General features: G+C 43.1%; 1 protein-coding gene across 2 annotated transcripts; it reads right to left on the bottom strand.

Moving 5' to 3' along the window:
- Positions 1 to 28717: 28717 nt before the first annotated feature.
- On the bottom strand, positions 28718 to 59307 carry NR4A3 (nuclear receptor subfamily 4 group A member 3). Of its 2 annotated transcripts, XM_039521100.1 has the most exons (9): positions 58753 to 58816; positions 57170 to 57235; positions 55527 to 55676; positions 51779 to 52671; positions 49002 to 49131; positions 47848 to 48020; positions 40152 to 40351; positions 38959 to 39137; positions 28718 to 30151 (listed from the first exon to the last, which is right to left on the bottom strand). In XM_039521100.1, exons 4-9 carry the CDS (start codon positions 52667 to 52669, stop codon positions 29889 to 29891), a joined length of 1836 nt encoding a protein of 611 aa, XP_039377034.1. In that variant the 5' UTR covers positions 52670 to 52671; positions 55527 to 55676; positions 57170 to 57235; positions 58753 to 58816; the 3' UTR covers positions 28718 to 29888. The 2 variants fall into 2 exon arrangements, with proteins under 2 accessions (XP_039377034.1, XP_039377033.1); XM_039521099.1 differs by lacking the exon at positions 57170 to 57235 and having other exon boundaries at positions 58753 to 59307.
- Positions 59308 to 71536: the final 12229 nt, after the last annotated feature.

Here is a 71536-nt window from a genome sequence, read left to right as displayed (position 1 = left end):
AACAGAAGTATTGGAGCATGAGCTTTTGTCGGATGCATGGGAAGTGGGTATTCACCCACAAAAGCTTATGCGCCAATGCGTCTGTTAGTTTATAAGGTGCCACAGGACTCTTTGTTACTTTGGTTTAAGGAGGCTGTTTGGTCACTGATTACCACTGGCATTGCCTTGGAGGGAACAGAACTGAGCTGCTGAGGCAATCACAGTTAGTACCAGGGGACTGCGCCCCCAGGGCCTGCTCTGAGTGTGAGAGAACTGTGTGATTCCACCCCAAGCCAACCTGAGGCCTGAAACCTGAAGAAGGGTAGTTTCGAAGAGACCTAGAGGGGTTAGAGTTGTACTTTGCCTGGTCATGATAGGGTGACCAGATGCCCCGATTTATAGGGACAGTCCCACTATTCAGGGCTTTGTCTTATATAGGCGCCTATAATCCCCCACCCTCTGTCCCAATTTTTCACATTTGCTATCTGGTCACCCTAGGTTGTGGTGACAATTATTATTAGTGATAGTACAAGGATTGGGACTAGGTTGTGTGACTAAGGTCAGATAGAAAAGCTATAGCTTTTTAAAAAACTAACCAGTGATGTGCCAACCTCTCCCTTACTTCTTATGGTCACATCCCCAAGGCAAATGGCCCCTTGCATGCAGCGGCTCCAGGTAGGGGGCTCCATAACGCAAATCAGATCCTACTGTTTACTCAGTAAAGTCAAAGGAGAGAAATGGTCAGTAAAGTCATCTTTCATTTAGAAAATGTTGTCAGTTTATTGGTTAGGTGTCATTCTAGGGGAGGTCTGTAGTGGCGGGGGATGTTGATCAAGGGTGGGCAATAGAGTGCATAGCCAACTAATGGACAAAGGCAGGGGAACAACCAGTCTCCCACATTAGCTACTCGCAAATCAACCAAAATGGAGACTTCACAAGCTCAGGGATTTTTGAAGTCAATACCCATTCAGTAACTGGGATATATTGGGCCTGATTTTCTACTACCTTGCACTTTGCATAGTCATTTAGACTTGTGCAGAGTGGATGTAAGACCATTACCACTCTTATTTGGTGTAGCATGTGTGTTGCACTGAATTTATGAGTGAGTCTGGAGTCTCCCAACCCCATCCCTCACCCCACTAGCACACAGCAGTGGTATGATATGAAGAGCACAGGGAGACACATTCCGTTCCCTGTTGAATTACAAACATCTGTTCTGACAACATTCAGTAGAGTGAAAATATGCCGGCAAAAACCCTTGTCTGCCAGAGAGGGTTAATGAATCCTCTGGTACTCTGATGATGTCTTTGTTCTTCCATTCATGCTGTACTGTCTTTGGCTGCTAATAGGCTATCTGCAGCCCAATCCCATTTCAGATACACTGGCCTTGACAGTCATTGTAGACATTGGTTTATTGGTGATCTGTGTGCAACAAAACAGTGGGTCCAATAAAAGATTTTACCTCACCCACCTTGTCTCTCAGATTGAGCAAGGCAGGATGGCACTAGAAGCTAGGGCAGGGGCAGAAAGTTGAGCAAGAAGCAGGGTCCAAGAGGATGCTGAGAATGACAGACACACAACAGAGAAAAACAAATTTTAAAGATGCAGAAATTGATGTGATCACCCAGGTGTTTACTCCACATCATGATGAGCTATAAAGGTGCCAAGTCCCAAAGAATGTCCATGGCCCACAAGCACAAGCTGTAAAGGCAGATCCTGAGAAAGATGAACAGAGTTGGGCGCTATGGCAACCAGGCCTAGGACCTAAGAAAAAATGGAGGGACCTGTGCAGAAGATCCAAGGATAATATAAATTAGATAACGTCACAAAGGTGTCATGGCACAGGTGGAGCCTGCAGAGGGATTTAAAGATGAAGAAAGTGCACTTTGCACTGAATGGGGTGGCGTCCTGTGGGAAAAATAGTATGTGGCCACGTAATTAAAGACTATCATAACGCTCACACATAAGGGGGCCGAATTAACGTTGCACAGCCAATCTTAATGCTGCCGTCTCCAAACTTTTGAGTGTTTCACATTTTTTGATATTACATACATATGTAAAATCAAATGCATCAACTGTTCACATTAGAACCTCCCTCCCTTGTGTGTGTGTGTATATATATATATATATAGAGAGAGAGAGAGAGAGAGAGAGAGAGAGAGAGAGAGAGAGAGACTTTGAAAAAAGAAGCATTTCTATATTATCTTCATTTATCATGAGAGACAGACATTTTAACTTGGCAACTCTGGTATGATGCCAGTAGTTTTTCAATAATCTAAGTGCATTTAAGGTGAGCAATTAATTTATGTACCTACTGAATAACACTGTGCCTGAATGGGTGGATGGAAAATAGGAAACTCTGAGGTTTAGATGGAAAAGGATAAAAAGTGTTAACATTTGCCCACACGGTGCACCTACTAATATTCTAATACATTTGGAATAGAAAGTCATTGTTTAAAAGTATTTTGATGTATGTGATAGCAGCAAGGTTTTGTTAAAAATTGTGATTTTTTTTTAAAATCCTACATTAAATTCACCCAGATGAGTGGGTTTTATAACGTGAAATCACATGTCAACTAATTTCCTGACCCATTTCTCTTACTTTTGCAGCCGCTGTGGTAGGGAAAGTGTGACGATGCACAGCCCCAGTGGAAGCTCCTGGAGGTAGGGGGCCTGAAACAGGCCAAGTCCTCTGAAAGTCAACAGGACCACAGGGTAGTCGCTCCGGCTATATGCTTTAACAAGGTGCAAAATATGATCCCTCCTACAGGAAATGAGATCATAGCCACTCCTCCTGCCCTTGTTGGGATGCAGCTACCTCAGACAGGCAGCAGAATAAGGATCCCCAAGGCAGGCTACAAAGACAGTTTTCAGTAGCAATGGTTACACCCAACAGATAACCCTAGTTGCAGCAGTTTTTATTAAAAATTATTTAATAACATAACAATGGCTAGAAGTCATGGAGCGAAATAAAAGGCTGATTATAACACAGTACTGGGCAAACATGTTGTGATGGGTTCCCCACAGGGTGCCACCTGGAACTGGGGTACCACTGAACCCCCTGACCCACCAGCCTGTACTACATTGTACTGCTATGACAAGCTACCAAGCCCTCCAGGCTTCAGCTTGCACTTTCACCAGCATACATACAGGTAGGGACACATCCAGCTGCAGTACATGCAGGCAGGCTCTCTGACCAGCCCCTGCATGGGAAGGCTTCAGCTACAGCACCTCCCAGTTCCTCAGGCATGCACCTCTTCTGGAGTATAAACCCAAACTTATACCGTCTTGCGCTGCACAGGGAACTATACAGTGTACGCTCATATAATTCACCTCCTCCCTCAATATGAAGAGGAATATGCAACAGCCTTCTGCCAATGAGTTATGATTCCCACACATTGGTTTTAGATAAAGCCAAAAAAAGTTTATTAACTACAAAAGATAGATTTTTAAATTATTATAAGGGATAGCAAACAGATCAAAGCAGATTACACTGGTCTACAATTTTTGAGAAGTCGTCTGCTTCAGAGATAAAATGTGGTATTTATTATGTATTTTGATGTGCTGAATTCAAATATGACAATTAAAACAACTGATTGGCTACTGTTTCTAAGATATTTAAGATTTTACATTTTATGTCTATGTATATTGTGTAGATAGTAGAGTTTTAATCATAAATTGTAAACCTAGGTCTTTTCATGTGTTTATGGTTGCTTTACATGATAATATTTCACCTGTCCTGTTTATGTAACACTTTAAAAATCAGCAAAAGGGGTATATAACTAAAATTTATTATGAAACAAAAGGCAAAAAACTATTATGTACATAGTTTAGTCCTATTCAGTGTCTACTCGGCGCTTCTTGGCTTGTCTCTTGTATTCATTAAATGGAGCATCTCTTGTCACTGTCCAGCAATAGTCTGCAAGCATTGATCGGCTCCATTTGCCCTGATAGCGTTTCTCCATTGTTGCATCTAACTGGAGAAGAGGGAAACGATCCCATAGTTGGGACCTTCCTTCCAGATGATGTTGTTGTAGTCTCTTGCACTGAGGATACCTCTCCAGGGGAGGGATCTCCAGTTATTAGGAAGAGACAGGTAATAGTTATGGGGGATTTGATCATTAGCAACATAGATAGCTGGGTTTGCGATGACCTGGAGAACCACATGGTGACTTGCCTGCCTGGTGCGAAGGTTGCAGATCTCTCGAGACATACAGATAGACTTATGTGTAGTGCTGGGGAGGAGCCAGTGGTTGTGGTACACGTAGGTACCAATGACATAGGGAAGGATAGGAGAGAGGTCCTGGAGGCCAAATTTAGCCTGCTAGGTAAGAGATTGAAGTCCAGGACCTCCATGGTAGCATTCTCTGAAATGCTTCCAGTTCCACACGCAGGGCCAGTTAGACAGGCAGAACTGCAGGGTCCCAATGTGTGGAGTCAACCAAGATGATGCCACTCCCCTGCCTTATATAGATTTTGCATATGGCGGGAACCCTTTGTTTCAAAGCTTGGTTTCCATGCCAGTCAGTGGAAAAATAGACATCCCAAGATGGAGTCCAGCACCAGGTGACCTGGTGACATGTCCCTGTAGTGTCATGGCAGCCATTACTTGGAGGCTGTCTGTAGCATCCTCAGAAAGGCTCCCCAGGTGGGAGATAAGCTTCTCCTATGGCCTATTGTTTCTTCCTACTGGCTCATTAACCTGAATGGGCCCTTCCCAGCTAGCCATCTAGACTGAGAGCATTTTGCCTAGCGGGTGTTGCCCAGGTGCAACTACATTTTGAAATACAGATGCATAGTCGATGTTCATAACTTTGGATACAAAAATGATACATGATTACAAACAGGATAATCATATTCAGCAAACCATAACCTATCCAATGACACCGCACATGACTTCTCTTGCATAAAATACATCATAACTATGTCATAATGATATCATAATAATATCACTGTGAAGAATATGTAATTTGACTGCCTGAGCTAGAGATGTCATTTACAATGATATGTATATAACACCACAGTGTGCATGGCACAGTACTGAAGTAACATGCATCAGTCTGAAAACACGGTAAACTGAATTGGTTCAAATCACAGTTTACTAAAGTGCAGAGCATCTACACTGGAGTTTGCACTGTTGCTGGTAGCAGCGTACACATGGCCAGAGACACTCTGCAATTACCTTTCAATGCCTGGAGACCCAGGTTACACACATTACACTGTTGGGCACACCATAGGCTCAGTAATTGTCTCTGGAGAAGATCAGAAAGGAAAGACTGTGTATATATGTGTGTTCTCCAAAATAATGTGAATATCCTGTTGCAATTCTACAATAGTAATGTAGATGTTATGAATCATGTTTATTTTCCATGTTTATTTATTGTGTAAGCAGCAGCAGGAACGTGAAAGTCAGTTTTGGAAGGTTTTAATTGATAGTCTGTGTAGGTAATAGGTTGGTTAAAAACATTATTATAGGTAGTATTTCCATTGCTGTGTAAACTGCCTTGTTTGTATTAAATATGAATATTTATATTTTAAGACATCGTATGTCTTTTCTCTCTTTGACAGTCACTGGTAGCTATTTGTAAAACCTAAATTTGGGATTGAAATGCAGTGCCCTGAAAAGGCAGCATTTAGGCTTGTGCATTATCTAAGAGATAGGCTGAGATGCAGGAAGTCATTGTACATATCCCAGTCACACTCCACATAGAAGGGGCTTTGTGGACTACTAGACCTGGAGAAAGGTGAGTGAAGTGGAAAAGGGTCCCCTTCTCTGAGCCTCAATTTCCATGCAAAAGTAAGGATAGAAGCAAATACAGCTGTCGGCTATATTATCTCCTATTGGTTCCTTGGCACAGCTAGCACTTAGCATCCACGGGGGTACCCGGTCAGTGGCAGTCTGGCTTCAATAGGAGTTGCATTTCCAAGGAGAGGGGACCAGCAGAGCAGGCCCGGTGCCTGTAGGACAGCTTTTAGCAGAATGTATGTGGGGGCCCTTTTCTGTTGCTGGGAGTGATTGTGGTCTCTAATCTGTGCCCTGCACCTGAGCCCTTCCCCACAGAGGGGACAGTGCCAGGAGCGCTCCATAATGGAAGCTTATTGAGCTTTCCTCCTCCCCTAATTACCTCATGCAGGTCTTTTTTCATGCTGGGGGCAGTCTGGCCCACTGTTATTAATAATTGGGCATAAACCATAAAAGTACAGAGAAATTTTTTAAAAATTCATTATGGGTCAGACTTTGCAGCCTTTGCTCGTGCTGAGAGAGACTTACTCACACTAGTAGCCCTTCTGGGTTCAAGGGTACTGCTCAACCTGCAGGAATGGCCCTATTTTTGTAAAGAACGTTTCGTATCAATATAAATCCTGTGAGGAGACATCAACCCTCCTGGGACATCACGCCTATGACAAGTGGCAGGTACTTTTTAAAGTTAATTTACTTTAGTTAGTTTTGATAAAAATTATGGAATAAGATCACATTAGAAGGAATCCCTGGCCCGACATGCTCAGGGTTATATTGCCTGATCATGTAAAAAAGCCACAGTTTTTACCATGTGCTTTAAAGCAGTATAATTTAGCCTACTTTGTAAACTCCCACTGCACGCTTTCTGGAAGGCAAACTCATGTAATTCAGTGCTAATTGGATTGCTGCATATTGTTACAAAAACTATATAGTGTGTATATCAGCATTCTTGTGTTTTGTGTCTAAAATGCATGGAACTTTCAAAATGAGAACAAAAAGAAAAGGAATTCAAGATGCTGTTCATTTAAATAGCTTTTAGAGAGAACAACAAATACTTGTTCCAGGGAATTTTTTATTTTGCAATGTGATGCTTCATTTTGATATTAAGTACATGAAACATAGATCCTTGTGCATCTTAGATTTCTTTGTAATTGGAGCCAGACCCAGGTAAAAAAGCCATCTCATTTAAATTTGAATTTCCTTGCATTTTCCAATCTGTACATAGACTTGCACCTTGACTATGCAGTCAGTACTGTGTGTGTCTGGAATAAATGATTCCTGGAAAAGGTGCAGGAGAGAGAAAAAATAGACACAGTATTAGTTGGCCCTAAAACGCAAAATATATCATGAATGGCCAAAGTAGAGTGCCAAAGATAAAGTTCAGGCTGGGCCTCTGGTATCTATGCATATTCCTGCCCACCAAGAATAGACCTACCCCCAAACACACACGCACAAGCATTTAATAGTGGAAATGGAGCTAAATAGATATTTGATGGCTCAGGGGAAATGGTCATAGGATAGCAGAGCCTTTCTTCTTCAGGTTGCTAGTTTAAATTCAAGTTGGTCAGCAGTGACTGTAGGCCTAATTCAAAAGTGATGTGAAAGAGGTTGATCCCAAATAGGTAAATGGGTGTGAATCTAGAAGGGTATGTCTACACTGAGCAGGGAGCAAGTCTCCCAGACTGAGTAGACAGACTTGTGCTAGCAGGGCTTGAGCTAGCATGCTAAAAACAACAGGGTGGACATTCAGGCTCAGGTTGGTGCTCAGGCTCTCAAGCCAAGTGGGTAGGATGGACGTGACAGCCCAAGCTCCTGCCTGAGCTGGAATGTCCACATTGCTATTTTTAGTGCACTAGCGGGCGCCTCACTAGGGTGAGTGTGTGAGGTTTGCTCTTAGCTGCAGTGTAGACATACCCAAAGAGTCTGAGCTGGCAGAACTCGCTGAGAGAATGAATGTTGCAGTCTGCCTGAGATTGACCTCTGAATTAGACCCTGAAAGCTGTTAACTTCTAATAGCTGTTCAGTGTCCTATGGAAAATGAGTGTTTGCGATCTCAGCCCAGTGTCCCAGGGAGTCAGGGCCGGCTTTAGGCCGATTCGCCTGATTCCCAGGAATTGGGCCCTGTGCCTAAGAGGGCCCCGCACCAGGGCCCCATGCCTTAGGCGCCTTTTTAATTATTTTTTTAACTCACCCGGCGGCGGTCTGCTCCGGGGTCTTTGGCGGCATTTTGGCAGCGGGGGGCCTGCTCCAGGGGTCTTCGGCAGCATTTCGGTGGCGGGGGGTCCTTCAGTGCCACAGAAGACCCTGATCGGACCCCCTGCCGCTGAAGTGCCACCGAAGCCCCGGACCGCCGCCAGGTATTCGAATCAGGTCCCACAGTTAATAAAGCCGGCCCTGCAGGGACTGATGTCTGTATTACAATAAAACGGAAAAACAAAAAATACTTCTGTCCCTGCAAATAAATCCTATAATTGGCAGCAAAAAAGACAAGGAATGGTTATGGAGGCTGAACTGCCCTCTCGCACTGTGATGTCTCAGGCCTAAGGCACACTGCCGGAGCAATATGTGGAAGCAGGGGCGGCTCTAGACACCAGCGCGCCAAGCAGGCGCTTGGGGCGGCCGTTTCCCGGGGGGGGGGCGGCATTTGGCTCCGGTGGAGCTCCCGTCGGCATGCCTGCGGCAGGTCCACCGGAGCCCGGGACGAGCGGACCTGCCACAGGCATGACTGCGGCGGGTCCCGTCTTCCCGCGGCTCCGGTTGAGCTCCCGCAGGCATGACTGCGGCAGGTCCGCTCGTCCCGGGCTGTGGTGGACCTGCCGCAGGGATGCCGGCAGGAGCTCAACCGGAGCCGCGGGAAGAGGGGACCCGCCGCGGGACCGGGGAAGGGCGGCGCAGCTTGGGGCAGCCCGATTTCTAGAGCCGCCCCTGTGTGGAAGCTTGTAAAAACCTGAAACTAGGCTGACTGCACGAGGCTTTCTAGGGGCTGCAAATCCTTGCAACAAAACCTTCTAATTAAAGATTGTATAAGCGGAGTGAATTGAAATCAGTGCACATCACCTTGCTCAGTTACACTTGATCTGGGAAGAGTGTTGGGAGATTCTGTCGTGAGTAATGACACAATTTTATCATGGTACGTGGCTGTCTGAATAGCGTTATTACTTATTAGAGCTGGTCAAAAAATGAAAAAAAAAAAAAACTAATAGTGAAACATTTTGAAATTTGGGGGTTGTTTCCATTTCACTGGGTATGTCTGCATGGCAATCACATGAATTAGCTTTAATCTAATTTGGCAGTGCACGTTTCAGCACGGGCTATACAAGACTACCAAGAACATGGGGGTAATTACTTGCAAGACTAGCCTGGACTAAAGTGCATACTGCCATGGCTTCTCTGCTCCGGTCTCTGAGCTAGCAAGATTAAAGTTAGCTCAGGTATGTCTATGTGAGCTGTAATCACACCCCATGATTGCAGTATAGACAAACCCAGTGGCAAAATTTGCAAATGTTACTCAAAATTTTTACTGAGGGATTGAATTTTCTTGCTTACTGAAAACCAGGTAAAAAAATTAGAACCATTTTGATGAAAATTATGAAAAAATATTTAAAAAATAGTTTTTTAGGAATTTTTGAAGATAAGCCATTTTTTATTTCAACCAGTTCTAAAACTTACATTTCCTCGTCTTGTTTTTTCTTGTAACTTAAACTTGAATTTTGTAGTTTTCATCCAGTGGATCAAAATCTCTACAATGATAGATAAATCTTGGAATACCTTTATCTCCTTGGCTGGCTCTGGAAAATCCTTAATAATACTTTTCCTTGGACAAAATAGAGTATTCTGAGCCACTTTGGGTGCAGTTTACAAAGGGTCCCCCAACACATTTGCAACTCACAAGTTCATGCACAAGTGCTTAGACACTGAATTTTGCATGTCTCAGAACTTGGATTTTTTTTAATTAATGCAAAAGACGCACAAGGATTAAGGAATTAGCTATGATGCGCTGCCACGATTTTCACAATTGGCTGTCTCAAATAATTCTGTCTAAGTAATGCATGTGACATTCCCTATATAAAATACTTTCACCTTTCAGAAACAATTAATCAATTCCATACTCTTTTTCCACCCTTCCAAAAATATATAAATTCTTTACTATTAGCTAATTCATAATTCAGCAGTGCTATCCTTAAAAAAAATTGTCAGTTGTCAATAAACTGTACACTCAAAATCAAAATGTTACATATTTGTGATACATATTAACTATAGTTATGTTCCTGAAAAATGCGACTTTAAGCAAAACGATGGTAAGCAAATCCAATTTCCCTATAAGAATTAATGTAAATAGGGGGGCTTAGGTTCCAGGGAAATGTTTTTCACCAGACAAAAATCTATATATTATATAGATATACACACAGTATATGTTTTAAACAAACAATTTAATATTGTTCACAGCTATGACGATTGTGAAGCTTGGTTGAGGTAGTGAAGTTAGAGGGTGGAAGAGGGAGGAATATTTCCCAGGGAATGCCTTGCTGCTAAATGATGAACAAGCACTCAGCTGAGCCTTCAAGGGTTAAAACATTATTGTTAATGTAGCTGCTCATCAAAAAGCATCATGAACAGGAGGGCGGGGAGACAGCATAGCAGACAGAGACAGACACACACCTTGTGTGTGGGAGAGAGAGATGTACACTGCCCCTTTAAGTAAGCTGACCCACTCTTAAGTCTTTGTATGTGGATCAGGAAGTTGAGACAGCAGCTGCTGCCCCAAGCTCTCTCTGTCTCTCTCCATCCGTGTCCCCTCCCTGCTCTATATGGAGAAGGGGTAAGCGGGGTGCAAGAGCAGGGGGGAGGGGGACACCCTGACATTAGCCCCCCCGTTTCCCTCTGCACAGCAATCAGTAGTCTCTCTGGGAGCAGCTCCAAGGCAGAGGGCAAGAGCAGCACATGGCAGTGAGGGGAGGAACAGCTGAACTGCTGATTGATAGCTTGCTGGGCGGCTGCAGCACAGGGAACTTAGGGGAGGAGGGAGCTGATAGGGGGGCTGCCGGTCCACCCTGGTTCCAAGCCCCCACCAGCTAGCTACAACGGGCTGCTCCTCCTGCAAGCAATGGACAAAGCAGGAGGCTGCCAAGATGTTAGAAGGGAGCATTGCACAACTTTAAACGAGCATGTTCCCTAATTGATCAGCAATGTAACAATGAAACAGTGTTAACTGGAACGACTTTAAGTGAGGAGTTACTGTACATGCAATTCTGTTTGTCTCTTTTTCATGGAAATATAAGAATACAAAAGTAGCTCAAATAATATTCATCTTCAATACTAAAGAGAAGTTAATGTCTTTTTCTTTTTGTTTATGTTTTTTAGGACCAAGATCCACTTACCTTCAAACTTTTCTTTGCCCTCTAAAAAAATTATATATATAAGAACTATCATTTTACTAAGTAGATTTCCATAGCACATATATATAATATATGGACATGGTTTTGGGCATCTAATTATTTAATATACATTTTCAGCAGTAATTATAGGAAAGGTACACATTTTTGTATTATTTCACTGATTTTTTTAATCTAATTTATTTCCTAATAGGCAACATTTTGTATCACAAGCAAAGGATAGCCAAGAGATATCTCCCTTTGTGGCACACATTTGTCCAGTATAAGTGGATTGTGTGACATTCCCATATGGAGTTTTTAAAGTTTGGTTTCTCTGCATTATATTTCTTATATAGGTTGGGCATAATTCTGTAATCAAATCATCTATGAGGTTAATATGAGCCATGATTTCTGAGGTTTCCATGATTCATGAATGCACTGACAGGCATTTTTATTTTTATTGTATTTATCCATCACTAAGCAACTTCTGTGTTCCTGTTGTGAATCCATCTCAGCCCTTCACTGTACAGAGAAGCTTGAGTGTATCTAAGGCTGTCTCAAAATGGGCAGGTCTCCCCTAGCTGGTGTGAGAGTGCAGGTCTTCTACATGTGATGGTAAAAGTAGAAAGGGGAGCACAGGTCCAGGCTGGGACTGTTCTAGCAGACACCAACAAAGAGAGAGGTGGGCTATAGCAGATACAGGACTCCCACTCAGTAAAGAAGTGGTTTGGACCTTTCCGTAGGTTGATGAAGCAGCTGGCAGGGTGGGGTGTGCAGGAACTACAGGTGAACCCCTCAGGCTTTCCTTTTGGGCAGATGGGGGTTGCAGGACAGTGGTTCTCTGTACAGCAGCTCCCTTGGTCATAGCAATAGTGGTTGCAGCCCACAGCTCAACAGTTGCCTAAACTGTAAAGTGAAAGTGTGTTTGTAGCACCGGTAGGCATACCCACGTTAGCGTTAATCTAGCTAGCACAGGTAACAAAAGTAATGGAGACATGGGCTTCACTTAAGCTAACAACCAGTGTGCACCCAAGGTCCCCAGTGGGCTCGTATCCTGATTGCTAGCTCAGGATTTGGGGGAGGGATGATGAGCTGATATTTGGAATAAACCTCACTTTAATTGATTCATTTTGCATAAAGATATGTGTATGGGAGGGAGCAGGATCTTTAGATCATCCCAGCCTCCTGCTACAGAAGTCAAGGCCAGCTGCTTGTTCCTTTAAACCCTGATCATCAGTTTTCTTTTGTTTATATTTTCAAGGCTATCATTGTGAGGAAAAAGGCCAGAGACTCGCTTTTCTAAAAATATGCCACCACCTGAAATTCATCCAATTTGTGTGCACAAACTTGAAGACAGCTTTTTAAATTTGGTCCCTGTATGCTGTAGAAAATTCACTTCTCTAAATAGCTTACATATATCCAATATCAAGGTTAACCCTATCGGTCTCCCTGGGACTTCCTTGACATCTTGCAAAAGTTGCTCAAAGCTGGATGAAGAGGAGGTTGCTTGGGGCCAAATTCAGGGATCTGTTAGCCATGGGTGGTCACAAGGTAGTATGGGAATAAGTAATATGAAGGGCTGGACAGAGCTGGAAAGATGTGTAAAAAACACCAAAAAATAAGTAACAAAAAATGATTTGCATGGACACTGCCTGACTGAGGGCCCAGATATTCAAAATAGAGTGTATTTAGTGCAGTTTAGATGAAGTACATTGTAGTGGTGTGGCAGTTGTCCCTCTCCCTCTGATCTGGAGGGAGGCCATACCACCTCACTAAATCTTCCTTCAGACCTTCTCATTGGGCCCCTGTCCTGTGAGCCCCTCCCATCCCCAGCCCTCCTTCTTTCCGTAACCTGAGTCGGATGTGTGCCCTGCTGCCAGTTCATTTCCAAATTGCGCTTAGACACCAACTCTACATGCTTGTGCTCCACACGTTTCACTTCCTCACCCTTGTGTCCCGCCACGATACCCAGTGGTGGGACCTTCTACCACCTGCAGAGGGTGAGGAACCCTGGTGGGCCACCTGTACTCCACTCTGGTCCCGCGACCCGCCCAGGATATCGGTTCATGGCTCCTTCATAGAGCCGTGAGCATGGGTGTGTACCTGGTGCGGTTCACCCCCATCCCTGATGCCTGTCCCTTTTGCGGCATGAGGGAGACCCTGGCACATGCCTATCTAGAATGCACCAGGTTGCAGCCCCTATTCAGGCTCCTCCAGAACCTCCTGTTGAGGTTCTGGCTGCACTTTTCCCCACACCTTTTCATATATGCAAATCCTGTCCGTGGCCCCCGTGAAGTCACGAGACCTCCTCGTCAGCCTCCTCCTGGCACTGGCGAAAGTGGCCATCCTCAATACTAGGAGGAGGATGCTGGACAAGGAGGTTGTAGACGTTCAGACTCACCCCTGCGGCACCTCCTGCTGGTCTTTCAGGGAATTAGCTCATTCCAGCATCTGGCACGCCCTCTGCAGGCCGGTGATCCACCTGCCCTCTTGGCCCTCATGTCCCTCCCTGGACCCTGGTGCCCTTTTAACTGGGGTGCTGCCCCCTGGCAGTACTCCACCAATCTGGGTCTCCCCTCCCTGGGGAACCCCCAACCCACTATCCCCACTTTGCCTCTGTTTTGACTACTGCCCAGTCTCCATCTAGCCTCCAGTCACTGGGGCAGACTGCAGTATCAGCCATTCATCATAGGCAACGGGGTTTGGACCTGCTGCCTCTGCCTACCCATGGGCTGCCCCTTTGCAACCCCAGTACCCAGCTGGCCTTACCCTAAGCTCCTCTTGCCTCCCCCCAGCCCTGCTCCACCTTGGGCACCCAGGTACACTCCCCAGCAATCAGGCTCTTCTCCCTCTAAAGGCAGAGAGAGACTATTTGCTCCTGGCTTCCCTGGTCTTTTTATACAGGCCAGCTGTGGCCTGATTAGGGCGTGGCCCAGCTGCGGCCGCTTCCCCAATCAGCCCAGCTTTTAGAGCTGCAGCTTTTAAGCCCTTCTTGCCCCAGCCACAGCCCTCTCTTGGGCTGTTCTAAGCCCCAAAGGGCAGGAGCCGGTAACCACCCCGCTACAGAGGTGCTCTGCAACTGTGGGGCCTATTTCCATTCCCCCCTTGTCCCACACATCCGGGCAGAGTTCCTTTGGAGGGTGTCTGCTGGGTCCCTAGACAGCTTTGAGGAGCAGTGGGCGCTGTCCAGGGTTCTCTGCTTGGTGTCCCCCTCTGGCTCCCTAGTTTTGAACCTATAACCCCCACTCCCGGCCCTGTTATTCCTTAGTTGTGTCCCATATTCAACTGGGTCCCGGGTCCAGTGGTTCCTCCCACAAGGCTGGAGGAGGGGCCTAAAGACGCAAGCAGGCTTGTGCCCACCTGCCTCCCAGAATTTCCATGAGGCCTCACTATGTTGTGTATCAGAAGGGAATTAGTAACCCAGGTGCTACTGTCCTGACCAGTGTAATGGGACTGAGCCCCCGAATGACCAACCAGCTCCAGTCTCTAGGCCGGGGCTGGGCAGCCTGCAGTCTATTGTTCCTGGGCCCTTTAAGCAGGGGCCAGGGCAAACCCAGCAGTCTATAAACTCTGGGCCCCTTCAAGCAGAGGCAGAGCTAACACAATAGTCTGTCGCCTCTGAGCCCTCTAGCCAGGGGCAGGGCAAACATAGCAGTCAATTAAGCTCTGAGCGCTCAATGCAGGGGCAGAGCAAACATCCAGGAGACAATTAGTTCTAGGCTCTTGGTGCAGGGACAGAGCAAAAACCCAAGAGTCGGGTGTCCTAGCTCCAGTGGATGACTGACAAACACAAGCCTCTTGACCTGGTGAGGGGAGGCTGCCACCCCAGGGGTGGAGTGTCACGGGGGTGGCAGCCTACTCCATCGGGCCCTGACCAGGGCCCTAACAATGGCGGAGTGATCCGCCACTGGGTCAGCGGGGATTCCAGCTGCAACATGCTGACTGTGCTTCAGGCAGCGCCACAGCCAGACTGAAGTCGGCTGTCCCTGGGCCACTTCCTACTCTCCCTTTGAGATCATGGGATGTTTTCTATCTCCTCCAAGTAGGTGGCCAGGGGCAGTCCTGGCAGGTCCATGATAGACACAGGTTCCCCAACCAGCTGGCAGGGCGTCATTCGGTTTGGCAGCAGAGTCAGCAGGCTGGATCAAGCAGGACACGTCTGTCTCCCTCAGCATCCTGGCTGCAACTGAGCCAGAGGTTCTGCCTTTTATACTTCCTGTTCCTGTTACCCACTTCTGGAGGGAGGGGTAAGGCAGGTCTGGCTTTGCCCACTTGGACACAGAGGATGGTTCCTTCCCCTCTGGCTCAGAAGGAGGCCACACCACCTCACTACATACATGTAAACATGAGCAGAATTCTACTCACCTACAAAATCCATATCCAGTACATGTAGCGCCACCACACGCTTCTGAGCTAGACCAGACTGCACCCACAGAAGTGCCCAGTAGAGCAGAGACAGCACTGGGGAGCATGTGAGGGAGACCAAAGAGATGGAAAAAGGCAGGGGAAGTGTTATGTCAGTGATGGAGAGTGCAAAAGTAGTGTTGGATAACACTAGGAAAGAAAAAGATCAACACCTGCAGAACTCATGTGTGATGTCCCTCGGCAGATATGACCCACTGATGGCAAACTAAAGATAACTGAATGCTCAAGTGAACTGGGAACAACTGGAAAGGATGACATGCTGAGAAGAAACACATGGCACAGGTGAAAGCTAGCTGTAGAGAGGCATTTGTGGAAATGATTGGAACAAAGTCAAAGAGGAATCACAATGGAGGGAAATACACAGTTGACATACCACGGCAATCTTTGCACATGCACATGCATATACTATATGCCCATAATATTGCACATGCAACACTACTACGAATTTATATACTAAGTGACAGCTATCAACAACTCTCCATACCTATTTCCCATTCAAAAGATATGTGTGGTGTGGACATCCCATAACAAATTAGTATTACTGCTGCTACAGACAATAATACATAAAGCAAGGCTCTTAACTGGTGTACGTTGGCATAGCTCCATTAAAATCAATGAAGCTGCACCAACTGACACCAACTGAGAATCTAGCCCTCCCTAACTGCATAGTGCCTTTCCCAGGACAGGATGTAGACTGATGCCCTGGTGGTCCGTCAAAACATTATAGTTGACTGTGTCAGAGATGCGATAACTCTAGCAGTCTCAGCATAGATGATAGTAGTGCTGGCTGAATTATTCAGTCTAACTAAATATTGGATAGCATTGGCCCTTTTTTCTGTCCATGAATCATTCAGGAACTGATCTTGATTTCTGAGAATGAATTGACTCCTTGAGTAGTCACCTAAGAATTTAGTTGAACAGTTTTCAGTCTATGATTGTGAATTGTTCACTTTGACTATTTGCTATTTGTGATGTGGGATTGGTCACTTATATCACATAGTATTTTTTCTGCTCCCTGGTTGGATTACTGACATTTTGAATGGCTGAAATTGGGAAAATAATAAATAATGAATAGCAAAGAGCAAATTATCTTGCTCATGCATGAATAATCTTTCTGTAATTAAATACAGATATTCATATGAAGAGCAACCATTCTGCCCAAAATATGTAAGTTAAAGGGGTGTGGCCAAGTAAATAGCCATTTAGAGTTCAAATAAATGTTAATGAACATTGGTTTTGCAACCAGTTCTAGATTTTAGCTCTTCTTTGGGGCCATGAGTTCATTGAGTAGTGCATCCAGTGCCATACCCAAGTCCGACTGATTTGTGATTGCATGGGATCCAAGAAGTTGTCAAAGAACTGGTGTTGCTGGAGTTTGTTCACTGCATCTTTCTCTATGACTTTGCCCAGATAGGGAAATATGGAAATGGGATTATTTAGAGAGGTCATTTAGTGTCTAATGAGGGCCAAGGGGGCTGGTAAGTTTGCTTCTAATATTGCATCCTCTGGGCTAGGGAGTCTGACCTGCACTCTGATGATTTTTTCAGTGAACTAAGCTAAGAGCTCTTTTTCACAGCAGAAGACACTAGGGTCTGGACTGATTAGATACGTCACTTTACAGAATAGTTTTTCTGCTTTTCTTTTAATAACTTCTATGACACAGTTTCAAAGATACTTTAATAATATGTTTTAAATTATTACTTTAGGATCTCATGCTAGAAACAATGCCCTCTGTAGCTTTATTTGTCTCCTTTTAGTGCAGAACAAGCAATAGATTTTGGAGGTTTTACTTTCTGTCTCTTCCTAACATGTATACTCTCCCTGTGAACCTGATGGGTTTTACATTCTGACTTGGGTCCGATCAAAATTGACAGTGTATATATCTGTGAAGACTGGGAAGTGGGTCCTTGGTGTTTCACTCTAAACTCTCAAAAATGCTCTCTCTAAATAATTTTATATTTGTGAATCTGAACACAGCATTTCAGAAAGATATGCTGAATCAGCTTATAGGAGAGGAAAGGTGTCTCTCTGTGCCTTCATTCCCAGTCTGTAAAATGAGGAATGGTACTACTTCCTTTCTTTGTCCTGTTTCTTTTGATTTTAAGCTCTTTGGGACAGGGGCCGTCTCTAACTATGTGCATGTACTGTGCCTGGAATAATAGGACTCTGATCGCAGTTGGGATCGCTAGGCACTACCAGGGCTGCCCAGAGAATTCAGGGGGCCTGGGGCAAAGAAATTTTGGGGGCCCCTTCTATAAAAAAATTGCAATGCTATATTCTCCTGGGGGTCCTTGCGGGGCCCATGGCAAATTGCCCCACTTGCTCCCCCCCCACGGGCGCCCCTGGGAAAAATAAACCTTCCGCATTTTGGCACAAACCCAGTTTTGAGAAAACTTCTTTACAAGGTATGACTGGTTCTCAGCATCAGCTAGTGCTAAAAGGCACTAAATCTCATTAAAAGGGTTGGACAAATATTTTCCATCAAAACTTTTTCTGGATCGAAAACTAGGGGTTTTTAAAAAGCAGAAAAAAATCACGGACAATGTCTGCTTTCCTTCAAAATTTGTTGTGGTTTTTTTTGATTGAAAAGCTGAAATTAGTCTGCCAAAACCTGAACATGGTTTGAGGTTTCAGAAGTGTGTGGCCAAATATTTGCTGCTTGCTGTGTTTGATTGTTTAAAGAAACAATAAAAAAATTTTGCTTAAAAAAAAATTCCAAAACTTTTGAACCACCTCAGCTTGTAACCAAACACCTGAGCCCATCCAGGCAGAGATTTTTCCAGGTTTCTGATACTCTGCTGGCTTCCTTGACTCATATCTGTCTCCATAACTTTGGGTTCATTTAGGTTAGAACATAAGAACAGCCATACTGGGTCAAACCAAAGGCCATCCTGCCCAGTATCCTGTCTACTGACAATGGCCAATGCCAAGTGCCCCAGACGGAGTGAACCTATCAGGTAATGATCAAGTGATCTCGCTCTTGCCATCCATCTCCACTCTCTGAGAAACAGAGGCTAGGGACACCATTCCTTACCCATCCTGGCTAATAGCCATTAATGGACTTAATCTCCATGTATTTATCTGTTTCCTAGAGACTGGCTCCATGTGGTCCCTCACAAACTGGAGACGGTTACTGTGGGTTTGTCTTTAGTATAGCTTATGTACATAGCTGTACTAAAATGAGCATTTTGTATAGCTTGTGAGCATTTGAGCTTGTTCCAGGATCTGGGATGAGCCTATGTTGTCAAAACTGAAACGCTCAAAATAGCACATGCATGTGAATGGACACAGGGTGCTAAAATTAAATTAACCCAGGGGTTCTCAAACTGGAGGTCAGGACCCCTCAGGGGGTCACGAAGTTATTACTGGGGGTCGTGAGCTGTCAGCCTCCACCTCAAACCCCACTTTGCCTCCAGCATTTATAATACTGTTAAATATATAAAAAAATGTTTTCAATTTATAAGGGGGGGCGGGTTGCACTCAGAGGTTTGCTATGTGAAAGGGTCACCAGGACAAAAGTTTGAGAACCACTGAATTAACCCCTCTGGAGCCTCAGGGAATGCAGGGGAAGGGGGGGTCTCCCTTAGTAGGGTTGGGAAGGATATTGCTCTTCTTATGTGATCCCTCCCCCCAGTGGCTAATTTTAAATGAAGCTACCCTCCCCTGACATGAATCTCCCTATGGCACTGAAATTACATGTAGATTATAATTTGGCATTTGAGAAGTGAAAGGGATGGTAGCCCTAATGGAAAAGCTAACAGCTTGGCTCTTCTGCAAGCCTCAAACTGCTGAATGAGCTTTAGGATAGGGAAGGCTGTGCCTCCCAAACAGCCTGGCCCTGCCCCTATCCGACCTCCACCCACTTCCTGCCCCTGACTGCCCCCCTCAGAATTCCTGACCCATCCTGCTCCTTGTCCCCTCACCATCCCCCAGAGACCCCCTACCACCACCACCACCCTGGGACCCCACCCCTGCTCCCTGTCTGCCCCAACCCCTATCCACCCCACCCCCCCGCTGTGTCCTGACAGGACCCCCCCCCCCGGAACACCCACAATCCAACCTCCCCCATTCCCTGCCCCCTCACCACCACCCCAACCTCTGCCCCCTCCCTGTACCCTGACTGTCCCCAGGACTCCCTGCCCTTTAGCCAACCCCCCAGCCCCAGCCTCTTTACCCCCAGCTCGCTCCTCACCCAGAGCCTCAGCGCATCGCTGCACAGCTGCAGCGTGTCTCCGGTGGGGCCTGAGCCCCGCCCCACTCAGAGCCGCGTGGGGAGGGGGCGGGGCTGTGAGCTCCATGCCGAGCGGAGGGAGCTGAGCTCACCCTGGAGCTCGCAGCCCCGCCCCCTCCCCACGAGGATCTGAGCGGGGCGGGGCTCAGTGACCCCGCGGGAGGCACGCTGCCGCACTGTCTGAGGGCGTCGCTTGATGCGCTAAGGCTCCAGGAGAGGGGCGGAGGCGGGAGCCTCAGCTGTTCTCTTGGGGGCCTCTGCGGGGACTGGGGCAAATTGCCCCACTTGCCCCCCCCCTCTGGGAGGCCCTGGCCACTACTCTAACGCTAATGCTAATAGTGAATTGCAATAATTTTCAGAAGCACTGAGCAGTCGTTGTTCCTATTAACCCATTTAGCACTTCGGGTGCTTATGAACTCTGAAAACCAGGCATTGCGCTGAAAGCAAAGCTGGTACCTAGGTGCAGGCCAGTAGTATTAGATACCAGACTACTCTTAGGGTATGTCTACACTACGGGATTATTCTGATTTTACATAAACTGGTTTTGTAAAACAGATTGTATAAAGTCGAGTGCACACGGCCACACTAAGCACATTAATTCGGCGGTGTGCGTCCATGTACCAAGGCTAGCGTCGATTTCCGGAGCGTTGCACTGTGGGTAGCTATCCCGTAGCTATCCCATAGTTCCCACAGTCTCCCTCGCCCATTGGAATTCTGGGTTGAGATCCCAATGCAAAAACAGTGTCGCGGGTGATTCTGGGTAAATGTCGTCACTCAATCCTTCCTCCATTAAAGCAACGGCAGACAATCATTTCACGTCCTTTTTCCCTGGCTTGCCCTGGCAGACGCCATAGCATGGCAACCATGGAGCCTGTTTTGCCTTTTGTCACTGTCACCGTATGTGTACTGGTTGCTTCTGACAGACGCGGTACTGCAGTGCTACACAGCAGCATTCATTTGCCTTTGCAAGATAGCAGAGACAGTTACCATCCCTATTGCACTGTCTGCCATTGTAAATTGGTGATGAGATGACAGTTATCAGTCGTTTTGTACCATCTGCTGCTGTCATGGGTGCTCCTGGCTGGCCTCGCTGAGGTCGGCTGGGGGCGCATGGACAAAAGTGGGAATGGTTCCCTGGGTCATTCCCTTCTTTATGTTTTGTCTAAAAATAGAGTCAGTCCTGCCTAGAATATGGGGCAAGTGTACTAGAGAACCAGAGAGCACAGCCGCTTCGTGTCAGAGCTCCAGAGATCCCGCAGAAATGATGAGCTGCATGCCATTCTAGGGGGTGCCCCTGCAACAACCCCACCCACTGCTTCCCTCCTCCCCCAACCCTCCTGGGCTACCGTTGCAGTGTCCCCCCATTTGTGATGAAGTAATAAAGAATACAGGAATAAGAAACACTGACTTTTTAGTGAGATAAAATGAGGGGGAGGAAGCCTCCAGCTGCTATGATAGTCCAGGCAGGACATTAAAGGGAGGGGGGGAGAGGAGCGCAGCCTCCCGCTGCTATGATAGTCCAGGCAGTACAGAATCTTTTCTTTAGACATGAAAGAGGTGGGACTGAGAGAGCTCAGCCTCCAGTTGCTATGATGAGGATGGTTACCAGCCATTTTGTACCATCTGCTGGGAATGACTGGTAGTCATTCCCATTTTTACCCAGGCGCCCCGGGCTGACCTCACAGACTGATGATGAAGACGGATATCAGTCATATTGTACCATCTGCCACCAGGAAGGGGATGCTGGTGTTCAGTGCTGCAGCACCCCGTCTACCAGCAGCATGCAGTAGACATAGGGTGACACTGAAAAAAGGCAAGAAACGTTTTTTTCCCTTTTCTTTCGGGGAAGGGGAGGGTGTAAATTGATGACATATACCCTGAAACACCCGGGAAAATGTTTTTGACCCTTCAGGCACTGGGAGCTCAGCCAAGAATGCAAATGCTTTTCGGAGACTGCGGGGACTGTGGGATAGCTGGAGTCCTCAGTACCCCCTCCCTCCCTCCATGAGCGTCCATTTGATTCTTTGTCTTTCTGTTACGCTTGTCACACAGAATACAGAGTACAGAAATCGGTTTAAAGAGCCCTTTATATCGATATAAAGGGCTTCGTTGTGTGGACGGTGCAGGGTTAAATCGGTTTAACGCTGCTAAATTCGGTTTAAACGCGTAGTGTAGACCAGGCCTTATTTTTACAATATACTGCCAGGCAATAGTGAACTGGGCCCCAGGCATTATTGTACCTTATGTAAGGTACTAGCCCACATCTAGGAGCTGTAAAATGCTATTGCTAATTAATAGTATTTCCCATTCCAGTTGTTATAGTTTCCTGAACTCCTATAACAGCATTGTTACTAGAGGCTCAATGGCCAGTGCAAAGAAGAAGAAAATGAAACACAATCTAATCATACAAAAGAAGGGATAGAATAGGGTGCATCTTGCATTCTTACATAAACTCAGAGGCTGATTTTGGAATCTTTTCAGGGTATCGCCAAAATAAAAAACTGCATTTCACTCTGTCAGAGGCTTTTTTGGAATCAAGCAAGAGGAAGAATAGTTTTGTGCTGAGGTCTGAGATTTGTATGACAACATTAAGGCCTCATTTTAGTTTATTTGGAGCCATGTCTACTTTTTTTACGGGGCTCATTGGATCCAGGTGTCCTAGGTAACTTATTTCAGAAAGTCTGTTTTCAAAGTTTCCTAGTCAGAAAGCTACTGCCTATATCCAAAATGGAGAGAGGTCTATAGGGGCATATGGATCAAGTTCTAGTTCTTTTTTAGGAAGGCTTGTAACAGTGTCTCCCCAGTTGCTCCAAGTACTTTCTTTCGCCGTTTATGGGAGATCAGTTTAAATTGTGATGCATCAATCTGCAGCAGACTGAGTTTTCTAAAATTTAAATTTATAATCTTCTAGGTTTGAAATTTTATTTTAATGACGTGATTTTGCTCTCAAATTCCTTAACTACCAAGGACCTGAACAAACCCTCTGCTTTGTATTTTATAAGCTTTGTGAGCATGGCCACTGCCAAGAATGCTTGCATTTGGTAATATTATTGCAGGGATTCTTGCTTGCTATGCAATGCAAGCTATGCAATAGGGGCCAAAACACCTATTCTGTCTTTTGCTTTCTGAGTCAAACAGTTATTTTGTGGATTTTTAATTTTTGTTACTTTCCTAACAATCTGCTGATACCTTATCTCAAATAGCAAAAGCCTACTGTCTTGCTTTCCATGTTTGTGTTAGTTTTACTTATATTACTTAGCTAACTGTTTGTTCATAAGATTATGTAGTTCTTTCCTATGCTTCTTTACTTTTCTGAATGTCCTTGTTGATAAACTGATTCTTGAGTTTGCATCTAAAGCCTTTTTTTTTCTATTTAACATGTCATATTGTTCACTCCATAGAATTTTCTATACTGAAGCAAATATAATAATTCTGTCCCAAGATGACAATCCCCTAAGAATCTGCTAGAATTCAGTGGCTGTGACACCAAGAGAAATTGTCAATTCCTTTAAAGACTTCAACATGTAGGCACTGGAGCCTAACACAAATACAGCTGTAATTCTTCTTTAAAAGGTATATGTGTACCTGTAGAGGAGGAGGAAGAGAGAGCTGGAGACCAAAGGGGTTTACAGTATTAACTGCAGGTCAAGGGGCAGAGGTAACTGGGAAAGAACTGCAGTGAGAGTCTGGAAGTCAGTCGTCAGAAAAGAGGGATGGAAAGCATAAGTGAAGGGGGAAAAGGTTGTGTGGGCCTGGACTGGGGACATTCATAGGTTCAGGTAAGTATCTGAAATGAACTTTTGAGCCTTTGGGGTTTGCCCACCCCCTAGTCACAATCCAGTGTTTGTAACATCACTGACTGTTGCCATGGAAAGTAACATGATACCGCAAATACCGCATTCTGACTTCTCTGTGGGATCAAGTAGGAAGAGCTGGAAAGAGGCAGAGTCTTGTTTAAACGCAAATATCTTCAATTAATTAGGAAACAGAGCAAGATAAATAATGAAAACCATGTGAAAGGTAAATGATTTTTTGTTTTATATCTAATATGTTTGAAAGTTTCTCTAATGTGAAAGTCTCTTTTTAACTCATGTTGACTCTACAGTACTTATTCATGGGGAGCAAGGGCCTCAGACCACAGTGGAATTTAGTGGGCAGGGGGGTAGGTTTTTTTTTTTTTAAACCAAGCTCAACAAATTGCTTAACAGGTTATTTCAGGTGTATTTCACATATCTCGGGTATTTAAAAATACTTCACTGCATGTATGCCATTTAGATTGTTTATTGATTAAAATGCCACACCAAAGGATATCCATCCAGAGCTCTGAGTGCCCTTATCATAAACTTAAAAGCACAATTAAAAAAAGAGATGAAATAAGTGAAAGCATGGTGTTCCCATTGCCTCCTCTCCTTCCCATCCCTTCCCTCACGGATTTGACATTAAAATAGTTGCGTTGTAAATAAAGTGTTTCCAAACAAATATGTTGCCGTAGACATGACAATGTCAGTTACAGCTGGCGCTTCACCCTTAATGTTAATAAATATCATTGCTTTGGTAGGGTCAAGTCAGTGTCCTAATCCAGCATGGAATTCACAGCAGTAAAACCACAGAAGCTAATGGAGCTATTTCTGTAGACAAGGGCTGCTAGATCAGCCCCCAAATATTCGTGTAAAAATCAAGATATCCAGTGTTAAAAAGAAAACACAAAAATTATGTATATATTATGTACCGCTTGCTTTTTCTTGTGATTTAACAAATCACCATAATTATTGTTTTCATATAAAAGTATCTTAGGAGTTCAGGTCTCAGATATCACATTAACAGTTAAGTATTTGATTAACTGACTCTTCGTTATACAATTACTATATCAATAGCTTGCCATTTATAAAAATGTTAATCCTCTTATCCATTAGTAATTATTGTTTAATCCATATCTTGCAATATTCCTCTGGGTCAGCTTCATTAATTCAATAAAGCCAGGGTGAATTTCTTCTTTCTAAATACTCACTATCTAGTATGTTAATCAACCATAACCTACTTCCAAATGCTGGATCAAATCATGTTTCTCTTACTCACCTGAATAGCCCCATTGACATCATTGGCACTACTCATATGAATAGAGAAAGCAAAATTAGCCTTTTGTGTGTCATACTTTTGCTGGTTTGACTCTGTTGGTTTCTTTTCTTGTCATTTTGTTTAAAATCTGGTATCATGGGACTATCAATTGTCCATTTAAAGAAAAGTCTATCATAGGGGCTGTGTACTATAGTGAGTAGGGTACTGGACTGGGAGTTAGGAGAACTGGGCGCTATTCCCTGATCTACTACTGCTCTGCTGTGTGTGTCCTTGGGCATGTTACTTATACACTGTTTCCTCTCCTACTCTTTGTCCGTCTTGCCTGTTTAGATTGTAAGCTATTCTGTGCAGGGACTGCCTCTTACTCATTAGGTGCTAGGCATAGTGATTAACATCTCTGTTGCGGCCTCTAGATGCTGCTGTAATACACATAATCAATCATAATGCATATCAAATTTCCTCCACCAAGGGAGTTGCCATTTTTGTGAAAAACATGCTCCAACCTACACAAAACTACTTTACCTCAAGTTAAACATAACCAAAGCTTTAGGCTTGTGTGTTGGAACATACAGAATATTTTAATTCTGCGAATGAACTTGAATGTTAAAAGGGAAATGGCTCTGTAGTAGTAAAGAGATTTACAGCACCTCCAGATATGTTCACCCTCAAAGGGGTACAGAAGCTGTTGTTCACACCTCTTTCACAGGAATGGACTTACCATATGGACCTGACCTTACTCAGGCCAAACTCCCATTGAAGAACTGAGTGGTCAGAACACACATCTCATTCCAAGGACTAAGTCACTTAAATATTTAATATATTTAAATTAACAAGCAAATAGGAAGTTGCAGTCTGGACAGTCTGTTGCCGAGTTCTGCATTCTCTGCACAAACAAAAGTTTGCTTGACTTTAAGTTCAATGGGAGCTTGGGGCAGAGAAGGAGGCAAACCCCTGATCGTTTAGGGCAGGACATGGCTCTATTCTCCCACCTCAGACACAATTCACTGCCATTGCCATAACTGTGAGTTTAAATACATGTGAAGTCAGTGAGAGTAACTCTTATTTTGAAGGGGGAAAATCAGGCCCAGGGAATGTAACCCACTATTTCAATGTCTGACCAAATAGGAAACTTCAATGCTGAAAGCTACTCTCGGTCTCTTTCACTAACAATGTTAAGTGTCGTTTATTTTAAAAAGAATGATTGTCAAAAAAAGGACTCCTTTTGAAGCATTTTTGACAATCTCCTGCTTTGTCAAACATTCATCTAGTGAGCGGCAGCCCCCCATGTCCTACTGCACCTCATCTGACCTGGCCTCCTGCTGCGAAGTTCCTCTAAAACAACTGCTCTCCCCTGAGCCCATCTGTAGTTATGGAGATATTGAAACAATGGCAGACATTTCTTACAACTGTTTAGAAAGTGCAGTGGTAATTACATAGGCTTATTTAGTAAGGGCTAAATGACCCCTCCTACAAAGGAGAATTACACTGAGGAGGGGGACTTGCCAGGGCTTTAAAAAGTGCTGCTGGCACCACCTGGAGTGTTCTCCTGCCAGTATATTGTGATTCATTGTGGTGGAGGGTGGGGTCATGACCCTGCCTTCCTTTTATCCAGACACACCCCTCTGATGCTGTGAGAACTGTAGGCATCCCCCCAACCCCTGCCCCTCTACACTGCATCACCTGCAGGCAAATTACAGCTGCTTGGGGGGGTGGGAGAAGGGGGAAAGGGAGTTATTGGAAAGGAGGGACTCCCCTTTAGAGCTTTCTCACAGACAGCTGTAATCTGGCCCTCAATATCTAGCTAAGATTTTGTAACTAACCTGCAGTGATGCCAACTCTCATGATTTTGTCATGAGTCTCATGATAATTGTTGTTTTCCTTAAAGTCCCAGCTCCTAGAGTCAAGTGGATATGTGATGATTTTAGCCTTTGTTCTTATTTTTTCTTTTCTAGCCCTTGTGGCTGTGGAGGAAGCTTCAACATATGACTCCAGTGCATCCTAATGGCTTAAAAAGCAGAAGGCAAATAGAAATCTATTATTTTTACATAATCTAATGATTTTAAAGCCAATCTCATGATTTTTGGTGAGCCTGACACGATTTTTGAACATTTGGGGTTTGCAATACTGACTAGTCACTGCAAGTTTTGCTTTAAGGTGTTTTTTTTTAAAAAGATATTTTAATGCAATGTGTTGCCATTAAATTTTCAGTGTTCTTAAACTTGCTTCCACTTTTAAGACTCAAGTAGACAAATTTTTAATGTTTTACAAATGATAAAAAAGTCACATCAGAATTAAGCATGCTTATTAAACACACCAGGGGCCTCTGAAAAAATGTTATTCAATTTAATAGTTTTTAATTTACATTGTATATGTACAAGAGCATTTCTTTCAACCCACAGCTTAACAAAAAACAAAAAACCCACACTGCTGTTAGAAGAGCAGAGAAATTTTTGAAATACTCTGTTGTCTGAAATAAAAGCAAGGCACTCTCCTTTAACAGCTGATATATTCCTGAATTCAGCCTGCAAAAAGGCATGTTCACACTGAGAGAGCTCGAACAAAAGTAGTAGGCTAATCTTCTTTAATTCTTTCTTTTGCTATCATGACCCATCATTGATCATACTGCACAAATAAATTTTGTGAATTTAAATAAATGTGAAGGCTATTCCACAGATTACATGATGTTGGAGAGTATCACAGTAATGAACGTCTATGGAAAACTGAAGCACATTGGCGACATGAAGTCTAACATAGAGCTCTGGACCTGCTACCATCAAAAACATGCTTCCTAATAAACGTATCTTGTTCCAAGAAAAACTATGCTGATTTGTGTGAAAATACTTTTCAAGGGCCCAGTCCCAGGAAGTGCTGAAAGTCCTCAGCTTGGAACTAAGGGTGCTCAGCAGCTTTCAGGATTTGTCCTGAAATAAAGATAATTTCTCAAGGGACCTTGGCCCAGATCCTCAACGGTGTTTAGGCATCTTGTTTTACACAAAGGGACAGAAGTAAACACACTTTTGAATGTCTAGTGTGTGTGTGCGCGTTTGTGTATACAAATTATATACAAAATTTCAAATTCAGTCAAAATAGATTTGTCTTGCAGATCAGGCATCTGACACCAACCTACAAGAAATGTTAGCTTCTCTGATATTTAATTATACTATTATGTTTGCACATAAGCTTAAAAGTCAATACTAAAAGCAAAACGTTTCCAAATATTATCTTCAGGTAAACTGGAAATATTGACTATAGTGATTAGAAGTCTGTTTTCCTATTGACACTACTAGAAATCTTGATATAAGAATAATTTTCATAAAAGCACATCCAAACATAATAAGTGATAAAATACCAGATGACTACTTGAAAACAATACAATGATTTGATATCTGGGTTATCTGTTGCAGCAATTAGGCAATTCATTTGGCATCTGTTTGATAGTATAATTTAATTTCCATATAAACAGCATAGTTTAAAAAAAGACAAAAAGCTAGAATGTTTAAAGCTAACAAAAGATACAGTGACATCAGGTTGACATTCAAAAAAAAATTCTTAGCAAAATGTTCAACAAAATTTTGACTTAATACAGTGCATATAACGTTTTTTAGAACTAAAATCTTTAAATATTATTTGAATTTAGCAAAACATGAGCAAGATTTTAATATCAAAGTGCTAAACAGTACTGCCTTAAAAGTCACTGCAAATAAACTGTAAAATAACTTTTCTTGTGAAGTGACAGATATTTTATATACAAATGGTTAATAAAAAGACACACATACACATATGTATATACGTATATATATGTATATATATACACACACACATATTTTTATGTATATATATATATATATATATATATATATATATATATATATATATATATATATAGTTCTCTAACTGGTGTATCTGAGTCAGTGTGAACACCCCATTTAGTTACTTTGTGTAACACGGCTCCCATGAGCTGGCAGTCATTGCAATAAATACAGGCAAAGCCATTACAATATACCATGCATACAAACGTTTATACAAATAAAGACACTATGCAACAAATTATTTCATATTAATATGGCATCAACAGTATAAACATACAAAAAAGGAGTACGAACACGGAATGTTTAAACGCAGCCCACTATAGCCTTCCTAGCTCTTACATTCATACTATTTTACAAGACTCGCTTGTTCTTCAAAACCGTCTTGTGTCTATTTACTAACTTGTTACCTAGATTAAATCTAAAATTAACTATCCCTGATGCTGACCCTGTGCGTTCCAATCACTACTTACTTTTACTTCCTTATCTAAGGAACAAGTGCTCAACTGAATCACAAATTGTCCCTGTGTCTTCCACATACATTTGTCAGTAAGTCACACTACATGGATTCAAGTTTGGGAAACTTTGTCGTGTAAGTTAGTGCATGTAATCTTCTCACTTGATTTCTTCAATTTTATTTTCATATTAAAATAAATTAGTTAATAAACAAGACTTAGTAAGACAGCACTTTAAAAAATTGCACTTGAACATGGGAGCTAACAGCCATTGTCATTTTGCTATATCTGATTTATACGAAATATTCAGTTGAATGTACTTTGTTAAAAAAAGTGAACTTTTGTTTAGTTTGTGCCAATATGTGTGCCCTTGATACAGGAAGTATGCTAAAGGTATCATCACAAAACACATACTACCCTGGCAAACAACTATTTGTTGTTCTTGTTTTCAAACACAGCTTCTACATTTGTATTCCCCATATATGACGAGGTGTTAAACACAACAGATTTAAAACAGTCTTGTTAACCTTTTACTGCTGGGATAGCATTGTCCAAAAGTGCCTTATTAGCAATTTGTAAAAAAACCCTAATCACACAAAAAATAAACAAAAACAAGAGCACAACCCCCAAATAGTAAGCCGTTAAATTTTAGGCCTTAGTTGGCAAGGAAAAAGCGCCTGAAAAGTCCTCATTTTAGGGCTGGAGTTGCTTTTTTGTTATGTGAGGGCAGAAATGTTAGCAGTTAGTCACAATCCATTTGCCTGCTCTGGTGGGCATTAGCCTTTCATGAGGGTAATTTGAGACTCAGAAAGGTAGGGTATCCAGAAACAACTTGTCAATAATGGAAGGGGGTGGTACCAAATCTTCCAGTTTCAGGTAAAAGATGCGCTGCTGTCCCAGTGTGCAGAGAGAACGCAAGTCAGCAAGAACACCCAGTACTTTAGACTCTGCAGCCTCAAGTGGCTGTCCTTTGTTTTGGCAGCTGAAAGCTAAGTGATCTTTTAAGCTGCTAGTGATCTTGTTGCATAGCTCGTCCACTTTCTTTGGTTCTTTTAATCCATGTCGTCCTGCAAAAGGAAGGCAAGAAAACAGCCAAATCAGTGTCATTATGAGAATAAATCTGCTCTAGGGTAATCAACCAATAACTAGGTAATACTGTAACCGACAAAATGAAGACCTTCTAAAGTTGTTAATAATAATAATAATATATTAGAATGGTGATGCCATATAATATTGACTGACCTTGTTTCATGCAATAAGAAAATGTAATAATTGCCCTTTCTTGTTAGCAGCCAAAATATTTATTGGTGGCTTTCAATTATAATTTAAATTATAATTAATATAAGAAACCTGAGCTATCTACATATTAACCTACATTTTTAATTATATAAGGCATAATTTAATTGAACAATTTTATGGCAAAACGATCACAGGAGGTGTTTTGGAGATTTCCTTGCCTCCCTACCAGTTGTGAATGCTCAATAACTATGGCAACCATTATTTATTCAGTGAATTCAAGTGGAGATCAATATCCACTGCCAGCTCCATCAGCACTAGGCCTGGAATTCCACTAGGAATTTACAGACACTCTTGCAAGAAACCAAAGGTGCCTCGACCATTCTTTTTTATTTTGATAATCTACAGCTTTTATTTATCACTAAACAGTCTGAGATAAAAGAACTCTGAAGTCAACTATTTCCACCTTCGAGCAAGCAACGCATAAAGTAAAAGAGCTACTGCGTTACCCATCATGAAAAACTTCTGAAATTCCTAAAACCAAAGCAATGGCTTCTAGCTAAGGTGTTTCCCCTCCTCCTTTATGTTCTGTTAAAATGCTGCAGTGAAGTTACACATCCTCAGTTCATTAAGCTTGAGGAGGAAGCTTCATATTTGTGATTCATTAAAAACAGTCTCTTAGCAGACATATAGGAAAAGAAAGCTTTGCATCATTGTTTACCGTCAATACTTACTGGATGAATTAATGTAACGTTTCTGAACAATAATCTCAAATAACTGTTGCATTTTAATTTGTCTTTGAATTTCAAATGTGCAGAAACATAAGGATTTGCTTCACAAGCAACGTTATCATCCTTCTTGTTTTAAATACAATAATAATTGCCAGGGAGGTGCAAGAAAAAACAGATTGAATTAACTAGCAAACATAAGGTACTGTAGATAGTTAGGCCTGCAACCAATCGAGTAAATATGGTGGGAGAATGGTAGGAGGGGAAAAAGTGGCGAGTTGTGAAAGATTTATGCTCAATGCACTCCCAATTACCTGTAGCCCCGCCCCCGGACCCCATCCTTATGTCAAGATTATGCTCCATTCTCCTAATTTCTCTTCCCCTCTTTTCTATTGTTCATGGGAAGGAAGGATCTGGCAGGAGGCACTTTCTTCTGGTCAGGGGCGGCTCTAGGCATTTTGCTGCCCCAAGCACGGCAGGCAGGCTGCCATCGGTGACTTGCCTGCGGAGGGTCCACCGAAGTCGCGGGACCAGCGGACTCTCCGCAGGCAAGCCGCTGAAGGCAGCCTGCCTGCCGCCCTCACGGCAACCGGCAGAGCGCCCCCCGCGGCTTGCCACCCCAAGAACGTGCTTGGCGTGCTGGGGCCTGGAGCTGCCCCTGCTTCTGGTTATCTCCCAAAAAAGGGGAACTGATGTAGGGAGCACATTCTTCTTTGCCCCCAAAACTAGGAATAATGAAAGTGTAGGGGCTCTGTTGGGCTCCTCACTCTTCTCAGGCATGTATGTATATGTATATGTGCAGTGGGGGACTGTGTTCTGAATTTCTCTCTGTAGTGCAGGGGTAGGCAACCTATGGCATGCGTGCCAAAGGTGGCACGTGAGCTGATTTCAGTGGCACTCACACTACATGAGTGCCCCGGTCCAGGGGGTTCTGCATCTTAATTTAATATTAAATGAAGCTTCTTAAACATTTTAAAAAAACCTTATTTACTTTATATACAACAATAGGTTAGTTATATATTATAGACTTATAGAAAGAGACCTTCTAAAAATGTTACAATGTATTACTGGCACACGAAACCTTAAATTAGAGTGCATAAATGAAGACTTGGCACACCACTTCTGAAAGGTTGCTGACCCCTGCTGTAGTGACTGCTTGGGATATATGTTTTTGATAAACTAATTAAAATGGAGGTGACTGCAATAAAAATAGATAGAAATGTATCCTCTCATTTTTACCAGTTTAACACTTGTGTAACTCCATTGACTTCAATGGAGCTAACTCCTGAGTTATACTGGTGTGAGATTAGAATCGGGCCCCACATGTGTTAACCTTTGGCCCAAAGCTAATATACTCTACGGTTTGCCATCAATCTGGCTTGCTGTGTAACAAGACATGAAAAATACTCATCTACGTAGTAACAGCTGCTCAAACATCTTCACCTTCAAGGAATTTCAAAACCTAGATATTTGAAGTGACTTGTTTACATTCAAACACAAGAGTCACTGAACATTTAATAAATTTCCAGTAAATTGTGTATAATGTAATTATGTAAGCCTGACTGTACAGGTCACCTAGAATAAATACTTAGATGGATGCTGCCAGTTAAAGAACCCAGTGACTAAATATTTTATAAAAATTGAAAAATCTGTGAGGATTTTTTGGCCTAAGTCTTCTGGGGAATTCTGTGAAACATTAAATTAATCTCTAAATCTTTGAAGTGCTCCCACCTTTTAATCTGCGTTAAGGTTGTATTTTAGCAATGTTAGTGAAGACATATTTATAGGTCCAGAGAGCTGATATACTTAAACAGATCCACAGGCTGACTTTAAAAATAAATAACGATGTAGTATAGTGGAGATGCTGTAAACCTATCCCATTACTTTGTGCATTGCTGCAGAGTTTGGAAAATCAACTACTGGACTTGAGCACATAGGGCCAGATCCTCAAAGGTATTTAGGCCCCAACATTTCTTTGAAGGTCTAGGCCACAGGCAATTTATTTCCCAAATCTTTAAATCTTTGAATCTAAATTAGGACCAAACCCTCAGTTTTGGTCTTCAGTGTACTTGTTACAGTGACACAATTAAAATGTTTCATTAACAATGTGTCTCCTGTTGATTAGCACTGATATGAAATGTCTAAACATTATCTTAAAAGTGTTACTGGCCTAAATAGCAAGACAAGGATATTTCAGAATTCAGGCATACTCCATCCTTAATTTACTCTGTTGTGCCTCAGATTCAAAACAATCTCTGAACAACAGGTAGGATTTACTACACTTCAATATGGCTGAAATCCATGGGCAAAACTACCATTGATTTCAATGGAGCCAGGATTTCATCCTATATGCACGGGTGAATCTACAAGTGACACAACGGAGCAAGTGTGAAGGATATTTTCTATCCAAGCAACGAGCTTTGTTATGTTTATTACTTAAAAAAAAAATCCAGCCTTAAAATACGGCTGTACATGCCAGCATCCCTTTGCTAAAAATAAATAAATTAAATAAAATTAAATAAAGGACCAGATTATTTTCTTCAGCATAAAAAGCCATGGAATGAAACTATCTACTTGAAAATCTCCACAAGGAATTCTTCATGAAAATCAATTCACACTGTCCCACTGGAGGGGAGCGATTTGCTCCCCACTCACCCAAAAGCCACCCCTGAACCTGGTGAGTCTATGGGAAGCCAAGGCCAGACACGCCTCATCTGCTCATCCACCCCACTCTTGGCAGCATGCTTCCAATTAATTGCTTGAGAAGGTATCTATTTAATAAACCTTTGCTGTTTATTATTTGCTGTTCCATTTAGGCAGTGTGTGTAGTAAGGGTATTCTTTGACCTATTAGTTTATTACATCTCTGAAGTCACTGGAAAGTACTTTTCTGACAGCATTCAAGTGACTCTAAGTAGAAGGAGACAAATCTTGCTTGTTTTACCCATGTATGTCCTCCCACTGGGTCAGATTAAGACCTGGAGCCCACTATGCTGCCATTGACTCGAAGGGGAGTAGAAGCAGGCCTTTGGTGTAAGCAGTGCAACTACACTGAAGTCAATGGAATTGTAACCATTGCTGCTGGATCTCAATTAGGCCTGTTCTTTTCAGTGGCAGTACACATGTGAATAACGAGGGCAGGATTTGCCCTGAGAAGGACAGCTAGTCAAAAAAATGGTTTTCACTAAATAACGGAGGAGGTGCACAAATACTGTTGTACGCACACCTCCATAGCAGTGAAGCAGGTGCAGGGCAGGTGAAAAGTAGGATTTTTCTGCTTTGTGAATCACTCCCTGGTTAATTGGCCTCTCACCCACTTTTGCAACAAAAATGGTATCTCATGGCAGGGGTGCCCTCCATAAACCCGAAGAAAATGACTCATCATCCAGAGTCTTTCAGAAACGCAGCATCTAGACCCCTGCAAAGTCAGCTGTTAATCCTGAGAAATTTGAACACAGACAGTTTTTCACACCCTTCTTCACCCCAGGTGATCTCTATGTGATTCCTGGCTATAAATCTGCTGATGGTCACACTTCTGCAGGAAGAAAATGAAAGACCAGAGCAAAGTTCCAGGCTTAGCTTGCCTACCCTCCCTAACTCCAGACAGTGTTGGAGTATAGCAGGACTGGATCGATCCATTGACGCAGGCCTACCTCTCTAGAAAACACCGCCCCCCTGCAAATATACAAGGGATTTTTAGGTTGTGTATTTAAGTCAATCTGGGTCTTGTTTAATTAATTCCTATTCACCAGAGATGTATTAATATCCTGGATGCAATAGTCTATGTCCCAGATTCAAAAAGGGCCTCCTAGCCAATTATATTGAAAATTGGGGTCTCTCCCAGTTTCAGTATAATTATCTGATTTCCTCTTCCCTTTTTACAAGCCCTTCCTCTTCCAAAATTGAAAGAAATTCTGGGCTTCACTGCCTCTGTGCTTTCCATGTTGGCACTGTTCTACTTCAGCATCTTCTGGTTCTGTAGACCTTTGGATCCCACATTTCAAGATCTCTAGCGTAAGTGATCCAAAAAAATAGAACAGCAGAGAATTCATTTCTTGCTCTCATGGAGATGTGGGAAGAACGTCTTGCACTGTTTTCTAATTACTCTCTTCTGGCTAATGCTCAAAGCAGTGTTGACGTGCTCTGGAGGAAGATGTGTCTAGCCCTGCCTAACTAACTGAAGGAAGTAAAAAGGAGAACAAAGACAGAGAGAGGAAGATCCTAGAGGCACACCTTAAATAAAAAGGGCCTACTATGGTATTGTGGAGTTTTGAGTTAACTGTTTGCAACCCACCTTCATCAAACCAGATGTCAGTTCTTCTAATCTGGGTGATGGCTAATACTATAACCATATGACCTGTCATAAGGCACACTGTCTTATATTCTGCATCAAAGCCCGGAACATCAAATAAACATAATTTTTTTTTTACATTAATAACATAATGTGCCTATTTAATTAATTAAAAACTTCTCTCTTTTTAGTCTTTTTCTGTATATTTCATGCTGCTGCATACCTTTCAATTTATCTCTGTACTTAGTATTGACAATACATTTACAACACCCTTCAAATTGTGTGTAGTCCCAGTGTGACATTACACAAATTATTTAATGAGTCAATTTACGTATTTGTAAATATTTTGCCTATAACCATAAGTTCCATCTTGTCAATATGCTTTCACCCACACTGGGGGGAGATTGGGGGAAGGGGGTGGGACATGGAGCCTCACAAAAGTTGTCAGCTGAGAGTGGGTTGGCTGGGATAGGTAGAAGGATGGCTGAGGGTGCTCACACAGGTACTGGAGAGTGTCTAGCGATACTGAGTAGATGGATGCATGTCTGGAAGGTGTTGGGGTAGGTTGGGTACTGTAGGGTGTCTGGGAGTGCTGGGATGGGTGGGTGGCTGGATGTCTGGAGGGTAACTGGGTATTGGCTGTCTGTTGGGGGTATCTGGGGAGGTAGCTTGAAGCTAGGTGAGGGTAGCTGAATACTATGTTGAGGTTTCTGAGGACAGCACTGGGGTCACCCCCTTTTATGCATGCATGCTGCTGCTGCTACTGGCTGCTCCTCCCCCCAGTCCAGCAGGGGAGGAGCAGAGAGGCTGCCAGCAGAGCAGGAGCTTGAGCGTTCCCCAGTGGCTGGAGGAGCAGATGCAGTCCATTCGTTCAGGTCCACTGAATGCATGATCTCTCAGCTGGGCTACATGAATGTGTGATGCTGCTTCAGTGCAGTGAGGCCAGGGGGAGCAGCTGCAGGATTTGACAGCCTGGTGTGAAGTTGTTGCTGATATATTTCTGGGGAAAGTTGGGATGAGAGAGTTTTGTGGCTTTGGGAGAGTGAAATGGTCCAGGTTAATTTTACTGTGGGGAAGGCAGGGTTTAGCAGCACAGAAGAGTAAAACCAGATGGTCTGGGCTGGGCAGCTGAGAAAGGAGAATGGTATTCAATAGGATTTGGGGCTGGGGGAGGGGAGAGACTTGACCACTGGGAGCACAGCGAGTGGGGATGGGGAGAGAGAAGGAAAATCTCTTTTAGCCCCAGTACTGGCTTTTATTGTTCTCTTTCCTTGTCCCTCCACAGGAGAGAGGAGTCAGTTCTGTCAAACACCCCCCAACTACTTCCCTTCCTCTCTCGCCCTCCTAGCACCCTACTGACTACCATACTACTCTCCCCCCCCCCCCCAGCCCCCCCAGAGCACTGGCCTTTGTTTGATTCATGAAGAGCACTCCTGAGGTCAGGCAGAACAAGCAGAGCACCACTCTCAGAAGCCCTTCTGTTTACTTAGCTACACGGTGCAGGGACTGTTTCTGAGGTTGGTGCTGCCTGAGACCAGTATGTGCAGTGGCATACCTGGCTTTCCGCTATAGCCTGAGAAGTGATTCTCCATGAACAAATCCCACAACAAAGAGTATTAAACATTCTCCAGATTATAACCATTTCCCCATTATGCTATCACTGAGAAATAATAAGAATAAAGACAACCAACACTATTTATGCTGCTCAAACAGTATTTTGTGCTGTTCCTTCCACTACAATCACCTCTCTCTCTCTCAGAGTTTTCTATACCACTCATCATTTCATGGTAAATCCTTAAAAAACATATTAATGGAGATGTGCCAACATCATAAGACAAAGGAATAAACAAAAATTTATATCAATTTCAAACTCAGTTACAAATATAGGGGAAAAGAATATCAATCTTTGACAAATACAGACACACAACATTGGTAGGGAGAGAAATGTTATTTCTTCATATTTAGAAGAAATGATTACTTTCATTTGTCTGGAGGTTTTGAGAAGACTAACAAAACACAGCAAATATCTCTATACCGAAAGGGCTTTTATCACTGGAAAATGCAAGAAACATGGGAATGTATTAATTGAAAGTTATTCTCATTAAACATTGTATGTGCATTCAACTCGCCCGCAGGACAATCTTTACTTGTTTATGCCAGGGCAACTGAACAGGGTGTGAATGAGCAAGCACCATGATGCTAAAACAGCGTTTGGGTACATGAGGAAGAACATATCATATGTTCACAGAAGTAGTTTGCACGAGGTTTTAGTCCTTTAAGTAAATCCCTGAAATCTCCAGGAAAATAATTAGGAACAGGTCTCACAGTTAGAGAAAAGGATAAAAAAAAAGTCAAGGACATTTTCTTCTTGCTGTAACAATTCACGCATTTTGGGCCTGGTTCTTACATGAGTGTAAAGCAAAGTGACCCTACTGAGTTATTCTGCATGTACACATGGTGTAAATGAGATCAGAATCTGGCACTTATTGTACCTCTCTTAATCATGGGAAATTTAGTACAAATTGATTTAAAAAATAAAAAAATACTTTTCATAGGAAACCAGTATTGAAGCTAAAACTAGTATGTATTAAATCATCCCCAAATGCAGGAGGGAAAAGTACCTTAGAAACCCTGAAGATGAAATCCTGGTACCACTGAAGACAATGTGAATTTTGCCCTTGACTTCAATGCAGCCAGGATTTCACCTCAGGTCTCCAGAGAATCATCTCATCCAGGGTGAAAGAATGATGCCACTTGCAGGGGACTGGGAGTAGAACTTACAACTTTGTAGATGCCCTGAGATCTGTGAGGAAATCCTTTTCCATTTCTGTGGATCTCAGGGCATCTTTTTAAAGATTCAGCCCCTCTCCACCTTGGAGCCATGGTACAACGAAGCATTGTATCACCACAGAAGACCCAGCTGCATCTGTACATTATCCTCTCTGAGAGGGGTTAAACAGAAAGACAGGAAGTGAATGCCGCTCTGAGTAACATTAACTCCTGCTGTATTTCTACGAGATTGTCAGGGACATTTGCCCCCAGCTCTCTCCACTTCAGCCAGCTATGCCCCCCAAATCACAAAGCCTCAGGTCCACAGTGCTTAAATGGAAGGGCTTCTGCTGTCTCAGGAAGAGAGAAAGTATGCTTTACAGGTTACAATGCCCCCATTCTGTGCTTACTAGAGAGATGTGGTAGGCATTTGTACTAGTTTCATCGCCTTTACCCCATGCAGCAGAGTGGCTGAAATGGTCTTATGTATACACAAATAATTCACTAACAGTATGCAGAAAAATTCCTATTGCATCCCCCGCCCCCCGTGCTATTTGGTTTGAGATGTATTTCAGCTTTTTAGAGAATGTTCCAAGAAAACATAAAACCCTGGAGAAAGAAGGAGTCATTCAGATTCCATTTTAATAGGTGTTTCAGTGAGTGAGTGAGTGAGTGAGTGAGTGAGTGAGTGAACACTATTGCCAGCCAGACTTTCAATATTGCCATTACAAATGTTCAAAAATCAAGCTCACCTTATCTGGAATATAACAAAATCAACTGAAAGCACTCAGATCTATGCTAACAATACAGTGCTAGTATTTGAAGATTGCCGTTACCAAAAGAGCACTTACCTGTAATCATACTTAGAGCTGATAAACATGCTAAGGCTGGGATATCAAGGTTAAGGCTCTGTAAATTTAATGAAAAGTCTTTAATTGACTCGAGCCACTCCCCAAATCCACGAAGGCACTGAAGTCTATGAAGCACAAGTCCATTGCAGAATACAAACTTATCTTCAGCAGTATCAGATCTTGAAAAAAAAATCAGAAACACACATAATTTTACAAAAAGACGTACACACAAGACTGAAATGTGTATCATTTAATATCTAATACATAGTATTATGGGGCATATGTGGGCATTCATGTTTGACAATATGCTTCTTCCTGGGGGCAAAACTACAACAAGCAAGCTTCTATGATTGCTTACTTTGTAGAGTTATAAGCCTGAGGTTAACTGTAGCATGGGCTTTAGACTGTCTAATTAGTTAAGATTTTGGATCCTGCCAAAGGCACAAGCAGCAGAGACATTTTACATTAAATACTGTATGTTTGAACCTAAGGAAGACAAAGCATGTATGCTTTGAAATACAATCATAATATGACTGTGTCAGACTACAACTAAACACTGAAAAGAATCCCTGTTAACAAACAAACAAACAAACATAGTTCATCTTCACCCTAAGGAAACAAGGGCATAACTCAAAACTCCATCCTGGGATTTCCCTGTAACTATCTTAGGTACAATGTCTTAACTAGTGCCAGGCTGACGAATGGCACCTCACTCTATGAAATGACTTGGTATTAGGAAGAAAAACAATCTGAACAGGATTTTGAAGCCCCTTTATCCCCTTCCAAAACAGAATTTCAAGACATCTGTGTGAAAGGAAAAAAAACCCAAACCAATGCATTACAAATGCTCTTCTACAGGTTATATAGGCAAGTACAAAACAGCCTCACTCGAAAGTAAATAAGGACAAATTATGAGTAAAAGGAGAAAAGAAGATTTGGTAAAGCCAATAAATGGAAGCACGTTAGTGAGAATAATATCATTCCATTTTTGTACATTATTTTCTTGTTTTTCCTCATTTGTATCACAAATTGAACACAGTATTTTGTGCCTTTTGTTGCTGTTTCTTTTTTGCTGTTTTCACAAATGACAAAAGTAAAGCGATCGCTCTACTTATCCTTTAAAATAAAAAGTTGAAATTCACAGTTTTTCACATCAATTTAATATGGGATTATTTTCAATCACAAGTAATTACCTGATGGAGAGTCTTAGTACAAACAGCTCCAAAAAAGCTGATTCTATGAGTAACGTCTGATCTTCCTTTGGGAGATCAGTAAATCCTGGAATTTTTTCCGCCCAGCCCCTGGATATGTCAATGGAGGCAGTCAGAAGATTATAGAACTGTTGTACATGTTCTGCATCTGTGCCTGCAGCAGCCTGGTCAGTGGAACAGTACTAAAATGAAAGCCACAGAAAGTAATATTATGCATTTTTAAAGAATGCCACAATACATACAATGCTGTCTGCTCAACAGTGTTTTTCCAATGAGTCCCTCAATGGCAAAGACAGTAGGTTATTTTATCCAAGGGATAATAAGCAGTTAAATATTAATGTAATGCCTATATGTGTGTGTGTGCACGAGGGTGTGTGTGTGTGTTTACTTTTAATATAGGTAGCTTGAATATCTGTAACTATATGCATTTATAGTAGGACTGTCAATTAATCACAGTTAATTCACGCGATTCACTCAAAAAATTAATCGTGATAAAAAAATAATCGTGATTAATCACACTGTTAAGCAATAGAATACCAACTGAAATTTATTAAATATTTTGGATGTTTTTCTACATTTTCAAATATATCAATTTCAATTACAACACAGAATACAAAGTGTACAGTGCTCGTTTTATATTATTTTTTACAAATATTTGCACTGTAAAAATGATAAAAGAAATAGTATTTTTTAATTCACCTCATACAAGTACTGAAGTTCAATCTCTTTATCATGAAAGTGCAAGTTAAAATATGTGGGTTTTTTTGTTATGTAACTGCACTCAAAAACAAACCAATGTAAAACTTGAGAGCCTGCAAGTCCACTCAGCCCTATTTCTTGTTTAGCCAATCGCTAAGAGAAACAAGTTTGTTTACATTTACAGGAGATAATGCTGCCCACTTCTTAATTACAATGTCACCTGAAAGTGAGAACAGGTGTTCGCATGGCACTGTTGTAGCTGGCGCTGCAAGATATTTACGTGCCAGATGCACTAAAGATTCATATGCCTCTTCATGCTTTGGCCATTGTTCCAGAAGACATACTTCCATGCTGATGACGTTCGTTAAAAGAATAATGCATTAATTAAATTTGTGACTGAACTCCTAGGGGGAGAATTGTATGTCCCCTGCTGTTTTACCCGCATTCTGCCATATATTTCATGTTATAGCAGTCTCGGATGATGACCCAGCACGTTGTTCGTTTTAAGAACACTTTCACTGCCAATTTGTCAAAATGCAAAGAAGATACCAATGTGAAATTTTTAAGATAGCTACAGCACTTGACCCAAGATTTAAGAATCTGAAGTGCCTTCCAAAATCTGAGAGGGACGAGGTGTGGCACATGCTTTCAGAAATCGTAAAAGAGCAAGACTCTGATGCAGAAACTACAAAACCCAAACCACCAAAAAAGAAATCAACCTTCTGCTGGTGGCATTTGACTCAGATGATGAATATGAGCATGCGTTGGTCTGCACTGCTTTGGATCGTTATTGAGCAAAACCCATCAGCAGCATGGATGCATCTCCTCTGGAATGGTGGTTGAAACAGGAAGGGACATATGAGTCTTTAGTGCATTTGGTGCGTAAATATCTTGCGACACCATCTACAACACTGCCATGAGACCACCTGTTCTCACTTTCAGGTCACACTGTAAACAAGAAGCAGCAGCATTTTCTCCTGCAAATGTAAACAAACTTGTTTATCTGAGCAATTGGCTGAACAAGAAGTAGGACTGCGTGGATTTGTAGGCTCTAAAGTTTTACATTGTTTTATTTTTGAATGCAGGGTTTTTTGTATATAATTCTACATTTGTAAGCTCAACTTTAATGATAAAGAGATTGCACTACAGTACGTGTATTAGGTGAATTGAAAAATACTACTTCTTTTGTTTTTTACAGTGCATTATATAAATATAAACTGAGCACTGTACACTTTGTATTCTGTTGTAATTGAAATCAGTATATTTGAAAATGTAGAAAATATCAAAAAATATTTAAATAAATGGTATTCTATTATTGTTTAACAGTGCGATTAATCACACAATTAATCGTGATTAATTTTTTTAATCATGCGATTAATCGTGATTAATTTTTTTAATCGCTTGACAGCCCTAATTTATAGAAATAAGGTATTTAATAAATGACCAAATTTGGCCTTTATCCATATGCTGTTAGTCAACAAAACTAGAAATCTGGTGGCTAGGATAACTTTTAAAACTGGAAGGATATAAGAATTCTATTTAATGTATCACAATTTTAAAATTTCCCATTGATGAATTTGGCTCAATGTATTGTAAATGCAGATTTCCTCCAGAGCCTCTCAAATCATTATCTCACCGTGCAAGAGGCATGTGGGATAAATCTTTTTTGTCATCTGACACATGCAGCATCAATCCATTTGAATGAAAAATTGGTTCAAAGTAAAATAACTGGCCAAAATGACCTCATCATCTGAATTGAACAATTTTTAGGTTTAGGTAAAGAATGTATCATCTTGCTGACACGACCAATCCTTCCAACAGCCCCGGCTTCCTTAACTTCCCCATGACCTGCCAAGAGACTGCAGCTCCTTACACGCTACCACTTCCGACTTCCTCACTACTGGATCCCTGTCACTTCTGAATTCAAATCTTATGTCCAGGGTGTAAGCCTGGCCCTACTCTCTCCGTGACATAGAGCACAGCCAGAGTGGTGTGGCCCAGCCTATTTCTGTGCCTGAGAAGTGCTGCTGGTTTCCTGAGTGGGGAGAAATGGACTTGGAATTTACTCCATGGCTGTAACAACTTTCTCTCCACTAGGCCCTTCGGAGTAATTTCTGGGAGGGATTTAGTGCAAACAGTATCTCCCTGGGTACTCCACCAAAAGATGTCCACAGTTGATGGAGAGCTGCTCTTCAAAGAGCACGCTCAACAGGCAGCTAGAGACAGAGCCCGTTGACTTGAAGAGTCCATTGATAACACGATCAAGGGGGGACAAGGTGGGAGGGGAAAGACCCCCAGCCTCTCTCAATGACAACAGGAATGTTTCTGGGGACTTTGGAGCCCCTACTACTGCCACCTCACCGCTCCTGCAGATCTGACTGAAGCTGTTACTTCATCCCCAAGCTCTTCCTCTGGGAGGGGGGGGCAGGGAAGGTGCAAAGAAGAACCCTGGAGTGGGTAGCTCTTGTCCACTACATACTCCCCTTAGGGAAGCAGGTTCACTTCTGGTGTAGAATGAGTAGGATGAATGGTCTCAGAATCATGGATCGGTTGGAGATACACAAGAAGTGACACTGGAAACCCTATATAACTCTGGCCACATCTGAGGTATCTCTGCTGGCACTAAGTAACTCCTGTCTGCTCAACCCTGAATTAGCTGCAGGGCCATTTCTCATCCTATGCTCCCATTTCCTCCCCCACTGATAAAAGCACATGATCCATCTGATGAAGTTTATATGGGGAAAAATCCTGCCTCTGCAGTTATGGAGGGTCGCATGACACTGAACCAGTGCAGTTCCACTGCAAACAGGAAGATGCAGGGCCGGGGAGAGGACGGGTGCTATGCAGGGCGTGCACATTGCATTGTTACACAAGTCCTTGGTCCTCCCCCCATGAAGAGGGGCGGGGTGCACAAGCAGCTATTCAAACCATTGGAAGCAATAACCTTTGTGCAGTGGCTATGGAGCTTCTCCATGGCCTGGGTTGGGCTAGGAGGAGGATTTCACTACCACCACCACTGGCCCCCTGTGCATCTGCCCAGTACTTGGCCTAGATACTCAGACTGGGTGCTGGGATTTGGATTTGCCCCAAGGTTAGCTGGGCAAATTAATCTTGCTCGTATGTGACACTGGAATTCAAGGAGCACGTGCTGCACAGACCGTCAGTTCCCAGACTCCTGTTTTACATGCTACTCTGACTGTGCAGAGGCGGGGCGGTGGCTATCTGATGCCATGGGGGCATACCACCTGTAGGCATGCCATCTAACTCTTGCGCGCTGTCAGCCTGTTTGCTAGTTATTACAAAACTCATCTGTCCAACATAAACAACAATGTACATCTACCTATAATTTTGGCCATATAGCAGGATACCTGTTTAGTAGGTTATATGGTGAGGCCACAAGTGATTAGAAAATAAGAAAGCTCCGGTGCAACTGAACAACCTCCACAAATTCCCAAAGGCAAAATGGGAGCAGGGGGATTGACCTGGGCAGTTACTCTAGACTCCTGGGAAATCTGGCTGCACTCAGATACACTGGCAGCCAAGTCCCTCCGAAGTGCTGCATGACAGCATGCATTTCTGGATGTTCTTTGTCATGGTTATTGGGTAAGTAAAACGTCTCTCCTCCCCCAAAGTCAGATACTGCCTTCAAGGCCTTTACACGCAGGGGACCCACTGCAGGGGACCCACTTCCCATCCCATGCAGAAATTTTGGAGGGTAGCAACTTTTGCGGTACCCCCTATATCCACACAATGTGATGGGATGGGTGTGGGGCAGGGAATAGGTGGATCTGATTTGGGAGAGGGCAAGCACCCACCGGCCCCACACAAATTGCTCAGAAAAGGTAATTTACCTCCAGGCTGTATTCACTTTTCTGCAGAGCTCCATATTGAGGAGCCCCCATTTAATGGGGCTCTGGAGACAGCCATGGCCAGTGAACCCCAGAGCCAATGTGGAGGAGATGCAGAACCCTAGGATCTGCTCGGCCCTAGGGAGACCCGCTTGGTTGTGCAGGGGTTGAACTATGGCACATTCATTCCATGAGGGGCAAACAGAATGATTTGAGGACATTTCCTCCCCCTTCCACTGGTATTTCTGAGGCAGGACGTGCTCTGAGCCACAGAAATCAGCAATATATATATATATATATAATGATCTAAAGTCATCCCATGTGTAGCTCATCTGAAGTCAATAGGGATAAATCTGGCCCAGTATTTTTAAAGGACTCCTTGAACACATTAAATTGACCTATAATGGCAGCAACAACACAGTATGTTGCCATTTTCTAACTCTAAGTGAACATTGCTGTATTACATTATAGAAGCAGGTTTATTCAATTGAATATATGTTTAATAACTCTACATAGTTCTTAGATTTGTTTTGGTAATTCTAGTAGCTCAATCCAGCCCATAGGAGCATGATAAGCAGAATGACAGAAATTGTATTTCCTCCCTTTGAACGGTTAGTCACTGCTAGAGTATGTCATTCATTGCTAGAAAGCCTCACATTTTACCAAAAATAGATGAGGAAACCAACTGAGGCCAAATTCTACAGTCCTGGATTACGCACAAATCATTTCCTGCACTGGGAAAACCCAACGATCACCCCATAGGAAGGGGCTGGTGTTTACCTCACTCCTGCACAAAACAACTAGCAGGCCTGGCCTTAGTCAACAGGCCATTAGAGAGAAGGGGGAGCACCCTGCACTACATGAGACACTACCACAAAACTGGAGGCACTTTGGGAGAAAGACAGAAGAGGAGACCTTCCCCTGGGCCCCAGGACATGGCTCCTTTATGAACGGAGCTATCCGGGAAACCCTGCCTGTGGTTGCTGTGAAGATTTTCCCCAAGAAGAGCTCCTGTGTACAGCAGCATTATTTTATGTAGGATATGAAAGTCTGATGCTGTGCAAAGTGGTCATACACCCCTCTTCCACCCCTTCTTGCTTATGTCAGACCTCCTGGAGCTTGCATAGTTACAAAAACATGGAGGAGGGCTCCTTAGATTTCAAGGGGAGGAGCAATGATACTCTTAGTGCTCCTGTTTCTGCATTGTGACCCTGGGATTTGCTTAATTTCTGGCCTCTATAAATACAGTAGGTTTTTATTATAAATACAGATTACTGCCCTACTCTACCCTTAATCAGGCAAAATTCTTACTGAAGTTGATGGGAATGCTGCCTGAATAAGGAGTGCTAGATTTGGGGCTTGAGTCTCTTGTCACTTACACAGCACAAGTCTGAACTTCATGGAATTACAACAGTGAAACAGGTGTGAGACAGAATATGGCCCTTGGCCTTTAATAAGTTATAAAACAATCTTCCTAGTAATTGTTTCTGAAACCAAATATCTAAATATTCTGTTACTGTGGACTCTGAAATGAAGAGTAGCAATGTTCTGAATAGAAATAAGATTTGTTTTGCCATTCCAGGGTTACATGATTATTTGGATTTTCTTTGTGCAATGTACTGATTCATTTTTTTAATTTTTTTTTTAACAAATCCTGTATTGAGGTTTATATTACTATTTTCTTATAGCAGGCAAGACAATATTATTATATTACAGTATGCTAGAAATTTGAAACATTAACTTTACTCACATAAGTAATTCCATTTAATTCAGTAGGACTATGTACATCAGTAACATTACTCATATGCATAAATGTTTGTAGGTTCAGGCCCTAATGTGTTTTGGGAAAGTTAAAATAGATGAAAATATACCTAATGCATTCTCCCATTAAAAATCATCAGACAAAAATATAAATTGGGTGCTTAATAAACATAGCAAAAATAAAAAATAAAAATCTATAGGTAACTATAGAGTAGCCTGTAGAAAAGCAGCTATAATGTGCCTATACTTATTAAAGCATGTCAATATAATTACAAATAAATAGAAAGGCTATATATATCTATATCTATCTATCTATATCTATATAGATATATATATCTTCTTAATAGCAAATGAGAAATTGGATGCATAGAGTGATGTTGTTTTGATACAGAGTCAAACCAGTCTCATATTTAGTAAAATTTAATAAAAATAAAGGGATTTGTTCATGATTTTCCACATATGTATTTTTTTCTTTCCTTGTTTTGGAATTTCAATAATATATTTTAATAACTGCAGGTATGCTATAGTCTATTTTCTGCAATAGATAACAAAATATCTCATCAATATTTAAATAAAATAAATATATAAAAATAAGGTTACCAAAACATCAACAATATATGAGAATTCTTTGCTTTTTCAATAATTTTTTCAGTTTGATTTAAAGAACTATTCAACAGACTTGGATTAATAAATAATAAATAAAATAAAATAATAATAATAATAATAATACCTAGCTCTTATATAGTGCTTTTCATCAGTAGGTCTCAAAGCACATGACAAAAGAGATCAGTATAATTATAATTTATTCCTTAAACCTAACATTCATGCTGTATTATGCAATGGTCCAGTCCTGCTCCCACTGAAAACAATGGCGAAACTCCCATTGATTTTAACTGGAGCAGAACCAGATGCCTATTTGTTTCAACAACCAGGTATAACTTCTCATAACTCATCTATCTGAATATGAGAAAAGCAGTTAGGTTTTCCAGACTGGAAATTAAGGTCCGAGTCCCACAACTGACTGAAACATCCCAGAGTCTGCCCTGAGTCCTGTTGAAGTCAATGGAGCTCTGCGCACAGTCTGTTTACGGGATCAGTGCCCTATTTACCTACGCATACTTGCTTTAGCACACCTGTGAGGAGTACTGCAGATAGTCTCGTGTCTTAAACTCTGTATCACAACCGACAGAGGCTAAAATTAATTTCCAGTGTAACTCCATTTAAGTCACTGTCGACACACCAGGGATAGGGCCCCAGGTCAGTTATTACTTTATCTAAATTGTACAGTTTTCTTTCATTTCAATGTACTGATTAAATTTTAAAAAATACAATTTAGTAATTATTTCTATGCAAAAAATCATAAAACATACTCTGGAATAATCAAGCTCTCGGGGTGTGGAGTCAGTTAAAGCGCGGACCAGGGCATTCATCATACTGATTGGAGGAGAAGGTGGGGAGGGCTGGGAAGGTTCCTGCTGTAAAGGGCTCTTTGGTTTGGAAGGCAGCCGACCTCTTCTCCCTTTCAGGCTATCAGTACGGACAACTGATTAAAGAAGAACAAAAATCAGTCCACAAAGACATCACCAAAAAGCTACAACCACAAATGAGCACCAGGTTAGTTCTTAATTATGATTAGTCCAGCAAAAACCATAATATGCTTCCATTTAGATAGATAGATAGATAGATAGATAGATAGATAGATAGATAGATAGATAGATAGATAGATAGATAGATCACTGCCATCCTTAATTGCAGAGATATAAGTGAATATTATAAAACAGTGTGAAGCTCAGACTTGTAGCTAGCAATGTTACATCTGAACAGCACCCTTTTATGTAACCTCAGTTCTGTCCCTGTAACTTTTTTTTACACACACACACACACACACACACACACACACACACACAAATACAAACTCTAATAGTAATATTAATAATGTACATTTAAGCCTTCTTACTGCAGAATTCTTAGCTTCCTTAAAACACTTCACATGCTCTGGGCCTAATTCTGAAAATGCTTACTCATGTGAGTACTCCCATCAGTGGGACTACTCACATACTTAAGCATTTGCAATATTGGGGCCTATGCATTCAATCCTGGCTCCATTACAATCAATGGCAAACCTTATATTTAATTCCCTGAGAACAGACCAGCGCCCTATGTAAAGGTACACAGGACACAAAGTAATGCAGCCCCTCTATGAGGTGACAGCCAACTGCAGTACAGCACACTGTACAGCAGGAAAGGGAGGAGAAACTTTGGCCAAGGTCACTGGGAGGAAATCTTTCTCTGATGACCTTGCTGATCTTGAACCTATGGTTCCAGAGAATCTAGATATTATAAACCTAATGCCTGGGGAAAAAAACCAACAACTTACATATATTGCATATACCCACACTTTGGGGGTAAGTAAACTAGAAAGCCTATCATTATAAAATTCCTAATAAAAATTAAATCTATATATTTTAACATAAGCAAATTTAATATTCAGATATTTGTGATTATGATAGCACATGTTCCTTACCTTCTTTAACCATGCCGACACTGAGACACTTTTGAAAGCGGCAGTACTGGCATCTGTTACGACGTCTCTTATCCACTGGACAGTTTTTATTTGCCAAACAAACATATTTTGCATTTTTCTGAACTGTTCTCTGAGAAAATGCAACACAGAAATAGTCAACTGATAGTTTCTTGAATGAGCTAGGACCTGACAAGATGTATTTTAATTACAATGTGAAAAGCGACAGTGCAATTTGTATAATTAGATAAAATTAATTTCCTAACACATTAGCCTGCAGGAAAAACAGTTTTATTGGTGTTAGCTGCTGACAATGAAAATTGTCTAGGATTGTTCTGAAGCAAGTCTCAGGAGACAGCCAACTTTGAATGATAAAATCATATCTGAAATTACCAGGTCATCGCATCTACCTTTGGGGATTAGATTATCTCCGCTTTTAATATCCCTTTGGGAACAATTTTCTACTTGGTTCATTCCCCTGATTATTACTGACCTTATTAAAATAGAATCAAAATGATCTGGTATGTACTTCTCTTGCTATCGCTGTTGTTAGTCAAATATCACAATAACTGGTTTTGCTAGCCATTAAAATCAGTACAGATGAAATCAAAACTACTAAAATCAAACCAAAAAACCCCCAAACCTTTCACAATTTAGCTAACTCTCATGGAAAAATAACTTATTTTGGAGCAAATGAATGGAGTTATATTGTATTGACACTTGCTTAGCTATAAAACAAATGTTTGGTGAGGATGCTGGCCAATTTATTTTTAAAATCCTACATTTATATTCTAACAAATAATTTTGAAAACTATCAAATAATTCAGATTTTATAAAAATAAATTAAGACTAGAAAAAGAATAAAGCAGATATTGGTACAAACAGTGCAATGTGTTTTAATATTTAAAATCAATGCTATTTCAGTAAATAACTCAATTTCACCACAGATGAGCATTTAATTGCAAAGACTTAAAAGCAACAACAATAAAACTCATAATTACTGTGACATTATAAACTAAATATTTCATCAATATGAAATTATGTAGAAAAATGTTATTTCTTTCACATTTGTGTTCCTTAAAAACAAGATCAAAAGTAATAAAAATAAGAAACACATCAAAGCATTCACTGCTTAAACTGCAAATTGCATCTTAGACTTGGAAAATCATTTTGTAAATGTATGGCCCAACCCTGCTCCCATATAAATTCAAAGCAGTTTTGCTATTGACTGCCATAGGAGCAGGAACTTAATAGCTACTTTTCCCAGATGATTTTGGTACCTATTCTAATTATGTTTAAACAACTAAGAGTTTTAATAGATATGTGTATTTTTACCATATTATAAAAGTATTATAATTGAGTAATGTTACTAGTAGTAAGTGCAATAAAAAATGCTTTAAACTTCCTGCTCCTATCAAAGCCAATGCAAAAACTCCCATTAACTTCAACAGGAGCAGGTCTCTGGTCTTTACAGAAAGAAATTGACTAAATCAAATCTTCAACCTTGATACTAATAAATCAAGCCCTAAGATCTACCCCAAGCTCTACATTTAAACATGCCATTTGTAAGAGTAAACTGAAACCTTACATACGATGTGTAAAAAACAAAAACAAATACTAAAACCTAGCATTAAAAACAAACAAACAAAAAAATACATAAACCCAGAAAGCATAAGCAGAAAGTTTCTTCACAGTAAATGCATTATGTATTACCTGTCCCCAGAACCTTCTCAGTCTCAGAGCTAATACTGAGGCACTGTATAGTGCTTAGTCATTGCACTACGTAATAGCTTTCACAGATCAGAATTCACTGGTTTCTAAACGAAATAGTTGTAGTCAAGCAGCAACTTCCTAGCATGACAAATGTTGTTTTATAACATACATTGACTCAACTGCCTCCTTGGCATGTCCTTAAATCTACATTTCTTTGTATTACCCTATGGAGGGAGATTACACTTTTCATTGTTACTGCCAGCTGAATTATCGGGTGACTATCAGGACGTCTGTATTTCATGCCTTGTTTTAAAAATATTTAAATTAGTCTGAATGACTCAGTAAAGTCCAGTTTGTTGAGAACAAAATAAATGCAGCTAGATTTATTTCAAGAGAAGCTCCTGAAACAGTTGCCCTGCACTCCACGGAAAGACATTATGGGCCAGACACTGGGCTGGTGTACATCAGGTTAGCTCCATTGATTCAGCTGACTAAGGCCTTGTCTACACAGTGTGTTAGTCCACACCAGAGCAGTGTAAATTCTAGTGCAGCCTAGCATGCTGCACTTTGACTGGCACATGCGGACTCTGCTGGCGCCCACTAACTGTCCGATAGCATGCATTCTTAGTACTTTTTGAAAAGGCTGGGATGACATTAACGCACACTAGGGAACTTTTAGTGCACGGCAGCAGGGTCCCACAGGCCAGTTAGTGCATGACACACACTACTGTGCACTAGAATTTACACCCCTTTGGTGCAGACTAACATACCGTGTAGCCACGCCCTTTGATTCTGGCTAAGAACTAGCCCAATCTCTACACTACATCCTCTGGAGGATATGATTTGGCTTTGTATGAATAGTCAGCTGGTGTCTACCTTCCCCCACCAGACTACCCAGATGATGTGTTTTCACTCTAATATACACTTTGCTCACAGAATCATCCTAACTTTTCTGGGTGAACTGATCAGCATAACAACAACCAAAGCAGTCAATGGTTAGCGTGAATGGTGTGGGGATGACTTGGGATGGGGGTTGGTGTGCGTGTGTAAGTATATGTGGTTCTCACCTTAAAGAAGCCCTTGCACCCCTCGCACGTCCGTACCCCATAGTGTTGGCAGGCAGCATTGTCCCCGCACACAGCGCAAGTGCCTTCTCCAGATGAGGAGCTCCTGCTGGGCGGGGAAGGCAGGCCACTGCTGCTGCCACTGCTCTCGCCCAAGAAGCTGGAAGTGGCTGCACTGAGGCCCAGTGGCGAGAAGGCTAAGGCGGCTGCTCTTTTGGCCAGGGGGAGCCCATAAGGATGGTTCTCCATAGTGGCTTGACCGGCAGTGGGTCTGTCAGATCCCAGAGGCAGGCTCAGGGCAGCAGGGTCATAGCACATGTGGGCACCAGCTGCAGGCGTGTGGGGTGGTGAGTGCTTGAAGTGGAAGAGGGGGAAGCGGGTGGGCACAGTCTTCATAGGGGCAGAGTCCATCAAGTGGCTGGGGGCCATGCAGGTCTGTGCAGGCTGCAGCGGATGTGGGGGTTCGTCCCACATGGAGGCCTGATGAGAAGGGAATCCAGGGGTGGTGGGCGTGGAAGGCGGGGACTGCTTGAAGTACATGGAGGTGCTGGGCATCCCTTCATCTGTGGAGGGGGGCAGTGAGGAGTGGTAACTATGTAGCCGGCTGTCTTCCATTTTTATGAGGGGCCTCTGGCTGGAGGAGGCAGATTGCATTTGGTACAGGCAGGAGGGCTTGAGCTCATAGCTGCCAGAGTAACCCTCCATGAAGGTGCTGAAGCTGGGCAGGGAGGTGGTGGCGGTGGCAGTGATCTCGGTGCTGCTCAGGTCCATGGTCAGTTTGGCGTAGTCAGGATTCATGATCTCCGAGCTGTACTCTGAGCCATATGCGTAGGTCTGAGCTGCATAACTCGAACCAGGAGGTGAAGGGCTATACTGGGCTTGCACACAGGGCATATCTGCAAGGGCAAAAGGGGCCATTAGCAACAACAACAAACAACCACCACCACGCTGCGGCTGCAGCTTCGGGTCATCACTTACAACTCTCTTCGCCTTTTATGGTGATTTCCTGCATTTCACAGAGTGAAATTGGACACCCACTGCCAGAATGTGGGAGTTATAAATTTCCTCTGAGTACTAAGTATTTGAGAAGAAATATAGATTAGATGCATATGGGGCTACATTCAGTTACATTGGTTGAAATCACTGGAGTTGACCCAAATTTACACTGGTGTAAGTGAGAGCAGAAGCTGGCCCTGACTGCCTTAGATCTGCTGCCTAATAGACAGAGATGTCAATGAGAATTAAACAAGAAGCATGAAAACAGTATATGAATACATGCAATTATGCCATAACATTTTCATAATGGAAAAACCACACTATCACAGTCTATTCTATTTTATATATATCAAAGACACAACTGAAATCACTGTATCTGTTACTGAGGAGCTGTGAAGATAAATACTTCTTACTTGACCTAGAGTCTACATATTGTATTTCTGATCAGATCATAATTAAGGGTGATATCTTGCCATCAGCTTTAAGAAGAGCTCCCCATTATAGGGAGGACTGCTAAAAAAGATGGCACAATCGACCCTAACATTTTTTAAAACGTAAAGGCAACAGTATTTCTGTCCTGATTATTATAGGAGATCTAGGCTGAGGTTGATACTAGTCCTGTATTTTTTTTTCATTGCATCATGAAAGTAAATCCAGTTCACTCATAGCTAAAATGATGACTCTAGTAACACAAAGAGTTGATTTCTTTATTTATTTTCCACTTCTCCATTCTTCACTTTATTGCTCATAGGACATTATAGACCCAATACAGCAATCTTTATGAGGTTTGCCTGCTTTAGCACTACAGGTTTCAAGCCCAGTATTTGCGATCAAAGCTAAAGACAGTCACTGAGTTTCACTTTAACAAAATATACATTGTATTATTAGTTAGTGGAAATGCTTTCACATGAAAAACCTGAGAAAGTAAAGAAGTATTATTACCCTTGGAGGAAATATATTTCAAAATTAGGCCTAGTTTATCTCTTCATAACCAATATAATTCATATTCCAGAGGCACTGGATAAATGATACATACAAACATTTCCAAAGTTTAAAGATAGCTGTTCTTCCTGGATGTTTTAAGAAGACCCTTTACTTTGGTTTCTTAAAACATGTACAAGAAACTCTCACACAAAAATCAAATTAATTTCTATTAAATAAATTTGTATTCCTACTTTGTAGAGAAACATTTAAATTAAGAATAGATTTTAATTATTGTATTTTCATGTCAGAAGAAAGACCAGGAGGGTCTTATGCTCAGGAGGGAAAGACCAGCAATTTCAAGTTTTCAAGGAACTTTGTAAAAATGAGGGAGAAATGTATTGCTTTTGTTTCCTAAAATGAGTCTTTGAAGACTAATTGTATTTATATAGCCAAATACTATATATAAATATATATTTTAAAATAGGACAAAATCTTCATAAATCTTACCTCAGAAATCTTATTTATTTTTATTTCTAAAATGTGCTTGCCAGTCTCTGGAGGCATACACACAATTGAACTAACACAAATTAAGAAAGAAAACTCAGTGTCAACTTGTGATATTATCAAACAAGGGAAGTTAAACAACTGGTTTTCCTAAATATGTTGATTATATGTTAATAGAGTAAAAGGAAATGAAACTCCTTCCATACACCTCCCATGAAAATTAATTGAGAAATGCAGTTTAACAAGCAGATAAATAATGTCACAAATTGACATGTTGACACACAATCTTGTGAGGGAGAAGGATTTTCTGCCTGTGCTGAATAGGAGCAGGAGTTGATAAGACATGACCTGCTGTTCCTCTTCTCTTCAGCAAGAAAACCTGCACTACTGAATATAACATGGCTATTTCACTTTAAGAAACTATTATGTTAAATTTGCTATAAGGGAATAGAAATCTGCATTAAACCCTATTTGAAGAAAAGGGGGAGGAAAGAATTAAGGTAAGGATCTATTCGGCTCTGTAGAACTCCTCTTACTACTGATTCCCAGTGTGATCTACTGACTAGTTCTAACCCGTTTTTTCTTTCTACTTTAAGCACTGGGATTAGTTTTCCTCAAAAATAAATAATAATGTGATAATTTAATAATTATTATGTTTTAACAAAAGGTGCTTAAAATAATCATGAGACATTTTAAAACGATGTATTAGCAAGACCAAGATAAATAAATACAAAATCTGGTTAGGAACATTTCAGAGGCACTAACCTTTCTCAAATCTTTGCAAGAATGTTACATGAGAATAGGAGTTAATAAAGTTCTCAATAACATCCCACCCACTTGCTTGCAATTTTCTCTTTCAATTTTTACACATTGTTGGTTAGGGACTTTTAATTCCTATGGATTCAGTCATAACAGTAAAAGTTTTATTAAATACAGTCTCTGAATGACTATGAAATTAAATCGGGGACCAAATTCTGCTTGAAGGTAAACTCCTTGCGCCCTGTTCAAAGCGAAATGGTATTGCAAGAGCGAAATTTGCCCCTACAAGTTTGAAAATATTAAAACTGTTGATAGTATTTGCAAAAGAAGCTCGGCGTATTGGCAGGAGACTTTATTCTCACACCGATTCCACTAATTCCTGGTTGTTGGGAGAAGCCAATTGCCTGAATTCTGCTCTCTGTTCCCCGGGGGTAAACCCAGAATAACTCCACTGACTTCAAAGGAGCGACTCTGCATTTACACCGTGTACTTGGGGGCTGAATACGCAGTGTTAGAGCTCTGGGCCCCCAGCCCCCGTGTGCTCGCTCGCCCGGGAAGTGTCTGTTACCTGGAGGGTATCTTGCTCGCTGAATGGTGGGGCTGGTTGTCTGGACGGCGGAGGCTGCAGGAGGAGGCGGAATGCGGGCTGGCTGGGACCGCTCTGCGGGGCCGGGTTTGGAGTCGGGACTCAGCGTGGGGCGCTCTTCCGACCCGGGCTCTGTCACACAGCAGGGAAAGAGAGAGGGCGGGAGTCACAACGTGGTCTGCACCCGATCGCGGCTGAGACCAGCAGCCCGGCACGGCGACTGCCCCGGGCACTCCGAGACCCGGGCTGAAATGACGCCGTGGGACTGCAAACAAGCCGCAGAGCCGGGAGGCAGGTTCGGAAGGGAAAGTCACACCTCGGCCACCTGCAGCCTGGGCTAACAAGGCGCTAACGTGGGAACTGGGAGGGGAGAGACAGATGCACAGTTCAGCCCCCACCCCCCCAGCTTCCCCCAAACTGGCGAGGGGCTTCTCGTGTTCCTCAGAAAGCAGGTCGCAGCCTTTCCCCTAGAGGTTAGGCAAACTCCAGCCCTAATGCTGCCACCCCCCTTTCTCTCTCGCTCAGGACACCAGGGGAAGAGTCGGGAGATGCCACGGAAAGGAAGTTTACACACTTGTTTCAATTGCAGTGTTATGGCAATATCAGGATCGGATTGGGAGTAAAGCCAAGAAAGCCGGCTCCTTTCGCCCAGCGAAAACGCACAGAGAAGGGCGTCGTGGAAAATGTTTAGCAACTTTCCCTCTAAATTGCTTGGACTTTTGTCCCGCATGTGCGGGCATTTTCGGGGGCCAGCAGGAAGTTTAAATCCGGGTGGATCCAGGCCAGAGGGGACAGTTATGTCCGAGGCAGACAGACTCTGGCTGTGAACTGAAAGGATTTCTTACACCCCAAGCTTGCCTTCCCTGTGCAGCCCCCGAAGGGTCGGCGCGCGCTCTCTCCCCAGGGGGGTGGAGGAATCCCGGGGACCAGCCCCCAAACCTAGATCAGCACCAAAGCCAGGCTCTGTTCTCGACCTGCCCCGGAGCTCTGCCTCGGGCTTGCGGCGCCCCTCGCATACTGTATAAAAGCGATGCTTTAGTCTAGTCTGGGGTAAGAGACCCCCCAACGGGGCGGGCATCCAGTACCGACACCATTTTAAAGAAGTTCCTTTCCCTCTTCCGATGATATTCAGCACCTGAAGGGATCCGCAACGTTTGCTGTCCTCGTACCTGACTGACAACCCCCCCTCTCATTCAGCAAGTGCAGCACTAAAACCCACTGCCTTTCTCCTGGCCCCCGACGGCCCCAGCGTCCTCTTCTGCCCTCTCCCCCTGGTGCTTTGCGATGGCTCATCTCTTACCTGGTTTGGCTTTTTCGCGCTTATTCTTGAAGCCAACATCTGCGTATCAGAGGGGAGGCTTTGCATTTCGGCGGGGATGCACTAACACCGCCGCCCGTGTCAGGAGAGACACCCCCCGCCCCCCAGCCCTTGTGTCTATGAGCGCGAGTCCCGGTCAGGAACTTTCGCCTACTTTTGCCATTATTCCCCGCGAAGCGCCCGGGGTGTCAAACGCTCATCTGCTCATCTCCTCGGGTTTTTCATCCCTCCCTGCTCTTGCAAGGCCACTTCTCCCACTGCACTGAGCGCCCCAGGGTTCCTCTCCTCCCCCAAAGCCGCCGGTTACCTAGAGACACTCTCTGCGCCTTCAAACATGCAACACTCCTCCGGACTGCAGCCGCTGAGCCAGGAGCTGTAAATTAGGAAGGAATAACTACCCTTGTCAAAGCGCCTTTCTTCCTCCTTACACATTACATTCAGCCCCAAGTGACACCCCTCACCCCCCCCCCCCCGGTAATCTGAGGAGGAAACCGTGAAATGCTCCATTGTGATTGTGGCTCTTCAGCGGAGTTTCGAAACCTTCCTTTACCCCGGGAGGGACCGCGAAGGGGAAGCGTCACTGAATTAAAGTTTCAGCTGCATGTCGAGCAGCGGCTACTTTGTCATTTAATCGCTACGGAACTATAACACCAACCCACGGAACTCCAGCAAATCGCGCTCAACTTCAGTCAATTTCATCTCTGAGCGGCCCCGGCCGTTCTCTGTTTCTCAGCCTCTCGCTTTCACTGTGTTATCATTGAGACAAGAAGACTGTAACATACAACAGTCTCCACGGAGAAAAAAAGAAAATGAATTGAAGAAGCTAATAAGGTGAAGCAGGCTGGAGAGAATCCCAGTGATTAATTCCCGAAATTTATTTGAAAGTGACTCTCGCAGAGTCTCCCCCTCTCCCCCCCCCCCCGAAAATAGCATGTTCCGTCCTCTATTTGGGAAAACGTTGGGAGTTAAATCCTTTAGCTCAAAATAGGGTGAAAACCAAACAACACTTCTCAACAATGTAAGTTAAAGTATTAAAGATTAGACGATCCATACCGCCACCGTGACAGCGCAGTATCGCGATACTGCAGACCAATAGCTGTCCACAATATACCAAACTTGGATGCCTATTAGACAGTATGTTATTGATTCTTTTAAAGATAGAAGCTGTTTCGCAGTTATTAAGAGAGAGACATTTATACAGCGAGTAAGGCAGCGAGTGAAATGCGGCTCCTCTGTACTGTAACACACGTGCTGGGTCAGTATAGTATGTAATTACAATTTACGACCTCCAAAGGGAAAAGTGCAAATTTCTTAGGAGCATCTGCCAGGCAGACGTGCCTAGCAAAGATCCCACCTCATTTCATTACAATATGCCACATTCCAACAATTACCTCTTCGGCGAACTCTTCCAGCAGCCTCTGGTTTGTTCTCTCCTAAAGCGAGATCAGATCAACCTGTCCTGCCGTCCCTATTAAACAGTCCTAACTCGCACAAACAAAACCACTTATTTCCCAAGCACAGTTAAAGGAAGAGACAAATTACTGCCATTCTTCACCCGAGCTGCAAACTCCCCACCGCCGGCGGCAGCATCATTTCCATGACAACAACTAGCAGAAATACCTTAGTATCGGCTGAGGCTTCTATTCCACAAACCCAGCTCTCCTGTTTTAGGAGAGGAAAAGTCTCAAGTACGTGCTAACAGAACAGCATCAAATATATATCCACCCAGGACAGAAAGGAGTAAAAGTTTCAGGTTACAGCCCCCAGCATGTTAGATTAGTAACACTGATGTTCATTACAAACAGTTGTCATTTCAAGAGCAATCTAACCGGCAGCACAACTTTTACCAAGTCCATCCACATTCTCTCTCTCCCATTCATATATACATACTTGATTGCTGTGGCGGTTCCGTCTTTACATCTAGTTTGTAAAAGCCTGTTTCCTTAAATGTGCATGTAGGCTCCGTCCAGTGGCAAAATTATAAAAGGCAAACCCAAGAGGTTCTTGGAGGCTGTATATCTGGAGGCTGCGTTATCCCGAGTCATGGGAAAGGATTACAGAAGCTTGAGAGACCAGGAGCTGAGAGCAGCCTGCTGCTGCTGCTGGTGGTGGTGGTGCTCCGGAGTGGAGCGTGTGTGTGTGTGAGAGAGCGAGTGATGATCAGCCAGCTGCAGCAATGTGCCTTTGTTTATATGCGCTGGCTCAGTGCTAGAGATCTGCCTCTGTCTCTCTCCGGGTCTCTTTCTCTGTGTGTGTGAGGAGAGAGGAAGGAGACTCCTCTGCTGCTGCTCTCTCCCTCTCCCTCTCTCTGAACGTCATTTATGTGAGAGGAGCCCTAGCGGCCTCTCCATAGAGCGATTGGAATGCGAGACGTCAATAGTGACGCCATGGGAGCCTGACGCTACCGCCCCCCCCTCCCCTCCGCCCCAGAGTCTATGAGTCTCTCCTTCGGTACAGTACAGCGTGTGTGAGAAAGCCCCGGCCCCGCACCTACACTGCCGGCATCTGGCTGCGACGCTCTGCTTAAATTTTCAGAGTGCTGTCAACCTGCGAGGCGTTACTGGGAGGGGAGAGGGAGGATATGGCTGGCAGGCTGGGTCTGAGTATAGGAGGCGCGAGAGTGTTAGTGGCAGTGTAGATATTTATCAATAATATCTATGGCGAGGATTAATAATTAGAGCAATGCCTTATGCTGCTACTGTACACAGTAGCATTGCTTAACCGTGTATATTTCAAGAGAAAATAAGAGAGTATTTAATAAGGTAAAGTTTAGCCGGCACTTTGGACGCGTAAACCGCGCTTATTAATGATGAGGATGAGGATGTTTAAAATTGTTTAAGAGAAGAAAGTAAAAGGAAACTTTTTAACGTGTGCAGGTTCTGAAGGATCTCATTATACCCGGCCGGGTCTCTCTGCTCGGGTCACATATGTCGGTCACCAGTCACTTCGGGAAACTTCATCATCATAGGTGTAGCTGTAACTCAATTTGCTTTCGCTCTAGCTGGGCTCTGAGCTCTCAGTTATCCATTGTAACAAATGATTGTTGCTCTACCTGATTCTCTGTTTGCTCGCGTGTCTTCGCAATGCGAATGAGGGTATGCTCAGGAGGAGGCTTTACTTTCTTTTAATAATAATTGTCCATATAATGGATTAATTTGCACCGTTCAAACAAATAAGAGCTGGACATTGCAAACTGCATAGAAAATACAAATTTGAATGAAACAGCTGCGGCTGCTGCTCACACACACATGCAGCAGGACGAGGAGGGAGTGAAAGAAGAAACGCCGATCGCACTTTCACTTTGTTTAGGGTGGATTCACGATCCTCCTTCTCTGGTGTCTACATTACACAGTTCCTGGGAACTAAATGGGTTTCTGCACTCAGTCCTGTGGAGCTGGCTTTCTTGCTCTTCCTCTCCGGACCGAGAGGTGCAGTTGTGATTTGAAGAAGGAGACAAGGGTTGGCTTGCTATTTAGAGGGGTTTTTTGGGGGGGGAGGGGGTGTCTTTGTGAATCCGTGTGGGCATGCGGGTAAGAGTCTAACTGAAACGAAGCGGAGCTTTTAATAAGTAACTTGCAGTGAGTCCGATACCAGAAGCCCACCGGGGCACTGCCCAGCGCCCTCGATCTCCGGTGTCAGTGTCACATCCCTTCCCAATCCATCTCACAGAGGGAGCACTTTGGTTCCAAGCGAACAATCCGGCCGCAGGCGGGTACCCAACACTAGATATTTTTTTCTACTTTCTTATGCAGCGAGCCCCTTTCGGAGCCAATCAGAGGGGACACGTCACCATGGAACGCCGTCCTCTTGCCGGCGCGCCCAATCCTCGCACACGATGCGCCGGGCTCCATTCCAAGGGGCGGGACCCGGGGGGCTGACGCACAAGAGGCGCGTGATTGACGCAAGCTGTGTTGCTAAATTTAGCCTCTGGCCTGTGCAGGCCGATTGCGATCGCGCGGGGGAGGGGGCGGAGCCCATTGAGCGGCGGCGGCGGGCGCGCGCGCGGGGCTGGGGCTATTTTGGGTCCTTGCTTTGATCCGGCCAAACCAAATATAGCTGCAGCCGGGTATTTATAGCCCTGGCGAGTCCCAGTGTCGCGAGGGCCGCGCCCCCGGCTGGCTGGCGGGCTGCCTGCCTCGGGGCGGGGGGATCGGGGCCGGAGCTCGCCCTCCCGCCCGCCCTTAGTCCGGGGCGCGGCGGGTCGGGGCGCCGGGGCCGTGCCCAGGGTAGTGCCGCCGCCGCCGCGGCCGGCAGAGAGCCGGGCTGGCCCGTGGGCAGCTGCGCGCTGCCGAAGGGGAAGCCGGAGAAACGTCCCGGCAAGAGGCGCCGCCGGGGGCCGTGGCAGCCCCGCAGCCCGGCGCTGCAGCGTCCCACCGAGCGCCCAGCCCCGTGTCGGGCTGGCTGACGCGGTGCCCCGGCGCGGGGGCGGCCGGCGATTCCCCGCTCGGGAATGCGCAGCGCCCGCGGTCACTTGCCCTTCCCGGCCGCCGGCCAAGCGCCCCGCGCTGGTCGCCGGGCGGTCCCGGCTCAGGGCGCGGGCGGGCAGGGGGAGCCGGGATCCCACCTGCCCTGGGCTGCGGGCAGGGCGCGGACTCCGTGCCAAGGGCTGCCCCGGCCGGGCGCTGTGGGGATACCCCTGTCTGATGCAATGGAGCGGAGCAGGGGGGGGGGGGCGGCGGGCTCGCATAGCGGAGCGGTGACCTCACGGCAGAAGCGGCGGCTTGTTAGGAGCCCCCGCCCGCCTGTTGAGTAAGCGCTTTGAGAAGTGAAAATGCCATGACGGGCCGGTGCGCTCATCCCCGGGGCTGACAAGCCGCAGACCAGGGGAGATTCCCTTTGATGCGCTCCCTGTGTGGGCGGGCCGGGGCAGAGGGAACTGGTGGCACTTTCCGCCCGGCGTTCCCCCCTGCACAGCCGCGATAAAAATACTTCGCTTTCCATGTTGTCATCTGCCTACTCGTCCCGGTGTGCCTGGCTGTAAAGGGAACTGGAGAGAGTGCGCAACGCCCGCTGCGTGGCCTGCCCAGCGGAAGGGCTGCGGCGCTGCCTGAGATTTTCCTCAACCCAGTTCCTGAGTTAGCCCAGTGACCCGATTACCTTTTTATTCTCGTAATTCCTCCCTTTGATTACAGCCCCCCCCCCCAGTTTAGAGAGACATCATCAACTGGGAAATCCGGTTTCTGTTTCACAAATAGCGCCTAAAATAACAATCACTGAAAGGTCCGCGAGGGAAGAAATCTGCATGTGTTCAGTTTGCTTACTTGTCAAGTCTGACAGTAGCCTTCCTTATTGAAAAGATCGTTATACAAAGCAGGGGCAGAAAAAGCCTTAGTAATGTGGGGAGGATTTTAAAATAATTAAGGACACCCTATTTGAAGGATATGCTACCCAGGGGCGGCTCCAGGCACCAGCACACCAAGCCCGTGCTGGGGGCAGCAAGCCATGGGGGCGCTCTGCTGGTCGCTGCCAGGGCCTAGAGCTGCCCCTGATGCTACCATAGACTGGATTTGGGTGTGTGTGTGTCAAAAAGTCAGGTTGACAGTGTCCCTTGAAACACTTGAGGCCAAGTTCCTCCTTGGAGTAGTGAGTTGTAACCAGTTATTTGGAATTAATCTCTGCTACCCTGCAGTAAGTGTAGTTATACCCAGGGAGATTGTAGTCAATTTTGTACAAATTTATGCTAGTGCCCACTATGTGCTTTTGAAACACTTGAGAAGGAGGGGCCCTGTTCCAGACAGCACTTAGTATTTGAGGACAGACAAGTGAACAAAAGTTAGGGGAAAGGGAACAACAGACCAGTTATATAATATTTATATACAAGTCAACTTGATTCATTGTAAGCAGCATGGTGGAAGTGGGTCTGTAAGAGGGACTTAAATGTAGGGGCTTATGAATGAGTTCAGGGACGTCTTCCTATGCATGGGGGGAAAAGTGTGGGGGGGGGGAGACTGGTGAATGGGTAGACAAGTCTAGAAGTATTGGGATACTGAAGGAGGCAGCACAAAGCTTGATCAGGGAGAATAGGTAGGAAGGGTGGAGTTCTGTAGAGCTGATGGTGATAAGGAGAAGATTCAATCTGATGCAATAGACTAGGATGGGGAGCAAGTGAGGGATTAACTTTCAGTTTTTCAACTCGTGTATTGTACAAATAACTTGGCTGTGATAACTTTAACTGTTGGGTATAAACTTCTTATTTGAAGTGGCAGTTGATTGCTCCAAGCACCGATTAAAGCATAGACTCTCTAGGTCCATTCCTAGGCCTCAAGCTCCTGGAATCATTTGATTAAGAAGGTCAGCTTTCTTTTTTTAAAAAGTAAATGCATAGCCCTGGAAGTGGTGAAGAAAGGCGTGAATACAGGATATGATTCTAATTAAGACACTGACATATGCCTGAGTCTGCAGACAGCCTGGAACCGTAGCTCTGAGAGAGGTGAACTATCCCAATGCATTTCAGTGGGGTGTTAATGCCAACACCAGGGCCGGCTCCAGGCCCCAGCACGCCAAGCGCGTGCTTGGGGCGGCATGCCATGGGGGGCACTCCGCCGGTCGCCGGGAGGGCGGCAGGCGGCTCCGGTGGACCTCCTGCAGGCGTGCCTGCGGATGCTCCACTGGAGCCACGGGACCAGCGGACCCTCCGCAGGCACGTCTGCAGGAGGTCCACCGGAGCCGCGGGACCGGCGACCGCCAGAGCGCCCCCCGCGTCGTGCCGCTGTCCTTGGGGCGGCGAAATTGCTAGAGCCGCCCCTGGCCAACACCAACTGCTTTAGGGGACTTTGACAACACTAGTCCAGCAAAGGACCCTGTGGGTGGCAGGAGGGGAAATGTGCAGCAAGCCCCACCCACCCAAGCAGATATAATCTAGCTGCTGGAATAAGTACTGGAATCCTCATGCTATAACCTCTGCCTTTCTGGGGCTGGGAGAAGGAGAACCCATGCTACCTCTTTGGGAGGGGAAGGAGGTTATCATGCCAACTGCATTTCAAAATAGGAGGTGTGGTCAAGGGTAAGGCTGTTGGGTGGAGCCACAGTGTAGGTCCATGGGGTGTGCAGGGGCAATTTCTGCCCCAAAAGAATGTCTGAGATAAATTTAGGTGATTGAAACCAGGGGTTTGACTGTTATAAATATGTTCTGTTTGCTTTATCCACAATAGTTCTGTTTTCCCAGACAGAAGCTCCACCAACTAGTGGAATTGCCTGAAATTTTGTGATACCACAGATGGGGAGGCTTGAATATTCCTGAATTGACTCAGTCTGCTTGGCTTTTAAGAACTAATTCTTTCTTGTGTGTGCAAATCCAAAATTAAAAGCATGGAAGATAGTGAATTAAACAAAGGAACAACTTCCCTTCAAACATACTTTTAACTCAAACAGTGATGCTATTAATGCACTTCATGTATCTGAAGAAGTGGGTTTTTTAACCACGAAAGCTTATGCCCAAATAAATCTGTTAGTCTTTAAGGTGCCACCGGACTCTTCATTGTTTTTGTGGACACAGACTAACACGGCTACCTCTCTGATATTAATGAGATAATGGTGGAATTATAAATCTAACTGCCCACACAAGAGTTGATTTGGTTTTGAAGAGAAAAGGACCAGGTAAGTTTCAGACCTGTAAGCACAGCATCTTATTAAATAAGATGATCATGATGATACATTCACAGGGATCTTAATTTAAGTAAATGTATTATTGAATAATGGCACAATTCTGAACGAAATCCCTACTGGAACTGTATTGATGGTGGAGAATGGTGGACACACATTCATAAAATATGTTTGGCATAAGCTTTAATCCTCACATAAACACAGTTCTGTTTGATGGAGTCTGCTTCTAAAAAAGAAGAGACAATGCGTATCCTTGCCCGGGATAAAGACTAGTATTTATCCAACAGGTGGTTAGCTTTTCATGAAATAGATGCTGTTCAGACCCAGGTTGCTGCTGTTCAGCCCCAAGGAGATGAAACTCTCTTTGAATTACAACTAATAAAATAACAAATATTCTTGACTTTCTCTGTTAACTTATTTAGTTCAAACTATTAATCAAATGACTTGTTCATACCCTTTCACTTCATCTGTTTAATAAACCTTAACTCAGATCCAGGGCTGCCCCGGGGAGGCGGAAGGGGGGGCAAGTGGGGCAGTTTCCCCCGAGCCCCGCAGGGGCCCCCACAAGAATATAGTATTCTATAGTATTGCAACTTTTTTTTATGGAAGGGGGCCCCTGAAATTGCTTTGCCCCAGGCCTCCTGAATCCTCCGGGCGGCCCTGCTCAGATCTTCAGTATTCTTAAGGGACCAGAAAGCAACTTTTCCTACCAGAGGTGCCAATAACTCAGCTGGAGTATTACGCAAACCCTGGCCATTTTTTTTAAAAAGTCAGATCTGTTTGTTATTTATCCAGCACATAGTGAGTTTCTAGCTGACAGATACTTTTGGTTCACGCTAACAAGGGATAACTTCTCTAATTTACCAACTTTTAAATTAACACTTTCCTTAACATCTTTCTACTCCCTAGCAAAGCCCTCTGAAGTTAATCCTGTTATAATACTTCACATCTGTTTTGCTTGCAACTGTGAAACTATATTGTCAATTGCCTTTTACATATGTTACCTATCATCTTACTTTGTTTCATTTACTGTTTCTTCTCTCAGGCTATGTCTACACTATGGGCCATACAGCAGCACAGCTGTACCGCTGTAAGGTCTCCTGTGTAGCCTCTCTAGCCAGCAGGAGAGAGCTCTCCTGCTGGCATAAATAAACCACCCGCAGCTAGTGGCAGTAGCTACCTCCACAGAAGAGTGTCTCCTGCTGACAAAGCGCTGTCCATGCTAACAAAAGTGCTAGTGTGGAAAAGTCTCACTCTTTCCCCCTTTTTGATGATCTATCCCCCTTTCTTTTTTCTGGATGGGTCTCTCATCACTATTGTGCTTGATTAGCTAGGCTGTCTGCCTGTCTCCTAGAGTAGCCTGTCAGCAGCTCTGTAGCCTGGACTAACATTAAGGGTTCCAGATGATGATAGTGGGAGATTCCAATTGGATTCACAGCCCCTTTTACCTTAAGTAGCAGGGGGATAATTTTCTCACAAAGCAACTCAGTGGGATGCTGAATTCTCCGTGTGAAGCTGTGTCAAAAGGGCTAGTGCGATCCCTTGGATATATAAATGCGATTAGTGAGTAGAAGTAAGGAGGTTATTTTACCTTTAGATATGGCACTGATGAGGCAGATACTGGAATACTGTGTCCAGTTTTGGTGTCCACATTTTAAAAATGATGTTGACAAATTGAAGAGGGTGCAGAAAAGAGCCACAAAAATTGTTCAGCAGCTGGAGAAAATACATAAAGTAAGGGACATAAAGAACTCTGTTTGTCTTTTAAAAAATAAGACTGAAAGGTGACTTGATTACATTGTAAAAGTATCTTCATGGAGAGAAAATATCAGTGCTAAAGGGCTCTTTACTCTAGCAGAACAAGAACCAATGGCACTGAAAGTAAAAGTCAGACAAATTTAAATTAGAAATAGAGCACAGGTTTTTACCAGTGAGAGTGATTCACCATTGGAACAGATAACTAAGATAAATGGTGGATTCGCCATCTTGTGAGGTCTTTAAATTAAGACTGGATGCTTCACTGGAAGATATGCTTTAGCCAAACACAAATTATTGGGCTCAGAACAGGGGTAACTAGGTGAAATTCTATGGCCCGTGTTCAGTGCTTAAAGTGATCTGAAAAGAGTGTGTAGGGGGAGTTCTATCACAATCTGGGATTAGCAGCAGTGGTAAGAAAAAGTGCTTAAAGTGCAGCCATCATCAGACATGCTTGATTTAAAAACTCCCCCTGACCTTCTGCAATCCCTCCCTGATCCCCTCCCCTCCCCACTTTAAGCATTGCTTGTGTGATACAGGAGGTCAGACTAGAAGATAATCTGATGGTCCCTTCTAGTCTTAATAGCTATGAATCTGTTGAACCCCTAAAAAGCAGGTACCGCAGATACTTTGGTAGGTCTGGGAAATACGTCAGAATTCTCGTAAAAACGCTTCTCAAACATGTCTTTGTTCTCTAATGCTGACACAGGAATTTCTTCTTTTCATCATCTTTGCAGACACAGAAAGAGAACACTGTTGCCAAGTTTGGTTTGTTGAACTGTTTCTATAATAAGTGAGTTTTGGAGGTAATGGCTTGTTAGGCCAATCCATCCTATCCAACTCACAGGAACGGCATGTTGCATGTTCATCTTTTATCTGCCTGTTAGTAAATTAACATTTCTTCCTTGTAATTTTCCTGTATTTTTTTATTTGTACAGTTATAGTTATTTTTACCAGGAGCCAGTGTGGTCCAGTGGATAAGATGTGAACAGGGACTCAAGAGACCTAGTAGATTCTATTTCTTGCTTTGTCACTGGCCCGCTATATGACCTTGGGCAATTCACCTCACTTTTCTAGATCTCAGTTCACTATCTGCAAAATGCCACATTGAAAGGCACTTTTGGATTTAGGGATAAAAAGCATCATATAAGATCTAAGTATTATTATTAATTAGTTTATACATAGGACCAAAAATCCCTTGAATTATAGCCATTCCTTATTTTCTTATCTAAATAATAGTTTACCTAAGCACCTATTATATCTGTTTTCCTTTCATGTTTGTCACAGTCAAAAGGTCACAATTGGGCTCTGTGATTTTGTTATGTCATAGGTCAAGACGGGATTAAACACCAACACAAATCTTTCTTTAGTTATGGCTAATACGTAAGGAGGTGGTGAATCAACTAAAATAAATAGTCAACTGAGTGGATGAACCAGTTCTAGTTCCTTTCATTGGATTGTGTGTACAGAGCCAGATCAAGGCATAGGCAATACAGGCCTGAGCTAGGAACCCATCTCCTGGAACCACATGATAAGGACAGAATCTCCGCTTTCATTTTAAAAAAAGGAACTTTCTAGCTCATATGGTTGTGAAAAAATTCTTGAAAGTGATGCTGGTATTTCTGCCTGAGTCTGGAGATAGCCTGAAATTGCAGGGTGTGAACTGCCCCATGCATCACAATGAAATGTGAACTCCCAGACTCATAGTTTAGGGGTGACTGGCACATCAACCCAACACAGTAATTTAGATGCAGTAAGAGGAGAAGAGGAGGGCAGTGGCCCCTCCTAGCCACCCAAGCAAATAAAGTCCAGCTGCTGGACTAACCATTGTGCGGATCCTGTGCTGCCAAGCCTGACTCTCAGCAGGGGAAAAGGGGCTTCTTGCTGCTGCTGTCCCTGCTGCTCCCAAGAGGAGGGGGCCACTGCTGCCATTCTTGGGAGGAAAAGGGGGCCCCAGGATTCTGCTCTACTGCTTTAGGAAAACAGCTATGTCTTGAAGTGTGCCCTGGAAGTCAACAGATCTGGGGTTTGTCAAATCAAAGGGGAGTTGAGTTCCTGAGTCAGGGACCCCTGACTCTCAGGAATCAGTTGCTCTCAGTATCCTCTCATTGAAATAAGGGAGCTGTGAGGCTGAGTGCCTCATCTGATTGTACCAGCCATGGTAGAACATGAGGAGAGAGACATCATCTAAGGAACCTGGACACAAATTTAGGGCTGTATAAAGGACAAGACCAACACCTTAAACTGCACTCAGAAACTAGCTGTCAGCCAGTGCAGATCATGGAGCTCAAGTGCTTTCCGTGAGAAGTACCACTTAAGTCATAACCAACTATATTATGCACCAGCTGATGTTTCTAAATGGTCATCAGATATAGCTCCATACAAAACAGATTGCAGTAATCCAGTCTTGGAGGGACAAAGGTATGGATCATTGGGGCAAGGTCTGCACCAAAAATAGCAGAACAAAAACATCTAGGTATAGATTTAAAAACAGTACTCCTAGCCACTGCTGCTACCTGGACACATAGAGCAGCCAGGGGTCCAAAATTATACCCAGATTGCAAATGTGAATACAAACAGCAGAAAAGTGAGTGGGAAGATATCATTTTTGCCTCTTCTTCTGATTGCTCCCCATAGTTTATCAACATTACATAGGAACATAGGAATTGCCACACTGGATCAGACCAGCGGTCCATCTAGTCCAGAGTCCTGTCGCTGACGGTGACCAGCAACAGATGCTTCAGAGGATGGCACAAGAACCTGCATTAGGCAGATGTGAAATAATCTGCCCCCACATAGGTCTCATTCTGATCTCTAATATTTAGAGATTGGCTTAATCCCTGAACCACAAGATTTAATAGCCCTTCTAGAAATTTTATTGTTGTTAATTATAACTCTGGATATTCTTGAGAGCCATATAAACATCCAATCCCTTTTTTAATCTTGTTACTTTCTTGGCCTTCATGACTTACTGTGGCAATCAGTTCCACAGCTTAATTACATATTGTGTGAAAAAGTGTTTCCTTTTATTGGTTGTGAATTTCCCACTTCTTAATTTCATTGAATTTTCCCTTGTTCTTGCATCATGAGACAGGGATAACAGAAGCTCCCATTCTACCTTCTCTATATCATTCATTATACTTTTATCATGTTCTCTCTTATTTGTCTTGTTTGTAAGGTAAACAATCCCAATCTTTCCAATCTTTCTTCACAAGAGAGCTTCTTTGGCCTTTGATCATTCTCAGTGCTCTTCTCTGAATCCCCTCTGGTTCAGCAATATTGTTTTTGAGATGGGATAACCAGTGCTGCACACAGTATTCCACATGAGGCATATCACTGATGTATATAAAAGTATTATTTCCTTATTCTTATCTGGGTTGACTATCAGCCAGCTAAACCATTTCTCAGCCAGATGCTGGTCAAGTTTCTCAGCTTCACCATCTGGGTCCAATGGAATGATGATGTAAAGCGGAGAGTCAAACCTCACTTGAGAGAGCCCTTTGTGCAGGCCAGTAATAGCATTGTACTGCTCTCAGGGAACACTCAAATGCAACTCCATCTACTCCGCTGGAATCCATAGATGGGTCAACCACACTTCATGGCCAACACACACAATAACAATTGATGGCTATAAAAGAATCATAATGGACATTTAATCTTGTCCAAAAGGAGATATTTTCCCAGCACTGCTGGTAAAGTCTTGGTCTATATGCTACCCAGGCCTAAAACTGGAAATGGCTAATGGAAATCTGGGGAGTCCTGGTATCACCAGAGTTGTCCATTGCAATGTTCTTGATCAACTTTCCAAAATAGAGAAACCTGAGACTGCGCAACGTTGATGGGATTGGTTACTTGAGCTGGAGAAAAAGAATCACATATTTAAATAATGATAGCTCCTATCATTGGCAACCTCATTCAAAACCAGAAAGACATGGATCCAATTTTTAGCCCAAAGCTCCTCCAGCAGTTCCAGACTTCTCATTAGCTGAAATACAAAAAAATACTCAGCACATGCTGATAACTTGATCCAGATCTGAGTCATCTTAACTATAAAATCACTTGAAAACTTCTCATAGCATGAAATAACCTACTTTGTTAGAGACCAGATTAACTAGGCTATTCACCGCTCATGCTCAGACCAGTTCCACCAATCAGGACTTCATAGATGCTGTAGAGGAGTTTGTTGAGACCATTCTTCTTCTTGTGCATAACCACAGCATTGAACTTTAAAACATCTATATGCCACGATTGGTCTTCCCTTTTGTTTCAAGATAGCGAAGTCCAATTAGGTTATCTCTAATTTCTATGATTCCTTAAATGAAAAGACTAATATGTGTATTTGCATGCATTATTTAAAAGTCCACATAGTGTATGCTAATGGAGATGTAAACAAATTACATAAAGGAAATTGAATGTCATTTATCAACAAAATGATGTTTTGAATAATCTTTTATATATTTCACAAAGCATTTTCATAAATTTCTGTAAGAGAAGAGGAAATGAGAGTTGATTGTTATCATGCTGCATGTAAGTTTGGGCCGTTGTCACTATGCATACTTAAGAATTTTAGGCAATTTTCTTCAGCAAGGCTCATTCCATTTTTGGCAATCTGATGCTTTCATGTATTTAGTTATTAAATGATTCTAGTGTTCTCACTCTAACAAAATTTCTTACTGGTCAATCCACATATTTATGGCTCAGTGCAGGAAAAAGTGCTTCCTGACATCTGTTCTGAATTAGTTCTCTTTTCCAGTTATGTCCTCCTGTTTCATCATTTGTGGTATGAAAACAGTAACTTAGATTTACAATATTTGTACCATTTAAGGTTTTATAAAATTAAATTAAGCCTCCTTACTGCTTTTCTAAATTTAAGATGAAGAAATTATACCCTTTTCTCAGTTCATATGTTTTAGTAATGAGATGTACCTCATTCATTGTACCTTTATCATTCTCTGTACCTTTTTTCCATCATATTGTCTTTCTAATGACAAGAACTGAACCCAATATTTTAAAGGCTTTTATTAAAAAATTATATAATTTCATGATCACTTCCCTTCTAGTTGTTCAGTTGTTTTTTATTTGCTTCTTTAAACTACAAATATGTTTAGAGGACTCCACATTACCTAAAGGTTTCTTTTGAAGTCAGCCTACTCAGTTACATTCTATAAATTTTCCATATTTGTTGATAGGTATGGAATGTATGCACCACTTTTTGATTTTTCAACTTCACCATCTCAGCTACATAGATTAAATCCATTTATTTGATTTCCTTTATGATGTATTACTTGTGTTGAAATATTACCAGATTTAAATAATT

Source organism: Mauremys reevesii, linkage group 2 (genome assembly GCF_016161935.1).
Source record: "Mauremys reevesii isolate NIE-2019 linkage group 2, ASM1616193v1, whole genome shotgun sequence".
Classification (NCBI taxonomy): domain Eukaryota; kingdom Metazoa; phylum Chordata; order Testudines; family Geoemydidae; genus Mauremys; species Mauremys reevesii.
This window is presented reverse-complemented; position numbering and strand designations above follow the sequence as displayed.

Coding starts and splice junctions, on each gene's coding strand:
- NR4A3 (XM_039521099.1), bottom strand. CDS start 52,669: ATGCCCTGTGTGCAAGCCCAGTATAGCCCTTCACCTCCTGGTTCGAGT. Junction 48,021..49,001: donor TGTCGGCATGGTTAAAGAAG/GTAAGGAACATG, acceptor TTCTTTAATCAG/TTGTCCGTACTGATAGCCTG. Junction 40,352..47,847: donor GAGAGCTTGATTATTCCAGA/GTATGTTTTATG, acceptor CTTTCATTTTAG/TACTGTTCCACTGACCAGGC.